The 72,089-nt window shown below is 38.7% G+C and overlaps 1 long non-coding RNA gene across 1 annotated transcript; it reads left to right on the forward strand.

Moving 5' to 3' along the window:
- The first annotated feature begins 19,712 nt into the window (after positions 1 to 19,712).
- LOC118149510 (uncharacterized) lies at positions 19,713 to 37,219 on the forward strand. The gene is made up of 4 exons (XR_004737033.3): positions 19,713 to 19,814; positions 30,135 to 30,199; positions 34,716 to 34,805; positions 36,671 to 37,219. It is a non-coding gene; the product is annotated as an uncharacterized LOC118149510 (long non-coding RNA).
- Positions 37,220 to 72,089: the final 34,870 nt, after the last annotated feature.

The following is a 72,089-nucleotide window of genomic DNA, read 5'->3' on the forward strand; positions in this document are numbered from 1 at the left end:
TTAAAGGGAGAGAGAAGTATAGGCATTATGTTGTTTGTAACAGTCACAATTATTTTACTTAAAATGGCCACAGGCAACTTTTAAATCCAGCTAAGTAAAGTCGAAAATACACCATATAAACTACAATATGGAAAGACATTTAGGATATTTCATTTTTTTAATGTAAGAAATTAAAGACTCCTATTTAAAGTACCTTCTTTTGTCATTTTTATTTATTAAAGAAGAAAGACAATATTTTGATAAAATGTAATGTAAAATAAAGGTAACATTAATTTTACATTAATGTTATGAAATTAAATAATTTGATACCAAAAAGCAATTTACAACAAAAGAATTTCAGGTTATGCCAAAAAGAATAATTCGTTAAAAAGAAGAGATAAATTATACGAAAGTAATAAAGATGTTTTTGGCTTATTTCACAAGTCCAATTAATGGAGAGAAATGAAATCATATGATCACAGTGAAAATTTTAATTTTCAATACTGACTGAAGAAAATATAAAATTTATCATATATCATATAGAGATAATGAGGATATTAATGATAAACTTGAAATGTAGATAATTAAAATGAGTATTTGAGAGTGTTCTCTGTACGAAAACTTGAAATGCCTTGAAACCTCTTACTAGTCATATATAAAAGAAACTTGATAACATGTTTTCCCAAATTTGACAACAATCCCAAAAATTAACATGATACCACTAATATTGAGTTGTTAAGGTGAAGCTTTTCTAAATTATCACTAGTAAAAAAAATTGATAAACCATGTTAAAGACTAATTTTATTCTACTTTTTTTTGTTTTTGTTTTTGAGATGGAGTCTCACTCTGTCACCCAGGCTACAGTGCAGTGGCATGGTCACAGCTCACTGCAACCTCCTCCTCCTGAGTTCAAGTAATTGTCCTGCCTCAGGCTCCCAAGTAACTGTGATAACAGGCATCCACCTCCATGACCCTGCTAATATTTGTATTTTTAGTAGAGACAGGGTTTCTCCATGTTGGCCAGGCTGGTCACGAACTCCTGACCTCAGGTGATCCACACGCCTCGGCCTCCCAAAGTGCTGTGATTACTGGTGTGAGCCACCGCACCCAGCATATTCTCTCTACTAAAAATAGTACCACATCATCATTGTCACATGAAGTGGCCAATAAAATTCTTACACTCCAGAAATGTAGAAAAATGTATATAGAGATAAGTTGGGCATTTTATCAAATTATGTTATTTTTCTGAATTTTATGTTTGTGGAATTAGGCAGCTTTTCAAAATTTGCAATTTAATATCAATTTTCTTTTATATCAATAAATATTCGCTTCTATGTTTAATTTTGTATTTTTAAAAGTATTTATATAGATTCTGTCTTTCATGTCTTCCCCTGGCTTTCTTTTCTTTTCTTTCCATTTCTTTTTTTTTTTTTTTTTTTTTTTTTTTGAGACAGAGTCTCACTCTCTCATCCAGATTGGAACGCAGTGGTATGATCTCGGCTCACGGCAACCTCCACCTCCTATGTCCAAGGGATTCTCCTGTCTCAGCCTCCCAAGTAGCTGGGATTATGGGCACATACCACCACACCCAGCTATTTTAAAAATATTTTTGGTAGACATGGGGTTTTAACCATGTTGGCCAGACTTGTCTCAAACTCCTGACCTTGTGATCCACCCGCCTTGGCCTCCCAAAAGTGCTGGGATTATAGGCCTGAGCCAGTGCGCCTGGCCTCCCCTGGCTTTCTTAATAAATACAACTAGTTGAAAATGAACATTAAGTGTTTGTGTGATATGTACTTGTGAGTGTCAGTGTGGATATATGAATGTGAGAAAGAGAGAGAAATAACCAGAAAAAAAGAAAAAACTGAGGCCGGGTGCGGTGGCTCAAGCCTGTAATCCCAGCACTTTGGGAGGCCGAGATGGGTGGATCACGAGGTCAAGAGATCGAGACCATCCTGGTCAACATGGTGAAACCCCGTCTCTACTAAAAATACAAAAAAAAATTAGCTGGGCACGGTGGTGCGTGCCTGTAATCCCAGCTACTCGGGAGGCTGAGGCAGGAGAATTGCCTGAACCCAGGAGGCGGAGGTTGCGGTGAGCCGAGATCGCGCCATTGCACTCCAGCCTGGGTAACAAGAGCGAAACTCTGTCTCAAAAAAAAAGAAAAGAAGAGAAAAAACTGAAAAAAGTCTTTGGTCCAGGAAATAAAGTCTAGAATATCTGCAATTCTCAGTGACATATTTGACTTTCTCTAGCAGATTATCTAAAGGAAACAGAAAAAAAAGTAAAAATATGGCCGAGAACAGAGAGAATAAGGGAGAAGGAGGGAAAGAAAAGGAGGATAAAGTGGGAGAAGTGAAGAAGGAGAGAGATATTGAGAGTCCATGAGATTTATTCTGGCTCAACAGAAAAGCTTGTGAAGCTTGTGCACAGTTCAGGAGTGTCGAGAATTATCTGTCTAGGTGAAAATACATACTTACAGTGTTAGAAAAGACTGAAGTAAATGCATTCAACGGAAATCTGGAAAAATTGGTGAGATGGAAGATATAAATAAGGAAGTGTGTTCCAGTTTTCCTAAGCTGAATGAGAGAAGAATTTGGCATCAGAATCTATGGGCGAGATGAGTAGATTTTGAAGGCCAATGTTACTCAGGGAAATCCAGGCTAATATTCCAATATATTATTCATATATTATTTTATGTAACATAATGCCTTTGTACATATTTATTTAAATAATTATGGATCTGTATCTTAATATTGCTGGTATTTTGGGGAAGAGGATTTTATCAGTGCAAGAATATTACATGGTTCAAATAACTGGAGAAATTTATGTAATCATGCACAACAAATCCACATCCACAAATACATACTTTTTGTATATACGTATTTATTGTGTCTTAGTCTATTCCTGTTGTTATAACAAAACATCAGTGACTAGTTAATATTTAAATAATGGAAATTTATATCTCACAGTTCTGGAGGCTGGATAGCTCAAGATTAACACACCTGCAAATTCTGGTAAGGGCTGGTTGTCTGCTTCCAAGATGATGCCTTTTGCTGGGTTCTCACATGGCAGATGGGGCAAGCTCTGTGTCCTCACATGGTGAAACAGGGGAAATGAAGGACAAAAGGCACTTGGGTACTCTGTTCAGCTTCTTTTAAAACGCTCCATCCCTTAATACTATGGCTTTGGGTTTTTGGTTGCAACCTGTGAATTTAAGATAGACACATACATTCAAACCACAGCATTCTGCCTCTGGCATCCCAAAATTCACTTCCTTCTCACAAGCAAAATGCACTGATTCCATCCCAATGGCCCTCAAAGTCTTAACTCATTTCAGCACCAACTCAAATGTCAAAAGTCCAGGTGTCATCGAAATATCATCCAAATCAGATATGAGTGAGATTCAAGGTATGATTCATCCTGAGACATATGCTCTAGCGCTGTGAACCTGTGATACTCAACAAGCTATGTGCTTTCAAAATATAATGGTGGACAGGCATCAAATAGAGATTCCCATTTCAGAAAGAAAAAATAGGAAAGAAGAAAGGGGAAACAGGTCCCAAATAGGTCTAAAGCCCAACACAGCAAACAATATTAAGTCTGGAGTTTGAGAATAATCTTTAACTGCATGTGGTACTTTTTAGATTCACTGGGGCAGGGGCTGGGTCCCCAGGGCTCTAGCAGCCTCATCTCTATGGCTTTGCTGGGTGCAGCCACAGCAGCAGACATCATGCATTATCATCATATGCTCGCAGCCCTCCCAGGTTGAAATTGCACATTGGTGACTCTTCAATTCTCGGGGATCAGGTGTAGCCCCACTCCCATGGCTTCACTAAATATTGCCCTCAGCTCCCATGACTCCTCTGGGCTGTGTCCTAGTGGGGACCATCTGTGGCAGCTCCATCCCTATGGCAATTATCTGCTTGTGCCCCTGAGGCTCTCAGAGACACTCTTTGAAATCTAGGTAGAGATAGCCATGCCTCCACAGTTGGTGCACTCTGATTGCCTGTGTGGAAAAGAAAATAAAAGAAGGCAAAGAAAATAAAATAGAACAAAATATAGTTTAAATAATAGGCATCACATAGGTAGTAGTTAACCAAAAGTAAAGGCCATTTAAGAGTTGTACAAAGGCTAATTTAAGTAACCTCTCCCTCGTGAAGCTGCAAGCCCATCTTGCATTCCAGGGTAGGTTGTAAGTTGTATTTAGAAAAAATAGAGGCAACGCAAACTGGTAATCACCCTCTCTCCACATAGATAAGAGCAGGAGAGCACATCTTCAGGTCTGCAGCCCACACGTCTGTATTTCCTGTTCTTCTGATCTCCCTGGGTGTCCCCCCACCTTTCGACCCCCCTACCTCGCTGCACGGTTATAGAGTTAAATTACCACGAAGCCCAAGATCGTAAAACTTGCCCAAGATTGTAAAACTTGACCGTCTTTGTCTGAAACCCGCTTCCTGCCTTGTCTGTTCATGTCTGCAGCCATTTCAGGCGCGAGCCTGCTGCCGGCCTGGGCGTCCCTTCGGTCTCCACAGGTCTCTTTGTCTTCTTAAGCTGCAGTTTTGCTACAAGCCCTGAAGAGTTAGCAACATGTGGACATCACCACCAAGGTTTACCACCTGTGCCTTCTAGAGGGGTTGCACAAGCTGCACCTGGGCACACTTAAGCCAAAACTGGGGTTGTTAAGGAATGCTGTGCCAGAATGCAGGGAGCAGAGCCCAGAAGCAGCTAGAGGAAGCAAGGTGCGACGTCACACAGGCTTCCTGGGTCACTCCTTTGCAATTTTTCTGCTCTCAAGGCCCTGGAACTCTGGGCCTGAGACGGGAGTGGTAATCTCAAAGATCTCTGTAATATGTTCAGAACTATTCTTTCCTTTGTCTTAATGAATAACATGCAGCTTCCTATGTGCATACTAATCTTCTTGCTGATGACTGAAAATATCGACAAACGTAGAAAATATACAACATGATTAACACAAACATTCCCTGTGTTATTTGTACTACTACATCATGTTCATCACCGGGCTGTGCCAGTTACAGGCAATTTAGGGCCTATTATTAAGATGACCAAATGTATAATTTCATCTCAATATTATCTAATTTATTGCCTCTTTACCCACAGATGAGAAAAATAAACAGCCAATTCTCTTGGCATTTTAGTTGATTAATTTGGCAAGGCCGATCACTGTCTGCTTTGGTTTTAGCTTTTAGTGTGTAAATTATAATTCCACAGAATTCGGCTGAATATAGTACACCTTAGCTGAAGTCACACAGCAAAAGGAATCCCCGAGAAGAGAATTGATCAAAGATCCCCAGCAGCCATTTTTTCAGCTGAATTTTTGGTACTTGTGATGGTCAATTTTATTTATGTGTCAACTTAACTGGGCCACTGGCTGTCCGGATACTCAATTGTTATTCTGGGTGTTTCTTTGAGAATGTTATTGGAAGAGATTGACATTTGAATCAGTAGACTGAGCAGAGCAGATTGTCCTGTGTAAGGTGGGTGGACCTTATCCAATCAGTGGAAGGCATAAACAGAAACAAAGGACTGACCCTCCCCAAAGTAAGAGAGGAAATTTTTCTAATGTCCTTTCACTTAGGACATTGGCTTCTCTCCTGCCTTAGGACTTGAACTGAAACATTGTATCGCTTGGATCTTCAGCTGGCTGACTCTCCCTGCAGACCTTGGGCCTTGCCAACCTCCATAATACAATCTTATTATGAACTGATTTCTTATTTTATATATATAAATAAAGGAATTTTATATATATATATATATATATAATATGTTTTATGTGTGTATATTCTATATATAATACATATATATATAAATAAAATGCTATATGCATTATATAAAATATATAATTACATAATATATATGTCTCATATATATGACACATATTGATTCTGTTTCTAGATAGAACCCTGGTTAATACAGTCATACTAAGATTTATCCCTAATGAAACTAGCTTTGTCATTTGTGGACTCAAATTTCTATTAATATATTCATGCCAAAATATTATGGTAGTAATCAGATTATTTATATAGTATAAGCAAAAATATGGTACTTCTGGTTTCAATGGGTGAATAAATATGTCACTTTCATGCAGAACTCTCATGGCTGAATATGTATACGGGAGTATCAATCATCACACCAATGAAAGACACATTGGAAGTTGCCCAAGAGATAATGGTCATGGCTAGAAAGACGGTAAAAGACAAGCAGAATCGGACTGAGAAGCAAGTGCCATTGTACAGAAGACAAGGAACGTTTTAGGAGTTAGAATGAAAATTGTAGCTCTGAAAGACAGATATGAGAGCTCATATAAATAAAATTGAAGGTACAAAAAAATGAAACAGGATATAAAAAAGGCAAAGTGATCTAATGAGGTATTTTACTGACACCTTACTTGACAAAGACTTTGTTCAAAGTCTTATCTTTAGATGGGACTTATGAGTCCCATCTAAATTATAAACCCCTCAGTTGCGAACCCCAGCCTTGTGTGGACCAAAATATCTGCCCCAAGGTCACATCATGATAGGTGCCATATGAATGTGCTAGATTCATACAACGTAGCCTGAAACTCAAGGGATGCTGCTTGGATTTTATTTATTAAAGTCAGATGTTGATATTAAGCACACGATAATTTTCCAAATTAATATGTTAACAGGAGAGCTGTGCTGCCATGCAGCATGACATGAATTTTATCGTCTGAAATCTACTGAGATGTGGGAGCATAATTTTATTTTATTGCAGGCATTTGCAACTACCACAGCATGCATACTTCCCAGTTTAATCACGGAAAGCAGGCTCATGCTCCATCTGTCATGCAGCATTTTGCCTCTACATGTGATCTGGGTGAATTCTGAAAGACTGAGTCACTGGAGTGGAAGCAAGTATCTTTTTGACATGAAAAATGCTACTTGTGTATATTCATTTGTAGATTTTTGCACATATTCCAATTCTGTATAATCACCCCGTACTAAAACTACTCAATGAAGCCTCAAGGGACTTGGGTAAGACTCATACTACTGATAGTTTGGATGGCCAAATTTAATAAATAATAGTATAGGACACACAGTTAAATTTAAATTTCAGATAATTAGCATGTTTAGTATAATTATGAGCTGTGTAATATGTATCATAGTAAAACCCATTTTTTTTGTTTTTTATATGAAATTCAAATTTACCTGAGTACTCTGTATTTTATCTAACAAGTCTCTTAATAGAACAAAGCCTCTTTCTTATGTGTGTTATGATATAACTTACTGCTTCAAAAATCAAAATAATGTCAAGGACAAATATGAAAAGGTTACTTGCAGTGGTAAAGTGCAGAAGGGAAGGAAAGAGCTGTGTAAGAGCTGGCAATGAGGGCCCTGCTATGGCCATTGGAGGTCAAGAACACACAGTGATGAAAATGGAAGGCAGGAAAGGCAAGTTGGAATAAAATCATATAGCTGCATTAGAGGCATCCACACGGCAGGCAGAGTGACACTGAGGACAGGCATCTCAGGCTGTTTCTGACTCATTTGACTTCACCCCGAATGAAAAGCAGCACTTTAGGTAGTGGGGGAGAAAAGCAGACTCCAGAATGATCAGAACTCCTAGATTCATGTTTTAGCCCTGCCATTGATTCATCCATGTCATTTTGAGCTCGTCTTTGACCATCTTGCCTCTCAATGTCTTGGAATCTAATGCAAGAATATCTGCTACCAATGGCTGGGAGGACCAAATGAGATTAAAAACTAATCCACTGTATAAATGCAATTTTGTATACTTATTCTATCATTGATTAGTATGAGTAAAGTATTACAATATTATTGAAACTAAATTTTAAAGATGCAAGACAGAGTAAAGGTAAAGGGATTTATGCCATGACACTTTTTCATTAGTAAATGCAATTATATAGTGAAGCCCTAACTAGTTTGTATGACTCATGTTAGAATTAATAGGGAAAACTCTTTTTTTAATTCTCTTTGTTTATTATGTGGGGGATATTTTTATTTTATAGTCTTATGAAGTTCAGGCAGGATAACTACAACACTATATCACTGGCTCATACACTGCCCAATTTAAAATTATTACTTCTATCAAATGTATATTCCCACATACAGAGAATTTAGCTTTCTTCTCCCATTACAAGAAAGGAGAGATATTTCCAAATAATATTTTTTTCTACTATCGAAAAATCTCAAAATATATTTTTAAAAAAGGGTAGATAGAAACTAACTGCTTCCCCTGGCATTCATCTTTTTTTGGATTTGAACATTATTCATGAAGCTCATTTGCATTCAATAGTGACACATTCTCTTAAAATGAACTGCCATAATACAAATAGCTACAATAAGCTGATTCCATGTAGAAAACCAAAGTCCCATTTTTCCTCAATGCTCATCTACTGAACAAGGTCAGAAAAATGTGGAAAGCAATTTCACATTTATTTGTTCCAGATAAATGGTGAAATAAAATGTGACAGGATTGAGAAAGAACAGAAGAATCACATGGAGTGAGACTGTCAAATCTTGGCTACACGTTCTATGTTCCAAGTATAAAGTGATTGTGTTTTTTTCCTTGACATTTCACTCCATAATTAAACAGGTGTCTAATATTCAAATACAAACTTCCAATTTCCAAGACGATTTCTTTTCATATGTTGTTAACACTTTAGGCGAGATGTATCATACATTTCATTCTTGCATATGATTTCCCCCCTGGGAGGAACTTGCATTATTCAGAGATTCATAGTTAACAAATGTCAATGAAGGTTGTTTCAGTTGGTTACAACAAAATACAAAAAGCAGCCCATTCAAGGGGCCCAGCCCCATGCATCAGGTTGGTTTTCCTCTGCTGCACAATGATATCCTATACAACTGAGCCTTGGCCCACTACCTACATAGCCATGGCCACACAAGGCACACACATAGTAAAGTGTGAACAGATAATTCAACAGGCTCACTTAACAAATATTAATGAGTGCCTCCTATGAGGTAAGCACTGTGCTGAGTACTACTAGAAATGTGCCCCATGGATAAGACAGATGGAACTTACATTCTAGGAAAAAAGGAAGGAGGGAGGGAGGGAGGGAAGAAGGGAGCGAGGGAAGGAAGGAAGGAAGGAAGGAAGGAAGGAAGGAAGGAAGGAAGGAAGGAAGGAAGGAAGGAAGGAAGGAAGGAAGGGCCTACTTTGTGATCTAGAGAACAAAGGGCTGATGAGTGGCATGAGCATATAAATAAAGAACTGAATAAAAGGAGATTTCTCCTAGATAGAATGGTTAGCAAACATCTCTCTGAAAAAGGAGCATTTAAGCTAAAAACTGAGGTTTGGAAATTAGTTAGCTATTGCCACTATTTGCATGATGGTTTACATTTTATACTTTATCAGTTCTTTGGATAATATATCCAGTGTGTCACATAAAGCCAGGTCTTGTTCACTGAGAAAACACAAATTTGGAATGTGAGCACAGACTAGATGCATAATGAAATTTAATTTGATTCATAAAAGGCAGTGTGCCTAGAAAATGAACATGATAAACAAGATAAAAGATTGTATTAATGCCTTTGGAAAACATTTGAAATGCTGATAAGAAGCAAACAGGCAAATTGGAGGCTAATGACAAATATTTACTATGCAAATTTTGGTTAGTTTGCTTGAGTTGCCACAAAGATTAAATATCTTCAATATCCAGAAGGGCGCTGAATCTTCTGTAAGGCCTATGTCGCCTTTCCCCGTCCATTCCCCCTACCACCACCAAGAACCCTAGATTGCTATAGAGGATTTCATAATGTAGAGGAGAAATACATATTTTCTGATGTGAAGCCCATGATCTAGGTGAGGCCAGTTAGAGCACTCCACTGTCCCTTGACAAAAGTAAGTTTAGGATTCCCTTCATCATCTAAACAGATGTAATGAGTGAACACTGAGGACTTTTCTGCGTGTTTGGAAGCCCAGATGATCACCCTCTTCATGACTGCTATGATACGTAGCAGTGACACAGAAACCACTGTAACTATTATATAATATACGTGGAAAGGACACAAGAACAAGGGATGGGCCCAGTGAATTGGAGACACGAGCCACAGCCTTAATCAGCTGCACTGACACTTGCACATAGGACCTGGAGCCTTAATCAGCGCACTGAAGCTCGCACATAGGACCTGGGGCCTTAATCAGCTGCACTGAAGCTCGCACATAGGACCTGGAGCCTTAATCAGCTACCCTGAAGCTCGCACATAGGACCTGGAGCCTTAAACAGCTCACTGACACTCGCACATAGGACCTGGAGCCTTAATCAGCTGCACTGAAGCTCGCACATAGGACCTGGAGTCTTAATCAGCTGCACTGAAGCTCGCACATAGGACCTGGAGCCTTAATCAGCTGCACTGAAGCTCGCACATAGGACCTGGAGCCTTAATCATCTGCACTGACACTCGCACATAGGAGCTGGACCCTTAATCAGCTGCACTGAAGCTTGCACATAGGACCTGGAGCCTTAATCAGCTGCACTGAAGCTCGCACATAGGAGCTGAAGCCTTAATCAGCTGCACTGACGCTTGCACGTAGGAGCTGGAGCCTTAATCAGCTGCCCTGACGCTTGCACGTAGGACCTGGAGCCTTAATCAGCTACCCTGACGATTGCACGTAGGACCTGGAGCCTTAATCAGCTACCCTGACGCTTGCACATAGGACCTGGAGCCTTAATCAGCTGCACTGACGCTTGCACGTAGGACCTGGAGCCTTAATCTGCTGCACTGACGCTTGCACATAGGACCTGGAGCCTTAATCAGCTGCACTGACGCTTGCACGTAGGACCTGGAGCCTTAATCAGCTGCACTGACGCTTGCACGTAGGACCTGGAGCCTTAATCAGCTGCACTGACGCTTGCACTACTTCTACATGTTTCAGTTATTGGTCTCTGAGCCAAACAAATGATTTCCACATATTATTTAACACAATTGAATTATGTTTGCTATTTAAAATGTCTTCTCTCTATTCACAACCCAGCCTCTTGCTAGGAGCACTTCTCCATATTTACTTCTTAAATTTATATACAAATATTTTATTTTACTTTAAGTTCTGGGGTACGTGTGCAGATCTTGCAGGATTGTTACATAGGTACACACATGGCATGGTGGTTTGCTGCCTCCATCCTCCCTGTCACCTACATTAGGTATTTCTCTTGGGAGAAATACCTTCTCCATATTTAAACTAACTGTACTTTTTGTTAATTCTGGTTCCCCTGTGCAGCCAACTGGATTTTTTCAACAGCTTTACACATTATTTCCATCTCTCTGGCCTCTAAAATTTATTAGACCCTCCTATCATAAGGAATTGCTCAGAGAGGTAGCATCATACCCTAAATGAATGAACAAACCAGGCCAACATTCATGGAATCACCAGGGCCTCAGCCTGCATATCCTCTGATCCTACAAGTTTTGAAGCAAGTATTACAGTTAAAATGACTTTAAAAATCTCTTCGAGAATATACCAGGATTGAAATCTGAATAAGATGACCTTGGCCTATTGCCGTACATTCTGAGTTTGATATGATTTTTTTCTAGAAATGGGTTGTATTTTAGAAAATAAATTCCCTCAAATCTAAAGATTTCAGGGCTTGAAACTTAATGACTTTCTATGTCCTGTATGAATACAAATGTTAAACTAGCTTGAGTCATGTGTCTCTGGGGAGATGAGCCTTTCTTCTAGCACCTGGCAGGATGACCACTTCTGGACAAGTGCAATAAGATATGGAATTATTTATGAAACCAACATTTATTCATGTTCCACTTTGTATCAAACACTATTCTAGATCCTTATCCATATCAAGAGTAATAAAAACTTGCCTCTACTCTCAAGGAATCTGTGTTACAGGAAGTACAAACAAGAAAATGTAATGATAACGCAGTGTGGTAAAAATGTTGCGTCATAGCCGCATCTGTCTTGTAAATGTAACAAGTATGGCACATCTATATTGGACACTAGATTGCTTATTTCTTCAAAGCAGCCTGAGATCCATCCTTTGCTCAAAAGCCCACCAGTACCAAACTCAAATTTTTACCCATCCAATTGTTTTGAACATCATCCAATTAAGCAGATTTTTAGCCATTTAGAATCTGCCTGCTTCTTATATTCTGCAAAACTCCACTCAATATCTGCTAGCCCTATCCATGGGTATGACAAAACCATGGGGCTGTAACAAATTCCAAGCCACTGCCCCGCTTTGGAGCTTTCTGACTGAGAATTGCCCTGCCAGGCTACTAAGCAACATTGCCTAGATGCATAAACCTCCTCTTGATCCCCTGACCCCAAGGAGTCCCCTTCCCCCACTCCTCTTCTAGATGGTGGCTCCCACCCTTACCCTCTGAAGGTATCATGCTGCCAGGTACTTCCCGACCTTCCTACCTACTGAAGTCAAGTTCATGCTTGCTGCTGCCCGCTCCTAGCCATATCTTTGTTCTTCATCAGCCCTGAAATCCTCTAAGCGACTTCCTCCAGCACTTAATCAGATTCAGTAAGATGAGAAAACTTTAGAAAGTCGAGGGAGCAGGTGAAATTCTGGTGGGTTTCCTGAAACTGAAGACTGAACGCTGAGTAGCTGTTCTCCTGTCAAAGAAGGGTACAAGGACAATCACAGCAATGGGAACAGAATGTGCAAAGTTCTGAAAATATGGTACATTCTCCATACAACCCTAGAGGAATTCAGTGAGGCCACAGCAACACAGCAGGATGATGAGACATGAGACCAGACAGGTTCACAGTAAGTAGGACATATACATCCTACCCAGGGGTTTATATTATTCTGGCAGCAATGGAGGCATTTTAAACAAAGGAGTGAGTGATCAGAATTGCATTTTAGAAAGATCAACCCAGCAGCAGTGTGGGAATGGTTTTGAGGAAAATAGTACTAGTAAAAGGTTGTCCAAAAAAGAAGTCATTATAATAATATCAGTAAGAAATTATGAGGCATTGGGCCAAGGTGTGATATAAGCTATGAAAGCTATACACACACACATGCACATATATAGTTTATTTATTTAGTTTATATTATATATTGTTTATATGTATCTTATGTATAGTTTATTATGCATTATACGTTTATAAGTATATAATAGTTTATTATGCATTATAATAAACTACATATAAATATTAATAAGCTATATATTATATATAATAAATATATACATATATATTTAAGAAAAGAACTTAAAGGATTTTTTTCTAAAGATGATAAAAGGATAACCTCCCAGGATTTGGCTTGAGAAAATGAACTGCACTGCAGTACACACATTAAAACTGAAATAGAGAATTTTTTCTTGTTTGGGCAACATTAATTTTAACTTCGGACGTGTTGGCTTTAGGGTCTTTGGAGGCATTCAAATTGAACTTCCCATAACAGAGCTAACTAGAGCTGGGGATCCAACATTCAGAAAAGAGGTCTGGTTACAAGATAGAAATTTGGGTCCTGTGTCTGAGCAGTAGCTGAAGGCAGATATAATAGGAATGTCTAAAAATAATGATAAAATGTATAAACCAAGGATGAATTTTGGGGGAACAATATGGGATTAGTGACTGCAGGCAGAGGAACATGCAAAAGAGAGGTATTTGGGCAGAATGCCGTATAGAAGTGAAGAGAGAAGAAAGATGCAGGAAGAGGGAGGAAGGGCCAGTTTCCACAATCTGTTTATAAAGTCTAACAATTATAAATTTAAATAATGGATTTTTGTTCTTTACTTGGAAGCATCAAAATTATTGGGATCTCATTATTGTCTTTGAGTGGCACTCTCCACAAGGTGGAATGTGGTCCACATGCATCACGATTACCTTGGGTTGTGGGCTGAAATGCAGCTTCTATATCTAGAAACTGTGAGTCAGTGGTCTAAGTTGGGGATCTGGGGATGCGGGTTTCTTGACTCTCCAGGTTTAGCTATGCATGTTAGTCCTCCTTCCTTACAAGAAGCTTGAATTCAGAGCTCTCTTAAAATGAGGAAAGCAATAGAAAACCAGGATTTAAGACGCCAAAGCTCTTTAATTCTACTTTCTGCAAGGTACTTAGACTAAGTTCATAGACAATAGTTAACTATAAAAGAAAGACCAACCAAGCCCTCAGTTTCTGAGTCCTACTGCAAAGGTAAATCTGTTAAAAAAGGTAAATCTGTTGAAAAAGGTAAACCTATTGAAATGAATAATCTATTTTTGGAAAACAAAATAGATTTCATTTTCGGAACCATTTTCTCTATTTTTAATGATCAAAAAAATCTCATAAAGTGATCATCTATGTTGACAATAAATAATAAAAGAAAATGAGAGCTTCAGCTATTCCAGTCAAGCCAGTAAAACTGAAAAGGCACACTTATTTTTAAATAGAAAGAAATTCTGAAACTATATCTTTTTTTTTTTTTTTGAGATGGAGTTTCGCTCTTGTTATACAGGCTGGAGTTCAATGGCGCGATCTCGGCTCACTGCAACCTCCGCCTCCTGGGTTCAGGCAATTCTCCTTCCTCAGCCTCCCGAGTGACTGGGATTACAGGCACGCGCCACCATGCCCAGCTAAGTTTTTGTATTTTTAGTAGAGACGGGGTTTTACCATGTTGACCAGGATGGTCTCGATCTCTTGACCTCGTGATCCACCCACCTCGGCCTCTCAAGGTGCTGGGATTACAGGCTTGAGCCACCACGCCCGGCCTGAAACTGTATCTTAAACTGTTCTTTCTTAACATGATAGTTAAAGAAGAAATAAGCCATTGAATGACCAACTGCTATGATAGAAATAACACAAGAAGCTTCATTAGAATAGGGACCACAGCTGCCTGGGTTGTCACAGCATGCCAGTCTTACAACAATGCCTGACACATAAGGGGCCCATTAATATAGTTTTAATAAATAGGTGTGATTATTAGTGTTCAAATACACATCTACTGTATAGCAACCCCTTGGCATTGACAAATATAAATTACTTCTCTCAGCTAATTTCCCTGGAAGCTTGTTCTAACATTTCATAGGACAGTGCATGAAAAGTGGCTTACGCAGCATAAGCAGTCCATAGACACAGAGGGAAATTGACCTTGCAGCTAAGGAGGTTTATGTCAGGGCCCCCTGCTTGCACCTACCCCTTCCAGGGCCCTGCCTGAGGCCCCATCAATGAGTTAACATGGTCCTGTGACTTGGTAATGCCTGCAAAAATAATAGCTTTATATTACTTTAATTTAGAAATGTCTCTTATATGAGCTTTCGAGCTCACAAAACTTGTTTTTATCCATGAATATATGATAGCTATTATTACCAGCATGTGATAAATAAATTATATATAATCTAGAGAAAATTCCTTATACATTATTGGCATGCAGTAAATGTATTACTTTTGTGTATTTTGAGTTCTTTATTTATAACATAACATGTTCTAGTACGGTTATATGGTGGTTTATAAATACATCTAAACTAAGTTACAATAAAAATAAGTGGGAAAAGACTACAGGCACGTACAGGAGTGGTGGTATGTGCCTGTAGTCCCAGCTACTCAGGAGCCTGAGGAAGGTGAATCACTTGAACTAGGGAGGCGGAGGTTGCAGTGAGCCAAAATCACACTACTGCACTCCAGCCTGGGTGACAGAGTGAGACTCCATCTCCAAAAAAAAAAATTATGTAAAAATGGTTGTAAAACAACAAAAACATTTATGTGCATAGTGGCACATGCCTGTAGTCCCAGCTACTCAGGAGACTGAGATAAAAAGATTGCTTGAATCCAGGAGGCAGAGGTTGCAGTGAGACAAGATCGTGCCACTGCACTCCAGCCTGGGCAACAGAGCCAGACCCTGTTAAAAAAAAAAATAACAGTAACGAAGAATAGGAAAGGCCAGCTGATGAAGATAACACGCATTGTGAAATGGAGGTACATTCGGATGGTAATAATTATAGCTAAAAGAGGAAAAATTTATTGTGTAATGAAATGAGTAAGAAGGTGGTTAGAAACAGATACAAACATTTGGGTTGGAGAAATTGATTCAGGAAGTATCTACATAAAATTATAGGAACAAACCCACCATTGTAATTTTCAACTCTGAAACATAAAGTAGTAGCCCAGAGGTCCTAATATTGAAACTTAGCAACTTAAGGAATAAAAGGGCATTCCACAGGCAAATAATGGGATACCTTTAATACTTTAAATGACACATTTTTTTTGTAATAAGAAAGCTTGGTTAAAAATTTAATATTTTTTATCGCAGCATCTGAAATTTGAATCCCCTCCATCAGGAATAGGCAAACTTTCTCTGTAAAAGGCAAGAGAGTCATATCTGGGGTTTTGCGGGCCATCGGGTCTCTGTTGCAGCTACTCCACAGTGGTGGAAAGCAGCCAGAAACAATAAATGAAATAGCCATGGCTGTGTGCCCACAGTTTTTTTATAAACACTAAAATTTAAATTTTCTATAACCTTCTTGTGTCACAAAATGTTATTTATGATCCAGACTTTTTCAACCACTTAGAAATGCAAAAATCATTTTTTAAATAGTGAACTGCTCAAAAAGAAAGTTGAATTTTGCCGTTAAGACAGTTTGCTGGCCGAGCAAGGTGGCTCACAACTGTAATGCCAGAACTTTGGGAGGCCAAGGCGGGTGGATTACCTGAGGTCAGGAGTTCAGGCCCAGCCTGGTGAAACCCTGTCTCTACTAAAAATACAGAAATTAGCCAGGTGTGGCGGCGGATGCCTGTAATCCCAGCTACTTGGGAGGCTGAGTCAAGAGAATCGCTTGAGCCCAGGAAGTGGAGGTTGCAGTGAGCCGAGACCACACCGTTGTACTCCAGCCTGGGCGACAGAACAAGACTGTGTCTCCACAAAAAATAAAAATAAAAAAATTTTAAAAAGACATAGTTTGCTAACTACATCTGGACTAGACATGATGATTTAATGAGACTCCTTTTTCTCACCAACACAGTAATAATCTTAATGAGTTATAATTTTTTGAACACAAAAATAGATGGCTAGGAATAAAGTCCTCCTAATTTAATGTAAAATGTTATTTTTTATTTTAAACAAAACATAAGACATATCACAGAATAATTTATCATATCTTGAGAAAACATTTTTAATAATATGATGTAAACTTGTTATATTCCTTGTTGGAATTTTTGGAAATAAGCACCAAGATACATGTTAAACAGTCTTTGCTTTCTTTAAAATAATTAAAAAAAAAAGTCTCCCTTTTTTTCATCTGCATATCTATTTAAATGCCTGATTGATCCTGAGAATATTGTTTGAAGGTAATTTAACCTTTTATAAGTTCTTAACTGTATAGATAGCTTGATATCATTAATACATAAATATATGACAGAATTTGAAAGTAAAGCTCATATTGCCTGAAGCTTTGCCACTCACCTTTTAAATATAAAATAAACATTCAATATTTACTTCTTTACTCCTTTAATTTACATGCAAATACAGTTCAGCAGCAATCTTAGTTCAAATAATCATTTTTGCAATTGACTATTTTAAATCATTTCCACCTAAAACTTTTACACTTTAAAATAAAATTTACATATGCATATTTTAATTTTAAACCTTTTTTGTTTTTTTTCCCCCCTATCAGGAATATTTTTGTATGTATATGGACTGATGTGCCATTTCTTTAGTAGTTAGGCCCAGGCTACCACAAGCAAACTAAATGCACATAAATTATCTAATTTAGCTCCATGATATGAGAACACAAATTGTCAGATAGTGGAGATCCTAAATTTCCCGTCTCCAGTACTCAATACTTCAGAATCTTTCATAAAACAAACAGGCAAACTTACCTTCTCTTAGAATGTCATACTTCCCTTCTGTTTCAATAAAATAGAGCTGCCTCTTCCCACAGAGGCTAATTCTTTCACATACAATATGGATCTAAATCTCTCTTGATTTTTTTTTCTTAAGGGTAATTCAATAGATATCTCTTGTCGCCATATGTGAACTTTTATTCTCAATGAATTCTTTCTGATTAGAGGTTGTTGGTTTTGGTATTATTGTTGATGTTTTAGACCTCAGTTAGGACCAAATTCGATTAATTATGATCCTGTTTCATTATCTACTCTCATCATGAGTCCATTCATGAGCCTATTTTACTTAATTAGCTACTTAGTATGTTATTTTAAATAATGTTATAAGCATATCTAATACCTCCAAACAAAACAAATGGTAGGATCTTGACCTACATCTAAATATTTAATCTCCCTGTCTGATGTAGCATCAGTCTGAATTTTCTGTTTATCATTTTGTGCTTTTTAAAATATACATTATTATCTCTATATATATTACTAAAAGTATATTTTCTTATTCTAATGTTATTTTGAAAGTATCATTTTCTATTCTCTATCTGGTATGAGATAAAGATCTAATTTCATTCTTCTGCATGTGAATATCCATTTTTCCCAGCACCATTTATTAAAGAGACTATCCTTTCCCCATTTGTGTTCTTGGCATCTTTGTTGAAAGTCCATTGACTGTAAATGTGTGGGTTTATTTCTGGGCTCTCTATCTGATTCCATTGGCCTAGTCATGTGTTTTTTTTTTTTTATGCCAGTATCATGCCGTTTGATTATTACAGCTTTGTAGTAGATTTTGAGATCAGGTAATGTGATGCTTGCAGCTTTGCTCTTTTTGCTTGAGATTGCTTTGACTATTCAGGGTCTTTTGGGGTTCTATACAAACTGTATAATTTCTTTTTTCATGAAAATATTTTTGAAATAGTGATACATATTGCAATTAATCTGTAGATCCCTTGGGGTAGTATAGACATTTTAATAATATTAATTCTACTAGTCCATGAACATAATATATTCTTCCACTTAGTGGCATCTTCCTTAATTTCTTTCATCAATGTGTTACAATTTTTGTACGCATATCTTTCACCTCTTTGGTTAAATTTATTTCTAAGTATTTTTAGCTATTATAATTAGCTATTGATTTCTTTTTCAGATAGTTAGTGCATAGTAATGCTGCAACATTTGGATGTTGTTGTAACTTGCAACATTCATTTACTAGTTCTAGCAGTTTTTTGAAGGTATCTTTAGCATTTTCTATATACAAGATTATGTCATCAGCAAACAATTTTTTTTTCCTTTCTGATTTGGATGCCTTTTGTTTGTTTGTGTTGTTGTTGTTTTTTGCCTAGTTGTTCTGAGTGGGACATCCAGCACTACACTGAATAGAAGTGGTGAGGGTGGGCATCCTTGCCTTAATCCTCATCTTAGAGGAAAAGCTTTCAACTTTTCATCATTAAGTATGATGTTACCCATGGAATTGTTCGATATGGTGTTAAGTTACATTCTTACTGTACATAATTTGTTGAGGGTTTCATTCATGAAAGGATGTTGAATTTTCTCAAATGCTTTTTTCTGCATCTGCTAAGATGATCATATAGTTTTGCCCTTTATTCTGTAAACGTGGCATTACATTTATTGGTTTGTATATGTTTAACTCTCCTTACCCCCCAGGAATAAATCCTATTTGATTTTGGTAACTGATCTTTTTAATGTGCTAGTGAATTCTATTTACTATTGTTGCTGAGGATTTTTGGATCTATGTTCATCAGGGTTATGAGGTTGTAATTTTCTTTTCTTGTAGTGTCCTGGTCTGACTTTGTTACCAGGGTAATACTGAACTTATAAAAACAGTTTGGAAGTATTTCCCCCTCTTAAATTTTCTGGAAGACTTTGAAAAGGATTGGCATTTGTTCTTAAAAGTTTGTTTGGTAGAATTCAGCAACAAAGCCATCTGGTCCAGGGCTTTTCCTTGATGTTGGTTTTTATTACTGACTAATCTTCTTACCCATTTTGGTCAGTTCAAATTTGTTCAGGATTCAGTTTGGTAAGTTGCACATTTTTAGGAATTTATTCTAAGTTAACTAATTTGATGACATATAATTGTTCATAGCAGTCTATTAGGATTCTTTGTATTCCTGTGGTATCAGTTGCAATGTTTCCTCATACATTTCTGATTTTATTTGTGTCTTTTCTCTTTTTGTTTCTTAGACTAAAATTTTTATCAATTTTGTTTAGGTTTGAAAACATATTTTTAATTTCATTGAGCTTTTCTGCTGTTTCTTTTTTGTTTCTATTTTATATATTTCTGCTCTTATCCTTGTTGTTTCCATCCTTCTACTAACTTGGGTTTAGTTTGTTCTTTTTCTAGTTCCTTGTAGTATAGGGTTACATTGTGTTAGAGCTTTCTTTTTCTTTTTATTTAATTCTTACGTAGGTGTTAACTGCTATAAGCTTCCCTCTTCAAGCTGTTTTTTGCTGCATCCCATAAATTGTCTTGTTGCGCTTACATTTCTGTTAGTCCCAAGATATTTTTTAATTCCTTTTTAAATTTCTTCTTTGATCCATTTGCTGTTTGGGAGCATGTTTTTCATTCCCATGTATGTGTAAATTTTCCTAATTTATTTCTATTGTTTGATTTCTAGTTTCATGTCATTGCAGTTAGAAAATATACTTGATATGACTTCAGTCTTCTTAAATTTGTTAAGGCTTGTTTTGTGACCCAACACATGATCGGTCTTAGCGAACGTTTCAGGTGCACTTGAGAAGAATGTTACAGTGCTACTGTTAGAGAGAAGGTCCTACGTTTGTCTCTTAGTCCATTTGGTCTAAAATGTATTTCAAGCCCAATGTTTCTTCCACTTAAATTACGGAGCTAATATTTTACTGCGTTTCATTGCAGCTTACACATATTGATTACCTGTATAGTATTCCATTGTAAGAATGTATATCACATTTTCATTCTTCCATTTTTCCAAAGAATTAAGTCACTTATAGGATTTTGCTGTCATAAAAATCATTTCTATCAATGTGTCACTTATAGGATTTTGCTGTCATAAAAATCATTTCTATCAATGTGTCACTTATAGGATTTTGCTGTCATAAAAATCATTTTTATCAATGTTCTTATATGTGTCCTATCAGTATATGCAAGAATTTCTCTTGAATATGTACCTAGATATGAAATGGTTAAACCACAGCATATGTGACTCCTGACTTTAGGCTACATCTATCCACTTTCCCAGCAGCAGATCCTGTAGATCCACAACTTTTCCTATGCTTGGTATAGACAGAATTTCTTACTTTTTCCTATAGGATGGTCATAAAATCATGTTTAATTGTGGTCTTGAACTGCATTCCCTCATGACCAATAATATTAACTTTTCTCCATGTATTTCTTAACATATATTTTTGGTGAACTGACTATTTATATCTTTTGCCAATATTGCTATTGTATTATTTGTGCTTTTATTTTGTTAATACTAATTTAACTCTGTGTTGTGAATATTTGTTGAGTTTCCAACTTAGATTTGAAATTCATTTAATTTCAGAATTAACCTTGGATATACAAAGGGGATTAATTTTAATGTTTTAAGTTTAGTAATCTATTTTATAGAAAATTATTTTATGCCTTAAGACATTGCTCGTATACTGAAGTCTAAAAGTAGTTACTCACTTTTTCCAGTGCTTGAATGATATATTATATTTTTTTACATTTATTCCTAAATCTGTATAGAGGAGATTATTCTAAATGCTGTGAGGTAGAAATTCAGTTTCAACATTTTTTCATAAAAAATATTTCTTCCTACTCAATACAACTAAATACATACATGCATCGGTCAGTTTCCAGAATCCATTATGGTGGTAAGTTTGCTTATTGTGAGCCACAACCACAATGTAATACTTGCCACCACTTCATAAAAGTCATAGTAACTGTTCTAATTCTTCCACACACTCTCTCTCCCTCTCTTACTTCTAGGATATTCTACAATTATCTTCTTAAGTTCCCTGACAAATCCTTTTGAAATTGCATTGAGTCCAGAGATCAATTTAAAAAGAAACAGCATCTCTACAATTTAAAAAATCTTTCTATATATACACATGGTTTACAGCTCAATTTATTAAGTCTTTTTCTCAACAATACTATTGTATCTCTCAATAATGCTTGTATAATTTCCACAGGAAAGGTCTTCAACATATTTCATTAAATTAATTTCTGGATATTTCATGTTAAGTCATAGTCTCATAATAGTGCATCCTTTTTAATTATACTTTCTAGTAGCTTATTGCTTATGTATATACATAAATTTATTACTGTTTCTCTATTCATCATATATCCTCATTATTTCAAATAACATATCTGTGTATTGTTTATGATTTTCCATGTAATCTTAAATATAGACATAACTAACTTTGAGGCTGTCTTCTTCACTTTATAAAGTATTTAGAGCTGTAACTTTCTATCTTCATACTACTTTATAGCCCTTCCCCATTTTGATGCATATGGCTTTAATTATCATTCAGTTTTAAATTTCTCTAATTTTCATGATGATTTCTTCTTAAATTCATGCCTTAGCTTTCTCTTTCTAAATATTCCTTTTTTTTTTTTTAAGACGGAGTTTCGCTCATTACCCAGGCTGGAGTGCAATGGCGCAATCTCGGCTCACCGCAACCTCCGCCTCATGGGTTCAGTCAATTCTCCTGCCTCAGCCTCCTGAGTAGCTGGGATTACAGGCACGGGCCACCATGCCCAGCTAATTTTTTGTATTTTTAGTAGAGACGGGGTTTCACCTTGTTGACCAGGATGGTCTCGATCTCTTGACCTCGTGATCCACCCGCCTCGGCCTCCCAAAGTGCTGGGATTACAGGCGTGAGCCACTGCGCCCGGCATATTCCACGATTTTTTTAAGTTTAATTTTTATTATTTAATTCTCAATTATTTTGTGATCAAAGATCATCTGTATGAAAATTATTTTCTGAAATATAAATTGCTTTTATGTCTTAATATCTAATCAATTTTATAAATATTCCATGTGTGCTTAAAATAAAATGTGCATTCTTTCGTTGTTGAATGCATACCTCTCTTTTATACTCTTTCAATTCCATTTTAAAGACAAGTAGTCCCTCAAGCCTGTAACCTCAGCACTTTGGGAGACCGAGGCGGGTGGATCACGAGGTCAACAGATCGAGACCATCCTGGTCAACATGGTGAAACCCCATCTCTACTAAAAATACAAAAAATTAGCTGGGCACGGGTGTGTGTGCCTGTAATCCCAGCTACTCGGGAGGCTGAGGCAGGAGAATTGCCTGAACCCAGGAGGCAGAGGTTGCAGTGAGCCTAGATAGCGCCATTGCACTCCAGCCTGGGTAACAAGAGCGAAACTCTGTCTCAAAAAAAAAAGACAAGTAGTCCATCTGTTCTAATATTTCTACTTCTGTTCAAATGTGTAATCCAGCAGTATTTTTAACTGATTGTGCTCCTCCACTGTCTTATTTTGACTCATGAGCATATTTTATCCCAGGAGATAAAATGTGGAATCCCTGGAAATATGTGTCTGTGTTTCTGTGGAATGGGGAAAGATTTACTCTAGATTTTATCCCTGAGTAGCTGCAGGAAAGAGACTGGCAACTTAAGATCCTAACAAATATATTAAGAGACATAAGAAAATGTGAAACAAGAAATTATGGCAGCTAGTCTTTCCCATATGCATGGGACAGATGAGCCCAAGGGTAACCTTGTGTACCTGTGTATAATGCAAAGCACACAAGACCTACCAGAGAACTACTTATATTCTGTAAAAACTCTTAGGTCCAAATCCATCCTTTGTTCCCACAGAAAGAAGCAGCTACAGGAGGATGACTCCTTAGACCTGTGCTTCACAAGAGGCAAGTAAATTCCTATGGCACCATGAAAAAATAAAGATTTTACTCCAGGAGACCCTAGTGCAACCTGAGATTCTGCATTTCTACCACCTCCCAGAGGGTGTTTATGTTGCTGGTCCTAGACCAAACTTCAGGTAGCCCAGGCTAGATTAAAATTCTCCAGTTTGGAGAAGGAGAGAGTCAGAAGGCAACTGCATATAATATTGACTACTGGTTTTGTTTTTTCTCATGTTCTTCCAATAAGGAAATGAGGGCTTCTGCACCGTGATAAATTTATTCCTGAGAACACCTGGACTAGAGTTGTTTAGGGCAAAAGTAGAGGCCAGCCTTATTAGTCCTAAGGTAGGGTCAGAGGAGAAACAAATGCTTCCAACAATTCTTTTATTTTATACAACCACAGGAGTGCAGGGTTGACTCCTGCCCTGAGACAAGCCGCTACTCTATAAATATGTACATAAAATCTTTCTCTTTCTCACTCTTTCTCTCTAAATACACACACACACACACACACACACACATCACCACCACCACATATTTCTACATTTTTCCCTGTTTCTCCTTCCTACTTCCTCAGGGCAAATTGTGTGGGAAGGAGGGAGAGAATGGAAACTAGTTCATTACTTTGCTCAGGGCCCACTGGCTTCAAACAGTGGAAACAGAGAAATAAAAACAATGTTTTCTATTCCAACATCGATGACTCATCTCCTCAACCCTCTTACAGTGAGCCTTCACAGGAGTTGTCTATATTAGTTGCCTCCCAGTTTTTGCCTCTGAATCACTTCTTAATTCATTGAAACAGGTTTTTAAATCCACCAACCCACTAAAAGAATGCTAGCAAAGACTGATCATAACTACATGTCACAAAGGACACCAGACAATATTTTATTGCAATGATTAAATGTGAAAGCTCTGTGTTTAGATTACTGGCTACGGAACATTGGTGAGGAGAAAAGGATTGATGCAGATAAACACTCTCTAAACAGTGTCTGAGACACAGTAAATACTTCAATATATTGAACAATGTGATCCAACTTCACCTTTTGTCATCATTCAACCCTGTTGTTTTGTCCTCATTCAATGCTTGAAATATTCCCTCTTTAGTTTCTGATAACTCATTCTTCTGACCTTTCTGATTATTTCTTCTCTTTCTATTTTTAAGACCCATATTTCTCTAATTGGCCTTTGGATACTAAAGATCTACAAGTCTAGTTCCCATAATCTCTTTTTATCTCACTCCAAATGGGCTTCTGTAAATGATCTCATCTGCACCTGTAGCTTCAATTACCACATCTACATAAATGACTCACATTTATTTTTATTCCAAGCCCAGACCTCTCTTTGGACCATCGGATACATTAATGAACTGCATATTTGACATGACTTGTGTAAAGTGACATCAGCACATCAAATTGAGCATTTCCAAAATCAAACCCATCATCACCCCTCACTCTAAATCTGGAGTTCTTCGAAAGTTCCCTGTGTCCATGAAAAACCATTCTTGTGCAAGCCAGAAACTCATATCAACATAAATCCTCCACCAAGTGCTACACCTCTTACCCCAATGTACCTTGAACATCCACCCCATTCTCCCCATTTCCACATTATCTACTACAAATTTCTGTCTTCTGTTGCTTCAACTCTAGAAATAGCTTCTTTACTGTCTACGCTCACCCAGTTTGAATGCCTAACAAACTTCACACCATAGTATAATCAGAATTATCTTTTCAAAACATAAATCTGATGATGATACATCTCTCTTCTCATCCATCAAAGGCTTTGCAGTGCAATTTGGCAGGCAAAAAATGTCTTTACTTTGCCTATCAACTTCCACATGATTTAGTCCCCACTTTCCTCATTAGCATTAGCTGGAAACATGCAACTTTGTTCTCTCTGATTCAATCACATTGTTTACTTCATCACTTCCTTTGTTTTCATTATTTCTCCCTCACAGGGTCATTGCACACACTATTCCTCATGTCTGCCATGTTTTTCCTCCTCTCTTGACTTAGTTAATACCTGCTCATACTTCTGATCTCAATTCACATACCTCTTTGTTAAAGCCTTCCTTAACCTCCAAACCAGTCCAAATCACCCACTATGGGCTCAGATTATGCTCTATGTAACCCTCAGTGTAGCATATTGTGACCACATGTCTCCATTGCAATTTTACCTTTGCTTGCATAATTACGTGATTTGCATGATACCTTTCCTCAGAGGAGAGGTCTGTTTGGGTAGAAACCCTCACCTTTAACAAAGGACATGGCAATTAGTAGGTATTCAGTGAATACATGTTGAATAAAATATTATTAAATAAAATAAAATTACTATGTATGCATTCCAAACAGTAGTACTGCATTGATTACAGGAAGGATTGCCAACTTATAACTGAAACTTAACAGAACTGTTTTAGGACTGGTTCTGGTCCAGCCTTGCCATGGGCTCTCTCTACTTTAGCCTACCATGTAGTTTTACTTCCAAATACAGAAATAGATCTTTAGCTCTAGTCTTTTTTTTTTTCCTTTTCCTCCTATACCATCATGCTTTATGCCTTCTCTTCCTTTTCTACAAGATATTGGCTTGACATTGGAAGATAATCAGTGTAATTTCACACCATAAAATAAAAAGGACAAAAATCATGTAATCCTTTTAACAGATGCAAAAAATTACTGATACAATTTAGTGCGTATTTATAATAAAACTTCTTAACAAATTAGAAATAAGGGGATCTTCTTTAGTGTGATAAAGATGAACCACCACACACTCTATAACGAACACGATGATAATAAAATAAATAACTTTTCCTCATTATATTGGAAATGAAACAAAGATGCTTCCTCTCACCAAGTATATTCAGCGTTGTATAGGAAGCCCTAGCCACTGAAATATGATAAAAAGATAAAACACTGAAAAAAAATCTTATTTGTAGATTATTGAGAAAAGTACAAAACACAGTCCTGCACCACATAATGACATTTCTGTCAACAACAGACAACATACACAGTAGTGTTCCCATAGATGATAATAGAGCTGGAACATTTTTATTATTTGTGGATTTAATTGCTATCGTAACTTTGCAGCCCAACTCATCACCTATTCTATCTTTAGATGTTTACACACATAAATACAACCAGGTGTTCCTTGAAACAGGAATCCTTTCTGAGAAACATGTCGTTGGGTGATTTTGTGGTTATGCAAACATCATAGAATATACACAAACCTACACCGTAGGGCCTAATACATTCCTAAGCTGGATGGTATAGCCTATTGCTCCTGGGCTACAAACCCATATGGCATGCTACTGTACTGAATACTGTAGGCAATTACAACACAATGGTAAGTATTTGTGTATCTAAACCCTGGAAAGGTATAGTAAAAATACAATACAGTCTTAAGAGAGCACTGTTACACATGCAATGCAATGCAATATGCATTGACTGAGATGTTACGCCACGTGACTATACTTGACATTCTCAGTTCCTCAAGTTACTTGCCTTACACAACGGCTTCATGGTGACCACCTTTCTGCGGGAGAGCTAGATACAACCTACTTGACTTGCACCACTGACCCCCATACCGGACATAGACTGTGGAGTCCGGCAGCAGTAACCACCCTCAGTCACAGCGTGACTCCGTGGAGCTCGCGCCTGCTTGCTGGAAACCCACTGATTAGAACTCCCCGTGCGTGGACACTTACCTGCTTGGATAATGCCCTGGACCCCAATAAAGTGTTAGTCCCTTTCTTTCTCGCTCCCTACTCAATGGTTGAGTGCATGTGTCCTACAGCGCCCCTCTTCCTGCTGCTTTGCAGGATGTGCTGCCCTCTGCTGTCCAGAGTCTGTAGGGAAGACACCGCTTCTGTCATTTCACGTGTTTTGCTCAGTGGACCCCTCTGTGTCTTGCCCAACACTCACACCCACACATAGCTTCTCTGGGTCAGGACTCAGAGAGTGGCTAGGACAGGAATCCCCAGAGTCTGCCAGTTTATACAAGCTTCCTATGAAAGGGATGCTTGGTCATGGGGCAGAGGCTTGGGCATCAGGCCATCCACCAGATAAAGAAGTATCCTGGCCGGGCGCGGTGGCTCACGCCTGTAATCCCAGCACTGTGGGAGGCCGAGGCGGGCAGATCACGAGGTCAAGAGATCGAGACCATCCTGGTCAACATGGTGAAACCCCCGTCTCTACTAAAAATACAAAAATTAGCTGGGCGTGGTGGCATGCGCCTGTAGTCCCAGCTACTCGGGAGGCTGAGGCAGGAGAATTGCTTGAACCCAGGAGGCGGAGGTTGCAGTGAGCCGAGATCACGCCACTGCACTCCAGCCTGGCACCTGGCGACAGAGCAAGATTCTATCTCAAAAAATAAATAAATAAAATAAAATAAGTATCCTACAAAGGCACACTCCTCCATGGCTAAATCCTAAATGCTCAGCATAAGGTTAGACTTTACTGCCACTCTCCAGAGAGAACTCAATATCAAATTAGAGGAAAATACAACAGAAATTGTTTTATCGGATAATAATTTAGCTAACCAATTTTCTTTTCATTACCGTGCACGTTTCCTCTTACATTCATTTATAGCCTACCTTTTCCTTTATATTTAAATTGCGTTTCTTGGACCAATTTAAATATATGTTTCTTGTAACATATATTTGTAACTTCTTTCTCACCTAATCTTATGATCTGTACTTTTTATTAGAGCATTTAAATCATTTAAATTTAATTATCAACATAATTGAATTTAAATTTATGGTATTGCCATTTGTTTTCTATTGGCCTAATTTTTATTTTTTCACGGTTCCTGCCTTCCTTTGGATTAATTGGGTAATGTTTGTGATTTTGCTTTACCTCCACTACGGGCTTCCTAGTTAGATCTTCCTGTTTGATTTTTCATAGCTGCACTGGGATTTACAGTATCTGTCTTTAACTTCTCATACTCCACTTTCAAATAATATTCAGGAACCTTACAACGCTCTGCTTCCACGTGTTTTTTCCCGTCTTTTGTATCATTATGCTGTATATTTTATTTCTATATTTGTTATATAGCCCACAATGCATTATTATTGTTAACATTTTTTCCTTCAATACTGCAAAGGTGTTACCCGATTTTCTTTTGTCTTGCTTAGTTCCTGATGAGAAGTCTGCTCTCATTCATAACTCTGTTCCCTTTCTGTAATATGTCCTTTTTCTTCAGCTACATGTAAGACTTTACCCTTTATTACTAGTTTTTAGAAATTTGATTGTGATACTCTTGAATCTGTTGGTGTTTTTCTATATAGGATTTCTGAGCTTCTTGAATCTGTGATTTTTACAGTTTTTATTAATGTTGGTAAATTTGGGGCCATTATTTTTAAAACTACATTTTCTTCCTGTCTCAGGCTGGTACTCCAGTTTCATAAATGATTGCCTGCTTCATATACCACAGCTCATTCAGGATCGGTTTACGTTTTTTTTTTGAGATGCAGTCTCACTCTGTGGCCCTGGCTGGAGTGCAGTGGCATGATTTCAGCTCACTTCAACCTCTGCCTCCCAGTTCTGTGTAAAACACAGTTGGTCCACATCTGATCTTCCCAGTTGCCACCAACTTTGGGACTCCTGCATACTGACGAGCACAGGCTGAGCACACCGTCAGAGTTATGATGCTATCCCTTTAACATCTGAACACAAACAAAAATGAGATTTCCTTTTCCTCGTTTCTCTTTAGCACAGCAGTCGTAGTCCCCTGAGTCCTGGGCTCAAGCGATCCTACCACCTCAGCCATCTGAGTAGCTGGGACTACAAGCACAAGCCACCATGCCAGCTAATGTTTTTAAATTTTTTCGTAGAGATGGGGGTCTCACTATATTACCCAGGCTGATCTCAAACTCCTGGGCTCAAGCAATCCTCCTGCCTTGGCCTCGCAAAGTACTGGAATTACAAGCATGAGTCAGTGCACCCAGCCAATAGGCTTTGTGTGTATTTGTTTTTTTGAGACGGAGTCTTGCTCTGTCACCCAGGCTGGAGTGCAGTGGCACAATGTTGGCTCACTGCCACCTCCACCTCCCAGGTTCAAGTGATTCTCCTACCTCAGCCTCCTGACTAGCTGGGATTACAGGCGTCCACCACCACGCCCAGCTATTTTTCCATAGAGACGGAGTTTTACCATGTTGGCCAGGCTGGACTCAAACTCCTGGCCTCAAATAATCTGCCCTCCTTGGCCTCCCAAAGTGCTAGGATTACAGGCATGAGCCACCATGCCCAGCTACCAATAGGTCTTTTTAAAAAGGAAAATTCATTAATAACAAAAAGGAAGAAAAAAAGGAAACCGTAGAAAACAATACAAATAGTTTACAAAGGATTTTCAGAGTAGATCTTTGGAAACCTATACACAGTTGAACTTAGTACAACACAGGCTTGAATGTGCAGGCCCACTTCTATGCAGATTTTCTTCTGCCTCTGCCACCCCTGAGACAGCAAGACCAACCCCTCTTCTTCCTCCCCCTTCTCAGCCTTCTCAATATCAAGACAAGGAGAATGAAGACCTCTAGGAAGCTCCCGTTCCGCTTAATGAATAGTAAGTATAATTTCCCTTCCTTGGGATCTTCTTAGTAACATTTTCTCTAGCTTACATTGTTGTAAAAATATAATGTACAATGCATAAGCCATACAAAATATGTGTTAGTTGACGAGGCATCTGGTCAACAGTAGGCTATTAGTAAAGCTTTAGGGGACTCAAAAGTTACATTTGAATTTCTGACTTTGTGGGAGGTTGCTGCCCCTAACCTCTGCATCATTCAATGGTCAATTCTATATTCCATGCTAGCCAAAAAAAGAGACTTACAAGCTATAACCAGGATGTCTGCCTTTCCACCCTGTTCCTGGCTGAACCCTATCCTCTTCTCGCCACTGAGAAACAGCCTTTGGCATCCTAATACCGCTTTGCCACTTTACTTACTTACTGTCTTCATACCTAATTCTACTTCTTAAACTTTTCATATACAGAAGCTGAATGTGATTGTGGCGTCTGACACAAAGAAATATAAAAGCTTAGAGCCAATATCCCATCTTCACGTGGTGGGGCAAAGTCTAGTCTCAAATTTACACTGAGATTGCACCTTAATGATAGCTTTTGTGCAGACATTATATTGATATACTAATCAGGGTTTTATTATCTCACAATACCTCCTTCCACATCACCCACTGGAAATGTGATCTTTTTTTTTTTTTTTGAGACAAAGTTTCACTCTTGTTACCCAGGCTGGAGTGCAATGGCGCGATCTTGGCTCACCACAACCTCCATCTCCTGGGTTCAGGCAATTCTCCTGCCTCAGCCTCCTGAGTAGCTGGGATTACAGGCATGTGCCACCATGCCCAGCTAATTTTTTTTGCATTTTTAGTAGAGACGGGGTTTCACCATGTTGATCAGGATGGTCTCGATCTCTTGACCTCGTGATCCACCCGCCTCGGCCTCCCAAACTGCTGGGAAATGTGATCTTATAATAACAGGCAAGATTGTTGACCATGTTAATATTCCACAGTCATTTCTTCTTTTCTAAATGTGTGCAATGGTACCCAAAAGAAAATATTGTTTTTATACCTAGAAATTAAAGCATATTTCCCAAAGAATTCATGACCTTTAAGAGAAACACAGGATTTGCCTTTAAGAGTGGTGTATCGTTGATTATTGCTGTTGTATTAAATTACTACAAATTCAGAAGCTTAAAACAACGTGAATGTATAATCTCCGAATTTTGCCGGTCAGAGATCTGCATTGGATTGATTGATTTCCTTACTCTGATGTCAGCCAGCCTGGACTCTCATCCGGAGGCTCTGGGGTACAGTCCATTTCCAAGCTGCTTATTCAGGTTGTTGACAGAATTCAGTTCCTTGCAGTTGCAGGGTTGAGGTTCTCATTTCTTTTTCTTTTTCTTTTTTTTTTTTGAGACAGAGTCTCACACTATGGCCCAGGCTGTAGTGCAGTGGCACAATCTCGGCTCACTGCAATCTCTGCCTCCTGGGTTCAAGCAATTCTCCTGCCTCAGCCTCCTGAGTAGCTGGGACTACAGGTGTGCGCCACCACGCCCAGCTAATTTTTTTGTATTTTTAGTAGTCTGGCCAGGGACAGCTGAACTTCAGGGGAAGATTACCTTCCCACTCTGTCCCCTTTTCAGCTCCTCTTCCTGCTGATAGCCACTTTAATCAGCAATTAAGTCCCTCATATTTACTATCTTCAATTCGTTTGTGCAACCTCATTCCTCCTGGATGTTGGACAAGAACTCAGGGGCCACGAATGTGGGTGCAAAAAGCTCTCGCACTGACCCTTTGCTCTCACTGGTGGAAGGCAGCTGCCTCACATGAAAAGGCAGAGGGGCCGCTCATCTGTTAACACCTGTTAACACTTAAGTCATCGATGGATGGCCAAGCTAAAAGAACACTCTCACACCTTGTCTGGGGCCTCAGGAGCTGCAGGTACCTCCCAGATGCTGTGGCAGTGCCAGTACAGAGTTGGCAAATGCCAGCACCCAAAAACACTTGCCCTAGGTCCTGCACCTACTCACCTGTGTGATCCCAACCATGAGGGGTGGAATGGTGGAACGCGGCAAGTTCCAGTGGGTGGAGTCTGTCCCTGTTGGTGCTGGAATGGCCAGCTGACTCCAGAGCTCCTGTACTCCAATTCCTGCCTGCAAAGGAGTAAGAAAAATATCCTGGGCCAGGTGTGGTGGCTCACGCCTGTAATCCTAGCACTTTGGGAGGCCGAGGCGGGTGGATCACAAGGTCAAGAGATCGAGACCATCTTGGTTAACATGGTGAAAACCCATCTCTACTAAAAATACAAAAAACATTTAGCTGGGCATGGTGGTGCGTGCCTGTAATCCCAGCTACTCAGGAGGCTGAGGCAGAGGAATTGCCTGAACTGAGGAGGCAGAGGTTGTGGTGAGCCAAAATCGCACCATTGCACTCCAGCCTGGGTAACAAGAGCGAAACTCCATCTCAAAAAGAAAAGAAAAGAAAAATATCCTGCTTCACTAAAGCATCTTGAATCTGTAGTTTTACAATTTTTATTAATCTTGTAAATTTATGAGTCTTATATTTAAAACTATATTCCCTCTGCCTCTTACGATGGTATTCTAATTTTATAAATGATTACCTGCTTGATATCCTACAGCTCACCGAAGATTGATTCCCTTTTGTTCTTTTTTCTTTTGAGACGGAGTCTTGCCCAGCTATTGTTTGTATTTTTAGTAGAGATGGGGTTTCACTGTGTTAGCCAGGATGATGTCGATCTCCTGACCTTGTGATCCACCCACCTCGGGCTCCCAGAGTGCTGGGATTACATGTGTGAGCCACTGCGCCCGGCCTTGGTTTACTTTCTTTTTTTACTTTCTCATCTCTCTGAGCTTCATTTGGGATAGTTTATCTTGCTAGGGCTTTACGTTCACTGATCCACAGTGCCTAATGTGTTGTTAACCATATTCGGGGTATTTCTTATTTCAGGTAATGATACTGACATTATCTGAAGAGGGGGCCATTGCACGCCATAGAGTGTCAAGAAGATTTTGATCAGGTAGCAGAAAACAACATAGGAAACAGTCAATCCCAGAGCCTTTATTGGTTTTGGTGGGAAACGCAAGGCAGGGCAGGGAAAAGAGTTTGGGGTTGGTTCGTCTGAATTAATTCCAGCAGGATTGGGGCTATAGGAGTGGTCTCTAGTGGTCTGTACCTGCCTCTGGAATGATTTAGAATCACGGAAATATAGGCTTGGTGTGTGACAGTTAGATAAGGTGATTGTTGGGACTACAGACTCAGGATTGAGTGGTTTACATACAATGGATCTGCTCTTACACAATTTGCTCCTATTTTTAGGAATTAGCTAGCCTTGGGAAGGGTAGTCTTTCCTTGTGTCTACAAGCCCCCTAAATGCTAGAATATCAAGAATACAAAAAAGTAAGAAAATATAGTTAATATGATTGGTCCTGTGATAAATAGACAACAAATTGAGAAATACAGAATTGAAGAAAACCCACAGCAGTCTGTTCAGAATAAAGCATCCCCCATTCTGTGGGTACAAGCCATTGTTCCTCACCATCCTTCCAAAGGAGTGGGCCCTTAACTCAATGTCAGAAAGAACACTTGCTAGACATTAAGCAGTCTTTGTTTATAGAAGCCCAACCAGGCAGATTTGGGGTCTTCTGCTATATTGTACCTGTATTAACAAACCTCAGATATTGTGGGCTTGACAGAATTTGCAACTTGGTTCTATTTTGTACCTACTAAGTGATATGAACTATGTTAGTTCCTTTCACTGGCTTCATCTCTTTTTATATCTCCCACCTAGTCTCATTATTTTGCTGATATATATGGTGGTCTTGCTTGCTGGTCCCCAGACCACAACCTATACAGCAAAACGATGGATTATTTTCAACTTATACTGAGTGACACAATAGTACCCATCTGACATCGTATTATTGCAGCTGGTTATTGGGAAATACAACATCCAAAAGAACACTTGCTCCACTTTTAGCAGTTTTTGTCTACTACATGTTCTCAAGTAGGTGTGGGGTTTACCATCTATTAGAGCCAAATTGTTCAAATGAATGCAAGCAACAAAGGAGGCGAGGATACATCAGCTTTGGCTGTTGATGACCTCTTTCATTTTACACAAAACACGAATGAAAGATATTGATTAATGGTGGATACCTATAAATAAACAAAAAGAAAGAGGATGCTTGCTATAGTTGATTAGTAGGCATGAGCTATGCTAAATAATCAAAAGTTAAAGTCCTTTGGATTTGACCCTGACTTCTTTTGTCATTATACACAATTGTTTATGAATCTGAAGAATTTTCTCCTAAGCTTATTTAAAGACCAAACATTCAGTGCAGCATCCTCATCTAGATGCTGATATGTGAAGATGTATTTATAAAATAAACTTTACGTGTCTACGCAAACACCATTAATTTTTTAAAAGAGCTGATTATAACTTGAGGAATCAGGGTGATAACCAAAAGCAATAGCATTTCTGGCTTCTGGAGCTATAAAATTAGCTAGGTAATGACATTCTTTTCAGCTGATTAATTTTTTTTTTCTAGCTGGGACATCTGTTGTCATTTGAAAACTGTCCAGTATGAATATCTGAAGCAGATGGGAACAGCATGGAAGATGTCAGATTTACTTGTGGTGTAAGTAATATTTGCTCTTTTTGGACAAGGTTTTCTGCAGGAAAGGGGGTGCCATTTGCTCTCAGTTTTAGCCTTAGGCAGTGGTCAGTAACGACAGGTAAGAGTAGATGTGGCATCTGGGAAGAGGTGCTGACTTCCTCAACGTGAGGTCTCCAGGCTGCTGCTTAATGCTTTTATTCTCACATGTTGTGTGATTAAACACTTGGTGAGGCCCTGGGGCTGCCAGCTGGACATGATTTGACACCCTTATTAATCTTGAGAAATGTTCTCACTTTCAACCAATTAGAAAAGTTTTGGAAAAGCCCCGTGCCATGTGGCTGTGTTGCTTCCAGTAGATAATGCCAGTTGGCAGTTATCTTTTCATTAACTGGCCTGAGTGTTTCAGGATAGCTCCTGTTTTCATTAGCTGTTCTGAATATTTCAGGCTAGCTCTTGTTTGTTGTAATTTCATGGGTAGAAGCTGTCCATGGAAAGTGGAGGTTGCCTATCGCAGCCACCTGAGAAATAGTGCAAATCTTTGAAGATCTCCAGAATCCCTAGAGCCAAAATATGGTATTTCTCCTTCTGATCGGTTTCTCTTTGAGGTCCGGCCATGAGCCTCCATTCCTGGCATCTCACTTACTGTGCTCTGTGGCAAGCGAACAGAAGAGCATGGCACTCTCAAGCTGAAAAACTCAAGTCTTTCAAGAACAAAATTTCAGTGGAGTGCTCATGAGGATCTGGACCTGTCTCTAGGTGCCGATGAATTAATGACTAAAAGATTGTCTGTCCTTCAAGATCTCACAGTCCAGTGAAGCATCAGATATGTGAACAGATTATTAAATGCAGCAAGTTTTATAATAAGAATGTGTACAAATTATTATGACAGAAAATAGGGGAAATCTGGGAAAAAAGGTTTTTAGTTGAGTATTTAAAGATCAAAATAATTCATTAGGGCACAAAAGTGAAGGGATATTATTCCAGTATGGAACAAACATAGGGAGGGACAATAATGCATTTGTGGGGATTAGGCATACATCAAATGAATGACCAGACAAGGAAGGGACATTCTAGGTCAGTAGTTACCACACTTCATGGCCACAGAACATCTTTACACTCCTATTATTGGGGACCCCAAAGAGTTTCTGTTTACATGGGTTACACCTATGCTAGTTACTGTACTTTAAATTTAATTAAACTTAAACTGACATATTATTAAACACACATAACATGTTAACATATGAAAATAATTATATTTCCAAAACAAGAGAAAAATAGCACAGAGTCACATTGCTTTATATTTTTGAAAATTTCTTTAACTTCTTGCTTAAGAACACAATTCGATTCGTACAGTTGCTTCTGCATTCAGATAGTTGCAATATGTTGTTTTGGTTCAAGATGTAAAAAAAAAAAAAAAATCTGGTCTTACACATACAGGTAGCTGAAAAAGTGACAAGACTTTGAATGGCCTTTACAGATAATTGTGGATATTCTTCTTCAATACTACCCAAAAATTCTATATGTGGTAGTCTCTTAAAAGTTTGTTGCAATAAAAAATGTGGAACTGTAGGCAAAGGCATTTTATACTCAGTTACATTAAATCCATTGGTCTGTTCTGCACTGTGAACGGACATTTTGCCATGAACAATTTTGCAACATTACACATTGATCATTAGAAGAATATTGTTTCACTCAGTTATGCAGATCTTCCAAATGCTGTCATAGTGATTATACAACACCAAAAAAGCACGTTTGTTAAAGTCACCCCTAATGTCATCAGAAAGAGTCTTTTAGTGCTGAGAAACTGTCAAGTTTACCGAGGTTGATATAAGTTCTCCAATATGCTAATTTTTGCTTGAAAGCTTTATCAGTTGTTTTCCTTACAGTGACAAACCACATTCGAATACCTATCGCTTGTCCGTCAGTCATTCTTTCAAGTACAAATGGTGTTCCATGAAGAACAGCAGCCAGCACAGCTTGCGGCTCAATCTCACAAGGGCTTTTTCTCAGGAACGTCGTTGTCCTTGATACGCAGCGGAAGTACGTAGTGTGCACGTCCCATTTCACCCTACAGAATATTTTAAAAGCATGAACTCCAGATTACATAAAAGTCATAATTTTAGGCTACTTTTTTCAGGACATTCTTACATGAAACGGGCTGCGTTTTCTGTTGGTTTGTTTTGTGTCGTTTTCCTTTATGCAGTGTGTACGGAAGAATATAATGGTCCCTTGCACAGTTGAATACGTCTGTCTTGATTGGTGTTCATGCCCCTGAAATTCTAACCACCACTATTTTTGAACCATCAGTGCAAGTCCCAACACAGCAGAAGAGCAAATAATGCCCCGTTTTGATCTTGCAGATCCGCTGACTAGGTCTTGAATACCATCCTTTGGAACAACTATTTTAAATAAAATTATAAAATAGAAGAAAAGAAACAGGAAAAAGGAAATCTATTGAGCAAACTCTATGCCCCAGGGACTAAAGAGCATTAGGATTCATCCAGTTAAAGTGATCCAAAAATGAAAATAATTTACCAAACAAAAAATAAAACTTGACAAATGAGCTAAGGAAAAAAGGAACTACATTAGTTCATTTGACTAAACTGAGGCCAGGGAAGGGGTACCGTATTAACCCATAATTGAAAGCTGGGACCAGGTGCAGTGACTTTGGTAGGCTGGGTAATCCCAGCACTTTGGTAGGCTGAGGCGGGCAGATCACTTGAGGTTAGGAGTTTGAGACCAGCTAACAAGGTGAAACCCCATCTCTACTAAAAATACAAAAATTAGCTGGGCATGCTGGCATGTGCCTGTAATCCCAGCTACTTGGGAGGATGAGGCAGGAGAATTGCTTGAACCCAGGATGCAAAGGTTGCAGTGAGCTGAGATCGCACAATCACACTCAGCCTGGGTGAAGAAGCGAGACTCCATCTCAAAAAAAAAAAAAGCAAGCAAGAAAGAAAGTTGGAAAACACACATCCTCAGGCCCTCACCATCTCTCCCTTGGCCTTTAATCTCTGACCAACTCTTCCCATGAAGTTGGGACCTTGGCTGCTGGCAACTACTGGTTCACCTTTCTAATTTTGTTACCAGAAAGGAAGAGACTCTCTTCCATTATTCTAATGTAAAAAATCCCAGAGAAAGAAAGACTGGCTCATCTTGGGTATATGCTGTCTTTGTGGCCAGGATGGGGGGTGGGGGAGGTAGAGTTAGGAATGGCTTGTGTGATTGGCAGGGCCCACTTGAATCATGTGGTTGGAACAGGGAGAAGAATGGGTCCCAAAAGGTAATGTGGGAGTTGTTTTCAGAAGAAAGGAGATGTTCTTGGAAAATTTAATAAGAGAGAGAGAGAGAGAGAGAGAGAGAGAGAGAGAGAGAGTGTGTGTGTGTGTGTGTGTGTGTGTAGGCTTATATATTTAATATAAATATCACAATACATTCCGAATCAGCCAAATTTTAAAAATGAGGAATCTACTTGTCAGAGTTTAATCAACTTTCCCAGCATTACAAAACTATCAATTTAGGGAGCTGCATTTTCATGCCTCTAAGTTCAACTTTGAAGGTTCTAAGTTCGACTTTGTGAGGCTACCTCCCAATGAGGACAAGAGAATGTGTGTGGGTGATTCAAAGAGTCAACTTATTCATAAAGCTCAGAAAATCTTTTTTTCAACATATTTACTCACTACTAATTTATTTTCCCAACATTAATATTTTTAAAATTATCAATTGACAGTGGAAAATGATGACTTCATCCTAAAGTCATAATTGGATATATGGAATCAATGTTTTGCAATAGCTTATTCATGAAATGTTGCTATATTATAAGGTCAAATTGTGACAGGTTAATGACTAATATTTATTAAATAGTTATGTGTTAAACTCTATGCTAACCGCTTAGTAGACATGGTGAAAATTCAATCTTCACAACAGTGCCATTAGCCAGCTACTATCAGGGTTTCCTTCAGCTAATGCCTAAGAATTAGAGGTCTTTATGGTTTTACTTTGGTGATTAAATTCTCCAGCCAAGTAGCCACACACAACTCCTACTCACACCTTGCTGCCGAACTAGTTACATGGCCCCTCCTCACCAAATAGGGCTAGAAAATACAAACCTACTGGGTACCCGGAAGTAGGAGTACCAAGAGCATTTAACGACACAAACATCAAAATTATCTCTTTCCATCCACCTGTCTGCAATCTTCATCATGTTCACTTTTTTAAATTGAAGGCATTGTAGTTCTTTGAGTTTAAATCTCCATGAGAGGAGCACAAGCTCATCTGTTATCTAATTAACATTGAGTTTAAATTACCTGAGAAGCTATGCTATGCTCTGAATATGTGTGAGAATAAAGTCTGTGATAGGAAGGGAAGCTCTGGTGACACCTGTGGCCACAATGTCCCATGAGCCACATACATGCATGGACCCTCGAGCTGGATAACAGAAAGTAGGGTGAGAATACAAATAGGAGGCTGACTGATACTATAGACAGACTTTTGTTATTTTGTAATTTTTTCCTGTACATTAAAACTCCCAAATTTTTGCCATTGAACTTCCTTTGGGAAATCCTCCCAATTCCTCCTAGATTTAAGCATGAAGGCCATGTCTTAGCAATTGTTCTACGTTCCAATTTCCACCTTGCTGCTAAGGGAAAGGACTCTGTCATCCTACTTCCCCCTGAATAAGCCGCTCCCATTCAGGATGACTTGCAGACTGGGATGTGCTGACTGCAGTTCCTTCCAAATCCCTTCCTGGATAATCATCAAAAGGAAACTACAGCCGGGCGCGGTGGCTCACGCCTATAATCCCAGCACTTTGGGAGGCCAAGGCTGGTGGATCACGAGGTCAAAAGATCGAGACCATCCTGGTCAACATGGTGAAACCCCGTCTCTACTGAAAATACAAAAATTAGCTGGGCATGGTGGCACGTGCCTGTAATCCCAGTTACTTGGGAGGCTGAGGCAGGAGAATTGCTTGAACCCAGGAGGCGGAGGTTGCAGTGAGCCGAGATCGCTCCATTGCACTCCAGCCTGGGTAACAAGAGTGAAACTCCGTCTCAAAAAAAAAAAAAAAAAAGGAAACTACAGGCTGGGCACGGTGGCTCACACATGTAATCCCAGCACTCTGAGAGGCTGAGGTGGGCAGATTACATGAGTCCAGGAGTTCAAGACCAGCCTGGGCAACAGCCAGTCTCTACCCAAAAATGCAAAAATTAGCTGGGCTTGCATGTCTGTGGTCCCATCTCCTCAGGAGGCTGTGGCAGAAGGATCAGTTGAGCCCAGGAGGCAGAGGTTACAGTAATCCATGATCAGGTCACTGTGCTCCAACCTGGGTGACAGCACCAGACCCTGTCCCCCGGCAAAAAGAAAGAAAGAAGAAAACTACAATATGAAACTGAGGAAGGCATGAAGCTCAGAATTTTTAGTGAGTTCTTAAAGCCATTACTCTTAATATTTATTTTATGACACTCTGAGTTAGGAATAGAAATGCTTCAACAATACCTATACCATAGATTATTTTAAGAGTGAAATTATGTATCCTTGGGCACAGCTTTTGGTGAATAATAGATGGCTCATAAAGCTGCTGTATACATGGCTATAGTGTATCACAGCCAAAGGATATGGACTAAAATCAGCCCAAGGAAGAAGAACATAGAGCAGAGTCCAGGAAGGTTCCAAATTCAGAGTTCCCAGCTGTCCTTTCTAAGCACGGTCATGGAAAGTGTTGCCTTCAAGTCTGACAATAAGGGCAGAGTGTTGCCAACCAGGGACACTCACCTAGGCCTTGGTGCCCAGAGCCCTTGTTGGCACTCCACCTGCAGGCACAGCTGACTACACCCTTGGCTGACCCAGTGTCCAGCCCCTGTAGAGGTCAAACTGTTACCATGTGACCCAAAGTTCCCACACCAAATCACGTTGTTGGAATGCCTAGCATGGCCAGCCCCCTTCCCTAAATCACATTGCTACACTCCGATCTGTCAGAAACAATGTTCCATGGGCTTAGATATTAACTTCCGGAAGCCAAGGACAGAGGCCATACCTCTCCTTGAGTAAGATTAAATTCTTTACTATACAAACCACACACACACAGAGACAGCTAAAACCAAACCTTTCACCCCTGAAGCTCATTTATAAGTCATATGATACGGTTTGGCTGTGTCCACATCCAAATCTCATCTTGAATTGTAGCTCCCATAATTCTCAAATGTTGTGGGAGGGACCCAGCAGGAGATAACTAAATCATGCTGGAGGTTACCCTCATACTCTTCCCATGGTAGTGAATAAGTCTCACGAGGTTTGATGGTTTCATAAGGGGAAACCCTTTTCACTTGTTCTCATTCTCTTATCTGCCACCATGTAAAACGTAACTTTCACCTTTCATCATGATGGTGAGACCTCCCCACCCACGAAGAACTGCGAGTCCATTTTACCTCTTTTTCTTTATAAATTACCCAGTCTCAGATATGTCCTCATCAGCAGGCTAATACTTCATATCCTGTCCCTAGGAGAACAAAATGAAACCAAAGAAAAATTCCATTTATTGTGGCTGCTGATTACAACTTCTGTAATTATTACCCTTTACTGGAAAGATTTTGTAAAGAAGCAGGAATCTTTTTTTTCAATAATGCATTATACAATTATTCTACAAAGAAAAAACTTGGATATTAGTACCTTTAAAATAAGTGGGGTTAATTATGAGTTTTTCACTTCTAAAACTAAGCTTTACCTACTCTCCTTTCTGTTGGCCTAATTAACTCAATCTCTAGAGATCTTTGGCTTTGCTGTGAAGTTCAGAACATGTCACTGCTGATGAATACATTAATGATAGAAAGGAATCAAAGTCAAAATTAGCATGAAATTAGTATCCCACTGCTCACTACGTTCAGGAAAAACTAACCGAACTTATCAGGACAGCTGTTGATGAGATAATCAACTCTGACAAAAATTTTAGTTTTGCTTTAGATATCTTTGGTACAATATTGTCATAAACTTCAAGCTATTTTAAAAGCAGAAGCTATGGGCCCTCACCAAATGACTGTTACGTTATGATCCCCTCAACATTTATAGTCTTCAAAAACTGAAATCTTGATACAAAGAATCTTCACTGTGAAACTGTAGTCATTACCCTTTAAATTGATTTTATTCATATTAACCTTATAGATGCTTCAAGTATACCGGGTGTTGTATTTTAAATGCAGTTATTTTAGGGAATGTAAGGAAAGAATATTCATCTAAATAGGCTTTGGATACATAGTAATGGAAAGAGCCAATATTATAAGAGTACCTACTTAGAAATACCCAGCACTTATTAAAAATCTATCTTTTCCATAGGTTTTTGGAAATATGTTAATAATATATTGTTGATCTTCCTTGGAGCATGCCATACCAGGAAGACTACCAAGAGAAAAACAGCGGATCTGGAGAAAGAGATGGCGTGTGAAAATAAAATATTTAAATGTAAATTTTATTAAAACAGGTTTCCCACCTGTCTCTTTTTTTCTTTTCTTTTTTTTTTTTTTTTTTTTTGAGACAGAGTTTCGCTCTTGTTACCCAGACTGGAGTGCAATGGCACAATCTCGGCTCACCACAACCTCCGCCTTCTGAGTTCAAGCAATTCTCCTGCCTCAGCCTCCCAAGTAGCTGGGACTACAGGCACACGCCACCATGCCCAGCTAATTTTGGTATTTTTAGTAGAGACAGGGTTTCACCTTGTTGACCAGGATGATCTCGATCTCTTGACCTCGTGATCCGCCCGCCTCAGCCTCTCAAAGTGCTGGGATTATAGGCATGAGCCACCATGCCTGGCCACCTGTCTCTTTCTCCCACTTTCTCCAATGCCTTTTTTATGTGTAGTCTTTGTCATAATTAAGGAAATGTTTATTTCCTAATTTATTTGTTCTGTCTCATAAATAGGTCATCCTTAAGTGCTGATGAGATAATTAATATTCAAGAAAGACAATTTAAAGTACCTGCCAAATGCACATGCCCAGGGCTCTAAGGGCCACACAGCTGGAGGTGAGCAGTGAGCCAGTGAGCGAAGCCTCATCTGCATTTACAGCCTTCCCCATTGCTCCCACTACTGCCTGAGCTGTGCCCCCATCACATCAGCGGCAGCATTAGATGCTCATAGAAGTGTAAACCCTATTGTGAACTGCGCATACCAGGGATCTAGGTTATGTGCTCCCTACAAGAATCTAATGCCTGATAATCTGTCACTGCCACCCATCACTCCCATATGGGGCCATCTAAATGCAGGTAAACAAGCTCAGGGCCCCCACTGATTCCACATTATGGTGAGTTATATCATTATTTCATTATAGATTACAATGGAATAATAATAGAAACAAAGTGCACAATAAATGTAATGCGCTTGAATCATCCTGAAATCATACCCCACCTCCACCAGTCCATGGAGAAATTGGCTTCCATGAAGCCGGTTCCTGGTGCCAAAAATGTTGGAGACTCCTGGTCTAAGACATAGCCAATAATGACAGAGCAAAGGAGGTTAGTAAATTTTAATTTAACAGTGTGACCCTAGACTTTATTAACATTGAAACAAAAATCAAAGACGTTTGCATATCCTGCAAACCTGCTACTGGAGATGGAGAATCCTTTCCATAAAGTCAATAAAATATAAGGTAAATTCTACTAGAACGTAGTACCAGGTAAGGGTTTGTTTCTTCTAAAGTGGTAGGGTATATTTTATCAGATCACTCTCTAGCAAGCTTCGTTGCTGTCTGTTGGCTGCCAGGAAACAGAAAGCTAATAACCTTCTGCTATCGATTGCTTAGGGGTAGTCTTTCACCTTGTAGTGCAATATGGCCTCCTGAAATAGAGGGAAATTCAGACCCTGCAGATTTCAATCTGAAAACAGGCTCTGGAGATAGGAAGAGTGATAACTAGATAGTTCCCACTTCAGCCAGTCACCGTAGCTATCCCCTTGGTGTGCTACCCATGAGTCTAGTCATGATGGATATTTTCATTAAAAGAATTAACTGAATAGTAATAAAGACCAAAGAGAAATAAAGAAAATGGATAAAGGTTCCTAGCAGTTTGTCTTAAAACATGCTGGTTTCAGATCCTCTCAAATCAAAGTCTGTTTACTCCCAAGATCTCTGACGTTCTTTCTCATTCTGCATCTTTTTCCATGAGAGAGGAAAAAAAAAACATCCCTTGCCTGAATTCCTCATTTCCTGGTGAAACTTTGGAAGCTCTAGTATTTATTTTATTTTCATCTCAATATTTTCCTACCTTTAGTCATTATTTTTAACTCCCATATGTGTATTTACATTATAAACTGTTTCAAGTTACTTCTCAAGGTAGAGAGAGACTAAAATACAAACAAATCAATGCATCCGACGAGAACGAATGAGGCTAATTTATAATGCTAATGAACACTGCAGGAGGGGATTCAAGCCCCAGTTTGGGGTTGGACTAGCAAGGCATGTAAACGGATTATGGGTTACAAAATTCTGCAGCCCCTGGAAGATTTGATATAAAATAGCAAACAGTTTACAGTCCTTCTCCATAGTAAAGAATATAAAATTGCTTTGTATCTTTGTCAGGGGAAATAGCAAGTCAAAGTCAGGGTGAGCTTGGTCTGCTTTCAACTTCAGTGTTTCTCACTTTACTTAATTGTAGCACAGATTTCCTTATCTAATAACCCATTTTGCTGTTTTAGGCAGTCCATTTTCAAGCAGCCAAGAAAAATCAGGACATACCACACAGGAAAGTGAGTCAGGTCTGTCACTCATTGTGCTGGGGCAACACCTGAGGTTTTGTGCTGTTACTCATGCAGTGTACCTGAACAAAATGCCATATTCGCTGTATTCCAATGTATAACAGTGCTACGTTCTTGTAATCACCTCTTTCAATCCTATTTTCTCCCTGGAAAGAACTAGGGAGCATTTTGCTCAGTGGAAGAATTTCTGGTTTTCAGTGTATTAAAATCACTACATAGTAAGTTGAATAGCAAAATGGCACAAGAGATAAACAAGGCTATAAGCCCAGCTATACAAAGGGAGGAACTTTACATTTGCTGTGATTCAAAACAACAACAATCTCATGATATTTATTGTGCCAAAAGTGCATTACCCCTCTGGACTGTTGCTGTCATAAGAGGTTATATGTTTTGCCTCAGTTTCAGTTGCTTCAGTGATACATCGTTATTTTCTACAAACGCTATACTTCTAACAAATGCTAATGTCCTATGTGATTATTTAGTAACAGTTTAAAAGAGACGATTTAAAAAAATATATACCTTTAAATATGTATTTATATTTATATCATATGGTCAAAAAATATTAAAATTATTAACTAATTGATATATGACATATAAGTAATATTTAATAAGCTTTATGATGTTTTGAAAAACTTGAACCTCCTCAATTTCACTTTACAAGTATAAAAATATGCATATGCATAAGCATGTATGGGTATGCATATAGATGTGTGTGGATGTGTACATACATATCCACATATGTGCAGATATGACATTTCCACATACATGGGTACATATAACTATAATGTCATTACACTTGAAAATCATGAAAACTGGCTGCTGGTACAAAATTCCAGCCTCCATTACATTCATTATATATTCACTCATCCAATAATCAATTTGCTCAACAAATATTTATTGAGCTTTTTGTGCAAGACTTTGAGCTGACTGATGGATTTAAAAATAATTAAGACGAGTGCTTGTCCAAAAAAAGGTTACAATCCATTAAAGGACATAAGAGAGCTATACAACCAACTATTATAAAGCCAGAATAATTACAAGCCAACTGACTAGTGCCAAGGGAGTACTGTTCTTTCAAATAAATGGAATTTCAAAAAATTTCACGGAGAATTGTAAAGCTAGGGCTTTAAAAATGTGAACAGTTCCCAAGGCAAAAGAAGAAAGTTTAATTAGAGTAAATTTTAAAATAATTGAATTAGAGTAAATGACTTAAGAAAATGCAGAGACTGGAAAGGAACTTTGGTTGAACTCTAGTCACAAATTTGGCTACAATGTCAACTGCGATGAGAGATGAAGCTGGAAGAAGAGTTTGTTTAGATGGTAGAGGATCGTCAATGTATGACCAAAAGGTTTAGTTTTTCAACAAATGAGCCGAAGACAGTCACTGAACAGGTTCAGTGAGTGAAGTAAACACAGCTGTCTGCATGGGCTTTGCCTCATGCTGGCATGAGCCATAGATTGTTGTGAAGAAAAGCCTTTAAACAGTGGGTTTGTGTCTGAGTCAACGTGACACTGATCACAAGAAATTGGGTGCTAATAGTGTTGAAATGTAAAAGAAAGGCAACATGTGTCTGCCTGTGTATGCACAGATATATACATGTATTTATCACAGAGTTGTTACAGGTATAAGGAAGAGGGTAGTGGCCAGGCGCAGTGGCTCATGCCTGTAATCCCAGCACTTTGGGAAGCCGAGACGGGTAGATCACCTGAAGTCAGGAGTTCAAGACCAGCCTGGCCAACCTTGTGAAACACCGTCTCTACTAAAAATACAAAAATTAGCTGGGTGCGGTGGCAGGCGCCTGTAATCCCAGCTACTAGGGGGGCTGAGGTAGGAGAGTCACTTGAACTTGGGAGGCGGAGGTTGCAGTGAGCTGAGATCAAGCTACATCACCACTCCAGCCTGAGTGACAGAGTAAGACTCCATCTCAAGAAAAAAAGGAAGAGGTTAGTTTTGGGGTATTGGAGCAGGTTTGGGAGAAATGAAAGATAAATTACTACATATTATATATTACATGGTCACAGTTTCAGCGATTGGGTTTTGGATATCTTGGGGAGAGAAGGAAAATTAATTAATTCCTACCTCAGGGCCATATTATTAAGATTGTTCACATGTTTCCCTTAAAGAAGACATCTTGATATAGCGCTGATAGGTATTAGCGCTGTCACCCTCTTAACTCAATCATGGGAGCACGACATGCCTTTGGTATTTTAACTTTTGGGGGTGTAATCAGTCAGCATCGCCATGGGGCTTACGTCTTCCAAACAAACTGCTGTGGTACCTGAATGTGATTTTCCTAAGCTTTATTGCTATGAGTGCACCTAAATGGAATGTCTCGATCAACATCCCAACCGTAAGGTTATTATTTAATTCATGCTTTTGAGACATAATTAATAACTAATTTGTATTTATACTCAACCATGCCCATAAACCCACTAACTACACTACAACCCAATAACAAGAAAACGTCCTCAAAAATCCGAACCAACCTGTATTTTTTGAGTCAGTTACCCTAAACAGATATCCCTCTACTAACAAAATTTACGAAACATAATCCCCATTTAACTAGCGAATATACATACCTCCTACAATCACTATATATTTTAATCAATATTACTAGCTGCGATTACTCTTCACATACCTTAAATAAGACCCTTCAGAAAACACACTCAGATCTATACCCTAGTCAACCAGACTTAAATTAAATCTCAAAACTTCCTACTTTTAATTATTTCCCTCATCCCCATTGCCTTCACATCTATCAAGTTAATATAGCTTAATTTTTTCAAAGCAAGACACTGAAAATGTCTAGACCGGTGCTCATCACCCCATAAACACATAGGCTTGGTCCTAAACTTTCTATTAGCCCTCAGTGAGATTACAGATGCAAGTATCCACACCCCTCTGAAAATGCCCTCTAGATTTTTAGAACAAGAAGAGCAAGTATCAAGCACGCACATGCAGCTCAGAACACTTTGCTCAGCCACGCCCCCATGGGACACAGTAGTGACAAACTTTTAGCAATAAACAAAAGTTTAAGCTACGCTAATTATTAGAATTGGTCAATTTCACGCCAGCCACCAAGCCCATACGATTAACTCAATTTAATAGAACCCGGTGTAAAGAGTGTTTCAGGTCTATCCTCAATCAAGCTAATCTATATCTAAGTTGTAGAAAACTCCAGCTATAATAAAATATACTACGAAAGTGGCTTTAACACCCTAAAGACGCAATAGCTAAGATACAAACCCCACTATGCTTAGCCCCAAACCTCAATGATTTAATCAACAAAATTATTCACCAGAATACTACAAGCAACAGCTTAAAACTCAAAGGACGGCCAGGCTCGGTGGCTCACGCCTGTAATCCCAGCACTTTGGGAGGCCGAGGCAGGTGGATCACGAGGTCAAGAGATCGAGACCATCATAGTCAACATGTGAAAACCCGTCTCTACTAAAAATACAAAAAATTAGCTGGGCATGGTGGCGCGTGCCTGTAATCCCAGCTACTCAGGAGGCTGAGGCAGGAGAATTGCCTGAACCCAGGAGGCAGAGGTTGCGGTGAGCCGAGATCGCACCATTGCACTCCAGTCTGGATAACAAGAGTGAAACTCCGTCTCAAAAAAACTCAAAGGACTTGGCAGTGCTTTATCTCTCTCTAGAGGAGCCTGTTGCATAATCGATAAACCCCGATAGACCTCACCACCTCTTGCCCCAGCCTATATACCGCCATCTTCAGCAAACCCCTCAAAGGTTATAAAGTAAGCACAAGTATGACCATAAAAATGTTAGGTCAAGGTGTAGCCAAGGAAGTGGGAAGAAATGGACTACAATTTCTAATTCAGAAAATTCTACAACAACCTTTATGAAACCTAAAGACCCAAGGAAGATTTAGCAGTAAATCAGGAATAAAGAGCTTGAATGAATAAGGCCATGAAGCACGCACACACCGCCTGTCACCCTCCTCAAACATCATGTAAAAGTACTTTACCAAAAACCACTACATACTGATATAGAGGGGATAAGCTGTAACATGGTAAGCATATGGAAAGTTCACTTGGATGAATCAAAGTGTAGCTTAACCTAAAGCAACCACCTTACACCCAGAAGATCTCATCATTAGCCTGATCACTTTGAGCTAATTCTAGCCGCAACCTCATATAATTATACTACCAAATTATAATAAATCATTTACATACATAAAAGTATATGCGATAGAAATTGCATTTAGGCGCAATAGATACAGTACCGTAAGAGAAAGATGAAAAAACTTAACAAAGCATCAAAAAGCAAAGACAAATCCTTCTACCTTCTGCATAATGAATTAACTAGAAATAACCTTGTACAGAGAACTTCGACAATGCTCCCCCAAACGGAGCGAGCTACCCAAGGATAGCTAAAAGAGCACACCCCTCTATGTGGCAAAATAGTGGGAAAATCTATGGGTAGCAGTGACAAACCTACCGAGCCTGGTGATAGCTGGTTGTCCAAGACAGAATCGTAGTTCAACCTTAAATTTGCCTACAGAATTATTTAATCCCCCTGTAAATTTAATTGTTAGGCTGAAGAGGGACAGCTCTTCAGACCCTAGGAAACAACCTTTTACAGAGAGTAAAACTTGCCATTACCATAGTTGGCCTAAAAGCAGCCACCAATTAAGAGAGCATTCAAGCTCAAAATTCGATCACTCTTAATTCTACTCACTTTATTGAGCCCCTAAAATCACACTGGACTAATGTATTATTCAATAGAAGCAACAAAGTTAATATAAGTAATATGAAAATATTCTCCTCTGAATAAGCTTATATCAGACCGGAATAGCTACTGTTAGTTAACAGCCCAATTCTTATATCCTATATCTTAATTAGTTTATTATCACAACAAATTTCATCTCTAAAACCCTCCTTTTAACCACCTTAGTTTTATGAATTCAAACACCATATCCTCGATTCTGCTACGACCAACTGATACATCTCCTACGAAAAAACGTTTTGCCACTTACACTAGCGCTATGTATATGATATATTTGATACCCATCCTAACATCCAGCATTCCACCTCAAACATAAGAAACATGTCTGATAAAAGTATTACTTTGATAGAGTAAATCATAGAGGTTTAAACCCTCTTCTTTCTAGAACTATAGGAATTGAACCCATACCTGAGAATTTAAAACTCTCTGTGTTACCTATTACACCATGTTCTAAGTAAGGTCAGCTAAACAAGCTATCGGGCCCATACCTCGAAAATGTTGGTTTAATCCTTCCCGTACTAACTAATCCATTAGCCCAACTGATTATCTCCCTTCTCACCTATTAATTAATGACCTATTAATCATTATAAAATGTCTCTTTTTATTTTCCATTTCTTTGCTGTAGTGTCTAGGGTTTCTAATGTTCGTAAAACTATGTTATCTTTCTTTCTGTGTTCCATAATATGTATTTATATATGTGTGTTATATAGTACACTGTATACATTTTTTGTCTTTTTTCTGCATCTTCCATTTTTCTCATGCTTTTATATGAACATTTTGATGACCAATCCTTCAGTTCACTGAGTCTCTCTTCTGTTGCTCCCATTCTGCTGTTAAACCTATATATTAAATTCTGACTTTCAGTTACTGTATGTTGCAGTTGTAAAATGACCTCTTGCCCATTGGATTCTTTTTGTTAAAGATTTCAGTCCTATGGTGAATCTCCCCGGTTTTCCATGTACTATTTTTAGCCCAAGAAATTAATTGTATTTATCCTCAAGCATGTATGATGATTCTAGTATGTTTATAACCTGTGGGTCTATTGTTTTTATTGTCTTTAGTCATTTTCTTCTATCTCCTGGACCACTTGAAAATATTTATGTGTTTTTCTGATACTGCATATAAAAATTGTAGAGACATTTCAGACTTTAGATGATGTCAGGCCTTCCAGATGATTTTCAATTGCTGGCATCAGAGTAGAAGAAGACTATGACACATGGAAATTCAGTGGTTGGATGCTGTATATCACTTTTTTTGAAAGCTTATGTATTTCAAATTCACTGTGTTTTTTTAGGGTAAAGCTATGCCAAGGTCCTAACTAGAATTTTTGTTTGTTTGCTTTTTGCTTTATACCTAGTAATTCTCCTCCCTCCTGACAGGCTCTGAGATACTTTCTTTTGTCTCAAGAGCCATACAAAATTAACAAATCATCTGCTCATCTTCCTACCCTCTTAGCTGAAACATCTCAGCTTCATTCTCGGCCCTAAGCCACAACCACCTAAACAGGAAAAGTAGTACAAAATACTGGATTTACCTCAATGCTCTTTTAATCTCTCTGGATCTCATTTTATCACATACACAAACTATTGATTCTATAAACATGTGAGACAGCCAAAGCTCTTAGCCACTGCTTACAAATCAGCAGATGACTCCAAAATCATTTGGCTATCTCAATAGTTGCAGGGGAAAAATTGAAAAATTTCAATATCTATTTATGATTAAAACAACAACAACTAGCTTACAAGCTGTTTTATAAAAGAGTTTCCTGGATTTGGTGAGGGTTACGGACCAAAGTCTACACCAAATACTCTGAATGAAAAATAGTAGTTAAATACATTCCTTTTAAGACTGGGGGCCGGGTGTGTTGGCTTATGCCTGTACTCCCAGCACTTTGGGAGGCTGAGGCAGGCAGATCCCCTGATGTCAGGAGCTCAAGACAAGGCTGGCCAGCATGGTAGAACCCTGTCTCTACTAAAAATACAAAGATTAGCCAGGTGTGGTGGCGCACACCTATAATCCCAGCTACTCAGGAGGCTAAGACAGGAGAATCACCTGAACCCACGAGGTAGAGGTTTCAGTGAGCCGAGATTGTGCCACTGCACTCCAGCCTGGGTGACACAGCAAAATTCTGACTACAAAAAAAATACTGGGAACAAGAGTAGAATGTCCATTATTTTCTTCTGTTGTACATATTGTTAGATATCTTGGACACTGATAATAAAAAAATATATTTGAGCTTCCCCTCACCTGCCCAACCCCTCTCATGGTGCCAAGATGGCAGCGGCAGCGGGCAGTGGCAAAAATAAAATTTATAAAAGAAAAATATATATATATTTGAAATAATTATCTAGATAGAGAACACAACCAAGCCAACAAGTAAAGTAACTTATAAATAAGTAAAGTTGTCAGATTTGAGCCAATACAAATTAGTATTTCCTTATACCAGCAAAACCCACTAAAAATTGTAATGAAACATGAGAATGAAACAATGAAAGAGCCTAGATATTAACTTACTCTATAGTGAATAGGATCTCTGTGGACAAAATGTTAATCCCTTGCACATGGCAAATAATTTGAAAAAATGAAGAACTGTTTATTTTCTTACATAGGATGATATAATATTATAAAAAGACGAATTTATCTCAAATAATTTTATGACTGCAATTCAACTCCAGATCACATTTCAGTTGTATTTTTTGATGCACAGAAGACAAGAGTTGACCTTTGGGACCTCCACCTTGATTTCAGAGGAAGTATGGAAATGCCTGGGTGTCCATGTGGTATTCTGTTTCAGGGGCAGAGCCCTCATGAAGAAAGTCTGCTGGGGCAGTAAAAAGGCAAAATGTGTGGTTGGAGCCCCCACACAGTCTCCACTGGGCATAGTGAAGCTGTGAAAAGAGGGCCACCATCCTCTAGTCCCCAGAATGGTATATCCACCAACAGCTTGCACAGTGCATCTGGAAAAGCCACAGGCATTCAACACAGCATGTGAGGGAGCTGCCCAAGTTGGTGGGAGCCTACTCCTTGCAGCGTTGTGCCCCAGATGTGAGACATGGAGTCAAAGGAGATCATTTCAGAGCTTTACGATGTAATGACTACCCCAGTGGATTCTGGACTTGCATGGGGCCTGAGGCCCCTTTGTTTTGGCCAATTTTTCCTATTTGGAATGGGAGCATTTACTCAATGCCTGTACCCTCATTGTATCTAGGAAGTAACTAACGTGCTTTTGATTTTACCTGCTTATAAGGGACTTGCCTTGTCTCAGATGAAACTTTGGACTGTGTACTTTGGAGTTGATGCTGAAATGGAGTTTGGGAGACTGTTAGGAAGGGATGATTGGATTTGAAATGTGAAAAGACATCAGATTTGGAAACGGTGAATGGAGGAATAATATGGTTTGGCTCTGTGTCCCCACTCAAATCCCATCTCAAATTGTAATCCTCATATGCTGAGGGAGGGAGGTGTTTGGATCTGTTTAGTTTATTATTATTTTAAAATTTGGGCTCATTAGGACATAGGAGTCATCTAGTGAAAAGACGTTATTCCAACAGGTAGTGACTTCCTCCAACTTCCTTCCTCTGAATTTATCTTCTCTGTCTATATTATCTTAGATGTTTGAAAAGAATTCTGGTGGAGACTTATTTTTCTGTGTTCAAGGGTGAATAAGCAATTTAAAGGGCAACATGTACAGCTTTCTATATTAGGGGTAGGGAGTGATTGAACATTTAGAAGGGTATATTGCAACTCTGTGTGCATCACTGAAGAAAATGGTCATAGCAGTAAGTCTAAAAGGTCAGAGCACTAAAGGAAAAAAGCTGAGGAATTTTACAAGCTAACCAACTGTGTAACATTGGTGAGAAGCTTATCTTTTGTGAGCATATATTTTCAACTCTAAAGGAATTAGGATACATAATCTCAATGACCCCTTTTGGTTCTAAAATTCTAATATTCTCAACTGAACAAAAAAGTAAACTATTAGTAGAGATTCTAGCAGTTGAATTTGTGCTAGAAAGCAAGTGTCTTTCTGATGTTGCTTACCTTTAATCAGATCTTCAATAATTTTGTGTAAACTTTCAGGTAAAACTAAGTTGAGTCTGCAACATAACTTGGTTTGTGTGAACTTCTTAAAAATCAGAAAAATCTTTTTCTGATTTTTATATGTAAGGAAACAAGAGAGGGAAGACAGCTTGCTTTCTTTTTATCCAATCTCTGGAGATAAAGTGGGCACGTGGAATGCATTTTAATTAGTAAATATAACCGATACCCACATATTCCAACTGGTGTTCTCTCAGCTTCTTGTGTTCCAGTTCCACCAAAAAAAAAAGTTTGACATTGGGTATATATTGTAGTAGATTGAAAAATGATTTCCCCAAAGATATCAGGTCATAATCCCTGGAAACTATCTATGTTAACTTACTTGGGATAAAGGGTATTTGCACATGCGATTGAGCTAAGGATCTTGAGATGGGGTGAGTGTTCTGGATTATCTTGGTAGGTCCTGAATGCCATCACAAGTGTCCTTACAAGAGACAGGCAGGCTAGATTTTATAGACAGACAAAGAAAAGGCAATGTGAAGACAGAGGCAGAGATTGGACTGAAGTAGCAATGCAGCAGGAAACAGCAACAGCCATCTGAAGCTGGAAGAGCCAGGCAACAGATTTCCCCTCAGTCCTCCTCAGAGAGCATGCGGAGACAAAGCAAGAGACACGAAGACTGATGTGGTGCAGATGAAGAATGCTGGAAGTCACCAGAAGTGAAAGAAGCAAGGGATGGACAGAGCCTCTCCTAGACCTCTGCAGGGAGTGAAGCCCTGCTGACACCTGGATTTCAGCCCAGTGAGGCTGATTCCAACTTCTGGTCCCAGAATGGGGAGAGAATCAGTGTCTCTTAAAAACTAAATTGATAATTATTTGTTACAAAAGCCATGAAAAACTAATACAGTATACAGAGAAACGAGTGATTCAAAAGATTAGACAGAGGGCAGATGCTGAGACATGGTGGTATCCCAAGCACATTCCCAATCCCAGGGAAGGACCTGGATTGACTGGAAGGATTCTTTCTAATTGCAGGTGTGTTTTTTGTTTGTTTGTTTGTTTTGAGACGGAGTTTCCCTCTTGTTACCCAGGATGGAGTGCAACGGCGCGATCTCGGCTCACCGCAACCTCCGCCTGCTGGGTTTAGGCAATTCTCCTGCCTCAGCCTCCCCAGTAGCTGGGACTACAGGCATGCACCACCATGCCCAGCTAATTTTTTGTATTTTTAGTAGAGACGGGGTTTCACCTTGTTGACCAGAATGGTCTCGATCTCTTGACCTCGTGATCCACCCGCCTCGGCTTCCCAAAGTGCTGGGATTACAGGCTTGAGCCACGGCGCCCGGCCTCTAATTGCAGATGTGTTGTAAATTTTGTTTCTGAACAGTTCCAGTAGTTCAGAAAACTCTCTGTAGAGCAACAGACTTCAATAGTCTAGGTGGGTAATGGGGATGGGACTTTGGAGAAGAATGCTCTGGAGACCAGACTGAGAAGCTTTTTTCACTGTGTTTTTAGAAAGAAAAATCTGACCCAAATTCTTAAAAAAAAAAAATCAGAATAGATTTGCCAAATTTCTTTATGTGTCTGGGACTATATGAAATATATCTAAGTAGATTTACATTTGCAGAATCGAGCCATTACTTAAAAGCTGCAGCAAACACCCTAAATGAAGACGTATAAATAATCATTTGCTGGTACAATAGAAACTGTTAGCTGTTTACCAAAATCTAAAATGAATCTGTTTTTTCTACTTTGGAATAGGAATAGCTTACATTTCCTTGCTTCAACTGAACTTAGATGTGAGACCTAACTCATGTCATTGAGTTCTACTGAGTGGATGCAGATCAAGCTAAGAATTTAAATTTAAAGATATGAATTAAATTCTTACCTTGATCTGCATCCACTCAGTAGAAGGAGAAGAGAATAGGGGAAGACACAAAATGACAGTCATTTCCACTCAGATTCTATTAGATAGAACTCAAGGATGATGGAGGCACAGGTGGATGAGCTGCAGGTCTCTAAATCACCATTTGGAGCAAAACCACTGATGACCTGGAAAATCTGCAACTGACTATTGTAAAATAATAAATTTCTATTGTAATAAGACACACACACACGTTAGATTCATTTGCTGCTACAGTCTTTTAAATGAATCTTTATTTAATACTTTATACTTTAATACAGAAATAGATATTTTTATGTAAACTGCTGCTCTAACAATAATAATATAAGACATTGGCTTTTTCTGGATAACTGAAAATGTGGAAATGGATTTTCATACTCTGAAAAGCTGAGTTTAGCCTAATGTTTAGTAAAACAGTCACCTGTACTAACTTGCAAGGCAGACTGGGCGACGCTAGGAGAAGTGGTTGGGAAGTGTGGTAGTAGGGACTTTCACTTTCACTTTAGTAAGGCATTGGATATACGGTGAGGTCAAGGGAGAATCTGCAGGTTTGTGGAAGGAGAAATAAAGAGTAGAGATCTTTGGGGCCTTACACAATGGGCCCTTCAAATGAAGTATTTTGAACTTCCAAACAGTGGGATTTAAGGCTGCTGTCTCAGATGGTTTTGAAGTAGCTGCCATTAAGGCAAGAACTAGAGAGGTAGAGACAGTGAAAAAAAATCAGGAAAATAAAGAAGACCTATTATCTTTTTCTAGAAAAGTTCATTTGATTATGAATAAGGAAACATGGAACTGATTGGAAGCACAGAGGAAATATACTCAATTTTAGAGGGAATCATATTGCTAAAGAGACCACAAGCCTGGCTTTAGAATCTCGTGACCTCTTAATCCTTAAAATAATCTGTAGGCCTTTGTGCTTGCACAAGCTCACAGAGACATCATGAAAACACTGGGTGAAAACTGAACCAAGGAGTCTGTTGAGCTTTGCCCAGAATTCTGACCTACAGAAACTCTGAGACTAATAGCTATTTCTTAAGCTGCTAAATTAGTGATAATTTATGGCACAGCAGTAGAAAGCAAATAAAATAGTAATTGTGTTAAGTTTATATATCAGTTTTAGGAAAACTGACATTTTCTAATATTGTCTTTTCATGTAAACATGTGGAATATATTTTTACTTGTTTTGATTCTGTTTTATATCCTTCAGGAAGGATAAACATGTCATTATGCTTTTGTATGAAAACAATTATTTAAAGATACCTAAGGAATGGTCTTTATAAAGAATTATTGTAAATGTTGCTGGGTGTTGTGGCTCACGACTGTAATCCCAGCACCTTGGGAGGCTGAGGCGAGTAGATCACCTAAGGTCAGGAGTTCGAGACAAGCCTGGCCAACATGGCAAAACCCCGTCTCTACTAACAATACAAAATTTAGCTGGGTGTGATGGTGCATGCCTGTAATCCCAACTACTTAGGAGGCTGAGGCAGGAAAACTGCTTGAACCTAGGAGGCAGAGGTTGCAGTGAGCCAAGATCATGGCACAGTACTCCAGCCTGGGCAACAGAGAAAGACTACATATTAAAAAAAAAAAAAAAAAAAAAAAAAAAGTGTGATTAATTTCATCTATAATTGGATATTTTCTTTAAGTTAGATAAACCTGTTTTCTTTTTTTTTTTAAGTTTGGACTTTGAATATCATATGCCTTATACAACTACTACAAACCTCATAAATGTCATGGGGATGATTTGTTAAATTAATATCTTCTATAAGATTTTTTTCCTGTGATAAAATGAAAGCAAAAAAAAAAAATAGAAAACTTCAAGTAAAACTAATACTCAAAAGCAATTCTTATCAAAAATATTTTTTAATTGTATTACATGGAAATAGAACTTTTTCTGAATAGCAGCAAATGAAAAAAACAATTAAAACCAGAAATCCAAAGACAAAAATGACTTGAAGAAAAACACCCGTTTTGTTATGGATTTTTTTAAGATGACTAGAGAGAAAACAGCTGTTAAGAAACACAAAATGCTAATTATCATGTTTAGTTAAGAGGAATGATTATCAGCAAAAGTAAAAGAGGAAGGAGAGGCATTATAGTCAGGAAAATCAAATCACATCATGTTGGCATTCAACTGAATCCATTTTATCTTGTTCAAAGCAATCCAAGAGGTAAACGGGGAAAAAAATAAAACAAAAAGCTTGCAAACATTCAGAATTAGGCAAGGAAACTGGGAGCTCAAGCTGCTGGCTTGAACAAAGGTCGGACACAGGGAGAGTGAGGAAATGACTGCTGTGAATCAAAGTCTCTGCCATATTGCTCTGGAGATACCTGTTTAGGTTTGGAGAGAATTAAGACAGAACTTGAGGAAAGCCATTAAAAAGATACTGGAAGAAGCCGTTCAACATATTTTCCTTGGATCAATTACTAGCTCTACGGATGTAGAGTTAATAACAAGGGACCTCATTTTACCTAGGATTTTAGGCCCAAGGGCAAGCATAGATCTCTTTAAATTTGGAAATAATCACTGTAGCCCAGCAAAAGTGGAGGAGGTCAACTAGATTCCATCTATTAACAGAGCGAGGAAAGTCATATTCAGAATGTCACCACCTGCAGATTACATTGATTCATTTGGCGACCTAAATTCTCTAGAAAAAAACGTTCCTACTGCAGTCCCTTCCACAGCTTTAAAGATTTGAGAGGTTTGGATCCAAAATGCACTAACATAAATAAGGTAACACTATTAAACATCTCTATGTTGACAGCTAAACATCCAAACACATCAGTGCCTCCTATTTCCAAAAACTTAAGACAATTGTAACCCTCCTTTAAGATACGTTACCCCAGGAATGTGCAGAACGTACCTAATAAGAAAAGTTTCTTTTATGTCTAAACTAAATCATGCATCTTGCATTTTTATTCAATAAACATACTGAATTCCCATTCTGAGTCAAGCATTGAACTAGTTGTTCTATGGAATATAAAGATTGGCAGTGCATGACTCTTCATCTCAAGGATCTCATCATACCTAGAATGCGTGGAAGAAAGAGCAGCTGCCACTGATCCGCCACCTATGTGAGCTGGGTCCCAGCCATCACAGCATCCTGCAGCACCAGTATCAGCATCCCTAAATTAAAGATGAAGTCGCTGAGGAACATAAAGTTGACCTTTTGCAGGGTCATACATTTAACTGAAAAGTTGTTTCCAGTCTAAGTCTTTCCACCACATCAGTCACACTTTACACAATAGTCTCTGCCATTTGCTTGGGTACTAAGTTACTTCTCAGTCTTCTTCCTTAAAGTTGAAAAACTCCTAACTCCCTTACCATTCTCACCTAATTATTATCTACAGCTTCTCGTTCATTCTTTCCACAGTGACTGAGTTCCTGTATGACTGAGTTGTTATAGTGAGTGATATTGAATGCCTGAGAGTTCCCAGTCTTTCCTTCCAGCATCCCACACTTTACAGAAAGGCAGAGAAAAACTTCCTGAGTCCTAGGAAAATGTAAGCCTACTTCTGCACATGGTACATTCCACATACGCTCTTGGCAATTAAAGTCTTCTGGAAAGTACTCAGGGCCAAAGGGCTGAGGGATCAGGAGCTGATGATGTAGAAACTGCATTCATTACTGGAAAATATAACATTTTATTCAAAGAACTGTTGTTGCTGCTGCTGCTGACAGTGTTGATGCAGCCTTAGGCATTGACAAGGAGAAATAGTCTATACTGTAGCTCGGGCTATACAGTCAACAGGAAAGCTCTGACCATTCATCAGAAGCTTGACTTAACGAAGAAGCACTTTAACATTCTCACCAGGCATTGTCTGACATACACCACAGCATGAATTACCCTCCGGCTTTGCCTAAAATTTCATTTTCTTCCCCACTCCTAAGATTCATTTGACATGTAGGTCACAACACTGAGATAAAATGACTCTTGACATTCTTGAGGAAGCCTATTGGTGAGAATTTTACTTCATTCCTTAATTATCATGGAGAACAGAGAAAAAGATTAGCAAGACAATGCCTTATAAAATCTACAAAGTGGATTCCTTTCACTCATTCAAACAACTGGAAACTATTTTTTAAACAGTTTTAAACGTATATCAAATATTAACACCAAAGACTGAACTCAAAAAGGCTTATTTAACTGTCTACCTTAGCACTTAGCACTGTGCCTGGCACTTAATAAGTTTTTGTTGAACAGATAAACCTCCTGCACTACTAATTCTTATTGTTCTATAGAAGGACATTTTTATTTTATTTTACCTTTTCAACATATTTGCAGTGAAAAAACATCCATTCAGAAAATGTATAAAATCCTTTATTCTTCATGATAATCCTAAAATACTATGAATCCTGCAGTGTGTTCTAATTTTTCAAATACATACTATACTCAAAATAATTTTAGCTTGAGTGCATTGAATCCTATTCTACTGCTCTATAAACCTCAACCAAGTATGGTCACTCAGAAGGATGAGTATCCCTGAGCCCTTGTTCCCAGTGTATCAATCACAGCATATTTGGTGGCTTTAAACAACAGAAATTTATCCTCTCACAGTTCTGCAAGCTCAATGACCACATCAAGCTGTTAGCAGGGCCGTGCTCGGTTTGAGACTGAGGAACAACCTGTTCCATACCCTTCTCCCAGCACTAGCGCTTCCTTCAGTCTTTCCTGTTCCTCGGACACAGCACTCCAATCTCTGCCGCCATCTTCACGTGCTGTTCCTCTCACGGTGTCTTTGTTTCTGTCTATCTCCAAATCTCCTCTCCTCGTAAGGACACCAGTTATAGGACTTAGGTCCCGCTTCTCCCAGTAGCACCTCATGATAATTTGATGACATCTTCAAAGGCCTTATTTTCAAGGTCACCTTCCCAAGTACTGAATGGACACGCATTTTTGGGATACTATTCAAGAAATTCAGAAAGAACTTAAGCGCTTTTGGATTGGTATCAAAATTCTCATGTCAGCAGATGAATTGTTTTATTTAATAGCATGACTGTGTTCATTAACACAGATAATACATTGAGTTGAAGAAACTAGATAGATCATCTTGGTCTACAGAATGGTCAGGGATAGTCTTCAGTGACAGCTCAACTTTATCAAAGGAATGTGTGTGGAGGGTTGATAGCAGCAGGTTTTGTTCCCTCAAATACAATTCCACTACGTGAATAGCTCCAAGGAATAAACATTCCTTGACAGTGATTCAGAAAGGCACATTTATAGCCAGCCATTTTCTTCTGTGATGATTTGATGTACTCTTTTCTGAATGGGTATCCAGTTGTCCCTTCCTAGCTTTTCCTCCTATTTCTCATCCCATCATGTTGCTTCTAACCTGTCTCAGTCCTTCTAAAATATCAGATATATCAGGGGTAAAGCCATCTAAGTTTGTAAGAAGAAAACCATCTTGGCATATGTCCTTCGTTTTCCTACTCATTATTTTCTTTACACTTGCTATTTCCTACACCTGGGTTGCGTTCTCTTGCAATATTTAAATGATCATCTTCTGACTTGATTCTGGTCTCTGCTTAAATCTGAGCTCCTCACAGAGGCCTGCCTTGGCCACCCTACCTAAAGTAGCTACCCATTTCCATCACATTTTATTTCTTTACCCTGTTGGTTTCTTTCCTTCATATCACTTATTCCAAGCAGAAATTATATATAATATTTATAATATAGATAAAATATAATACAATTTATTAGTTTAATTATTTACTGCCGGTGTACCCTACTACATTATAAGTTCTCCTTTATTATTTTGTCTATTCAGTGTACTGTTGTATTCCTTGCACTGACAAATATAGTAGTAGCCTGACCAATAGCAGATGCTTAATATGTGTTGCATGATTAAATAAATTACAGGATTCGTTCTACTTTGTCTCTGACAGATTCCTACCTATACTAACCATTGGTCTGAAAAGTACACATGAACAACTGTGTAAATCACCACAGTATTTTCTCCCTGAAATGTATCTAATTCTTGTAGAATACCAGGGATAGATAAACAAATAGAAAGAGCTGCTTTCTTCATGGTGAGTTCATCAGCCCATGCAAATACACAATCAATGATATATAAATTGGCCAATCATTCATTTGTTGGGGATTCCACTATCTACCAACAAATTATTTTTTTTCATTTTAGCATACAATTGGAACAAAGGGCTACATTTTACTAATAGTAACCAGTTGTAATAACTTATGTTAATCACGTACATATACGCAATATACATTTTACTCTTATTAAATTTTTTTCACAATATTTAGCTAAGCATGCAGTTTAGAGCATCCATTTGTCACACTCTTCTGCCATCCCTGAGTTGGAGCCAAATGAGAAAAGACACAGGAAACAAATAAATGGAGACCGAAATGGCAACCTGTGTTTCATCAGCTGATTAGAGCGTGGCTTAGATCTATAGTAAAAAAGGACTTCCTAACACCCCACCCCAAAATACGGATGATGCTTCCTGTCATATAATTCCTGGGCAAAGAAATTTCTCCTCCCTTTCGCTCCTAAGCTTACTTCATGGGAAAAACAGATGTATCCATTTTTCCATGGTCTCACTAATACTGTATAACAAATAACTACAAAATCACAGTGTCCTGCTCAATAAATATTTGTCTGTGCTCTCAAGTCTATGAGCTGGCTTAGAGGTTCCACTGATCTTGGTGGGACTCACTTGTGCACAAAAGGTTAGCTGGCAGGTCAGCGGGGTGGGGTCTGGCTGGTTTAGGATGGGGTCAGTAGAGACAACTCTTTCTCCTGCAAGTAGTTTCTCTCTCAGCAGGTGAATCTGGGCTTGTTCTTACGGCACAGTAGTGTTCAAACAGAGCCAGGAAAGCACAAACAGATGGGTATTTCTATTGCATCCTGCTAACCTAAACAAGTCACAAAACTAGTCTACAGCCAAGGGGTGGGGGAATGGACTCCACATCTTGAAGGGAGGAACTGAAAAATAACATTGCAAGGGCATCAGAACAGGGCAAGTGGAGGCTTGGGTCAACTTGCCATCAATCCACCACAGTCAGTTTGCACCCTTTTTACAGGCAGGCAGATCCAACGAAAGATGGAGGAAAGGGCAGAGCTGACCCTGCTGCTTACTTCCTCAAATGAAAAGGAAATGAGGAAAAAAAAGAGGAAAGATTAACCATCCACAAGATACCTGATGCCAGGCGAAAGGATAACCTCTAAATGTAGATTCCTTCATCTACACAACATTACCAATCCAGCCAACTCAACCCAAAATAAAATGAAATAAACGAGTAAATGCAAAATCAGCATTTAGTGCCGTCAAAAGCAACACTGCTGACTAGTTAAATCTCTCACACTCTAACGAATTGCTTTGCTGACTGAATCGCTTTGTCAGGTAAACACAGTATGTTTGTTTGTTTCTCATGAAGATACTATGCATTTGGCTTTTCCAACAAACTCAAACAACTTCACTTGAAAGATTTCAGTTTGTGTGTTAATTACTTCAAATCATATAACAGAATATTAGACATCTAGAAATGGCATGGTCTCTTCTTGGAAATTCTTAAAGTCTGTGGTTATTGTATCAGAACATTAAGTTTAGGATAAATGCCAAGTAAACAGTGACTTCTCCTGCCACGTTACATGTAACGATTTTAACTTGATGAATCTATTTAACTTGAGGAATCTATTTTTTATGGATTTGCTCAAAAAAAGCCAGCCTTTAATGAAGTATTATCACTATCACCAATCACAAAGTAATATTTGAGGGTATTTTCACAGAGTGCTATCACAATCAAACCTGGTCAAGTCCTTAAGCCAGAAAAATAAAACTTGTTTTATTTTATAACAAAAAATATGAGCATATTTATTTACATACACAATATATGATACAAAGTATTTTATTTTATATTGGGTTTTTATTTATTTATTTTTTTTTTGAGACGGAGTTTCGCTCTTGTTACCCAGGCTGAAGTGCAATGGCACGATCTCGGCTCACCGCAACCTCTGCCTCCTGGGTTCAGGCAATTCTCCTGCCTCAGCCTCCTAAGTAGCTGGGATTACAGGCACGCGCCACCATGCCCAGCTAATTTTTTGTATTTTTAGTAGAGACGGGGTTTCACCTTGTTGACCAGGATGGTCTCGATCTCTAGACCTCGTGTTCCACCTGCCTCGGCCTCCCAAAGTGCTGGGATTATAGGTGTGAGCCACCACGCCCGGCCTTATAATTGGTTTCTAATGTAACTACAGTCTGCCACATTACAAAGTTTTTCTATTGTTTTTCATATTTACTGTAGAAATTTTGCATAGCTTTATAACTTAATAGAAATAGATTATTTTTATTGATCTCACAGCTCTAATGTAAAAAAGAATAAAATACCTTTTTATATGTAAGTATTTGCATGCTACAGGTATATAATATGTTATATATCTAAAAAATTTTGTATAAAATGGAAATTAAGGAATATAAGCTAAAATAACTGAGTTGAAATCTCAACACTTTCACTCCATACCCCGAGGATAATTCTGCTCCCACCAAGTGAACAAAGCATTGTAGAAAAGCAGAAAGACCAGTGGAAGCAGTTGTTCAAAAAGTCATTCAAGTATTTAAACTTCTGAAGTTCAACCCTTATACTCTCTTTTTAAAAAATATACAGATATCACAATGTAACAGAAGAAATGTCACATCAAATCTCTACCTTCAATCCTTCAATAAGATAGGCTTTGAGGAAGAGGTCTTCAAGCAGCTGCTGCTCTTATCTTCTCAGATACTTTCTCAACTCATTCACTGCCTCTAACAGATCCTAGCCCTCTGATCGTAGCAGTGAGTACCTGAGATTCTCTGGGCCAACTGACTCTACTCTCCTGGAATTGAACATGACTGATGACATACAGGAGTAAGATGTAGTTAAAACCTCCCAGCTGATGGCTGCACCTTGGAAGTTCCATGAATTTTCTTTGTCTGGATACTCATAACTGTGCTGGGTACCGTCTTTACAAAGCAGGATTGCCCACCTTTTCCTTCTATTTCTGAGCTATCTCAGTAGCTCTTCAGGAAACCCCGCTTCTTTCTCGGGTTAGTCAATGGTAGATTTTATTGTTTCAACGAAAGAAGTATAACTGCTGATCTTCTATGACAGTTTTGAGGTGCTCAAAGTCTCATTCATTCAGCCAGTCAGTCTTTCCTTCAACAAATCTTTTTGAGTATCTATTATGCGTTTGGTGCTACGCCATAGAATAAAAAGATGAGCAAGATACGTTTGCTGTTCTTCAAAAGTAAAACTTTATAGTTAGGAAAACGGAGTTACACAGATAATTGCATTGGAGTTCTCTGATTGATTTAAGTACAAGATGCTACAGGACTGAGGAGCAGGGTCACAAAACTCAACTGTGAAAAGACAGAGGCTGCCTTTTGACAAAGCTGGTACAAACGGCAAGCACTAAGTTACACATCTTTGTGAATGTGACTTCTCTGGCACAGAGAAATCATAAAAGCAAATGTCCAATGAGGGAAAGGCAATATAGTGTACAAGAAACTACCAGAATTTGGTGTTGAGCATGAATGATGGCCCTGGGGATGAAGATAGATACCAAGGAGTTAGGACATTATTTCTTATATAATTTTTTATAAATTCTTCTTATCAAATTAGACTGTTTAGCTCTTCTGCAATAAATCTGTTAAAATGATCCACAAATTCTTACACTATTTCTGCAATTCAATTGTAATTGAATGATCTGCTTACAGTTAAGTAATAAGTCACAAAGAGAAAGACGAATATAATTTTTTTCAGAGATGAGGGCTTGCTATGTTGCCCAGGCTGGCCTCAGACTCCTGGGCTTGAATCATCCTCCCACCTCTGCCTCCCTAGTAGCTGGAACTATTGACCCACACCACCATGCCTAGCTCACTATTATCAGCTGCTAATTTTCTTAAACAAAATCAGAAATGAACATTGATTTTTATGATCAAGGATCTTTTGACCTATGCTCAGTGTCTTAGTTTATTTCTGCTGCTGTAACAAAATACCTGAGACTGGGTAATTTACAAACAAGAAAAACTTATTTTTCACAGTTCTGGAGGTTGGAAGTCCATGATCAAGTCACCATCAGGTTAGGTATCTGGTGAGGGCATGATCTCTGCTTCCAAGATGGCACCTTGTTGCTACATGCTCCAGAAGGAGCAAACTCTGTGTCCTCACACGGTGGAAGGGACAGAAGGAAATGAACTTCATTGCTCAAGCCATTTCATAAAGGCCCTAGTTTTACCCATCCTCATGACTTCGTCACCCCCTAAAGAACCTACCTCCTGGTACTATCACACAGTCAGTTAAGTTTTAACACATGAATGTGGGGGAGCACATGTAAACCATAGCATTCAATCAACACAAGGATGTATCAAGCCACTGAAAATAGCAGTACCCATGGTAGGGGAAATATGCCTGGTAAGATTATGTAGAGTCATAAAATTAAACTCCATAATAATAAAGTCCTGCTAACCACATGCCTTTTTCTTAATGTTGCTGGAATCTAGATTGTCTACTTCTGCTTTTAGTTTACCCTGTGCTAACATGTCTTAAATATAATTTAAGATTTTTTCTTTTTTTTTTTTTCTTGTTGAACAATACAGAATTCAGCATATGCCTTAGATTGATTATCTCAAATGTCACTCACTTCAGGTGTTATCCTGGCCAGCATTCTAACAAGTGAGCATTCTGAAGGAAGCAATTGCAATATTTATTCCCTCTGGCAAGTGGCAGCAGATGCTTAGCATTTTAATGCTCATTTGCAACAGCCAATGTTTTGCTTTAACAAAGCAGTTGTCTTTTCAAAATTGAAAGCCCTTTGATAACAGAAGTTCTATTATTGCACAGAAAAGAGAGATAAGACCACAAAAATTCAAATTAAGGATGTTGACCTCTCATAACCTTTTCATCTTGGGTCTTGGAGACAATTTCATCCTATGGCGTCTGCAGGTATCCTTGGAGATGAAATTAAGTATGTCTAGGCTCCAGGTAATTATTTTTCCCCACACTGCTTTCTCTCAGTCTGATGCAGACACCTGCACACGTTTTTGGAAAATGAAATTAATTCAGAGAAAGGTGCATTTAAAGGTACTGTTTCCTAATAAAGGACTTGTACTTTAGAGATGAAAAGACATTTGATTTTCCTTTTTAGCTGCCTGATTCCTTATCCTCTAAGAAGCACATAATCCCTTGACCTGGGGATCCTAACCACCCCATGAAATTATGCCCGAAACAGTTTTTCTTCATTAAATGCTGCCGTTTTCTCCTTTAATCGCTTGGCCTGCCAAGTGTTTCTTCCTCTTATAATGGGTATACCAAAAATCACTTGGCTCCATGTTACTTCACAGATTTCCAAAAGCAATAATTAGCTCTATTCTCCTTTGCAGCTCAGGGAGACAAAAGTTAGAAGGAACGGTATCTGGAGCAACTCCCCACATCCCCCACCCCAGCACTGGGCCTAAGATGTCTCCATCAGGATGCTACTAGCAGTACCCATGGTAGGGGAAAGTAGCAAAGAGCTGAGCACACAATTCATAAACAAGGATACACGTCTACAGAAATGATGGAGAAGTGCTTCTGTTTCTCTAAAACGTATTAACTTTGGCCATTAGGCAGCTTCAGAGTGAATGGCACAATGAGATGAGACTGGACACTTTGCGGGGGTCTGGGGGGAGCAGCGAGGGTTGCTGACAGCCAGACGGCTTCTCATTAAAAGAGCATTGGCTGTTCTTGAGGACATAGAAAGACCCAATGGATCGATAAGCACTAGTAGTGACACTATCATTCATTTGATTAACATTTTGAATTATCAGTAACATTCATTCAATACATAATTTTTGTGAAGGGAAATTGTAATTGAGCTCTCTATGGAAAAGAAGGCAATGTGGCAACGTCCTCCCACTATGATACCAAAGAAGCTATTTCCGGAAGAGATTTTCTCAGTGTTTGCTGAAGAAGGAAAGGTCCCTTTGCCTCCTCTTCATAATCTTGGTCTGTAGTGTCCTTTTTCTCCACTAATATCCTCAATCTAGTAGTTACAACAAAATATTTTTCTATTTTTTAAAAAGAATACTGGGTAAAACTCTAGGGAAAAAGAATAAATACAGTCTATGTCCTCATGGAGCTTAGAGTCTAATGGGAGACAGGTTGGCACCGTGGGCATGAGACCGAGGGAGTTAAGCTTATAAGGTGAACATTCTGAACTTGGTACTTTTATGAGTGTTACATTTTCATTATACAATAAATTGCATCTTTCTTAAGACCTAAAACATGGCTATGATCTCTCTATGTTGCCCACATCAATTGGTATGGCAATTTGTACTTAGTGAGTAATCAGTATTTGATTGTGAAAAAGAATGGTGCTGAATGCTGTCTCTAAGAATTATCTTCCTGTTTCCTCTGCCAAGGCAAAGACTGAACAGATGAAAGCGATGCATTTTCACTGCAAACAAACCAGTGACTATTAAAGTGTCTTAGAGTCACAAGGGACGGTTTCATTGTTAGTGCTATACCTTTGACGGATACACAGATAACAAACACTAATTTCTTCAATATTTTTAAAGTCCTTAGATTGTCGGTGTATATCCAATATCTGCGTGCCTGCCTTATAAAGATGCTGGAGACTGGAGCAGTCAGGAACCACTGACAGAAAGCTCTTGACAGAATTATCTGAGGAGCCCAGAATAGGAATTAGGGATGACTGTAAGAGGCAGAGCCATGCCTCTTTTCAAATAGAGCATCTAGCAAAGTTGGGCGATATAAGTGATACACAGCTACTCTGAAACAAGACAGATGCCCCCAAGAGGAGATTCAAAAAGTATGGTTAGGATGTTCAAGCTCTCTGACTACCACAAGCAGGAATTCAGATTCGAGATACTGATTTGCACATGTGAAAAAAAGCTGCACTCCCTTTCTCGGGTAGTAGCCTAATAAAGTGAAAAAGGAAACACTGAGGCCAGGCCTGCTGGCACATGCCTGTAATCCCAGCACTTTGGGAGGTCAAGGCAGGCAAATTGCTTGAGCCCAGGAGTCCAAAACCAGCCTGAGCAACATGGCAAAACTGCCACTACAAAAAAAAAAAGGAATTAGCCAGGTGTGGTGGTGTGTGCCTGTGATCCCAGCTACTTGAGAGGCTGAAGTGGGAGGATAGCTTGAGCATGGGAGGCAGCGGTTGCAGAGAGCCCTGATCACACCACTGCACTCCAGCCTGGGCAACAGAGCAAAACCCTGTCTAGAAAGGAGAGAGAGGGAGAGAGAGAGAGCGAGAAACGCTGATGTAGAGCCTTCTGCCCTGCCTAAAGAGAGAGGGACCTGCGGTCAGTATAGACTCAGACAACCTCATCACTCCACCTGTGAGAACAAAACTTGAAGCTAGTTTGCTCCACTGTGCAAGACAGAGGAAAATCATTAACAAACAATTCAAACAGGGATTTGGTTTGAGTCCCTGGGAATTAGCTAAATGACAGAAAACTAAGGGAAGCAGCAGAGTAAGACACTGAAGTCAAGAGGGGCAGGAATGTGAGACTTTGCACCTGCAGGGGTCCGACTGTAAGATGCCCCACTACGGACCCACCTCCTGGTATCCATACCCTTAGATCTGTCCTTGAGTGTGGGCGGGACCTGTAACTTGCTTGCAACCAATAGAATATGGCAAAAGTGATAGACGTCCCTTCCATGATGAGGTTACGTGAGATTGTTATTTCTGCCTTACTACCACACACCATTGCCTTCTTATCTTGACTTGCATCTTTTAATAAAGCAAGCATGCATGTTGTAAGCTACATGGTAGGAGAGCGTTAGTGACAACAGCAAGGAACTGAGGGCCTCAAGGAAACAATTTGAAAGCAACTGATTCTTGCCAACAACCAGGTGAGGTTGGAGGCAGTTATTTCCCTCGTTAGCTCTTTAGATGATACAGCAGTGATAGCTGACTTCTTGATTTCAGCCTGTGACCCAGAAACAGGAGACCCAGCCAAGCCATGCCTGGACTCCTGAACCACAGAAACTGAAATAATAAATGAGTCTTGTTTTAAGCTCCTAGTTTTAGTAATTCATTACATAACAACAGATCATTAGTAAACTCTCTGTGGCTTGGTGGGTTCCCACAGACTGGAATCAATGAGAGGCACCCACACTGGAAATGGTCAATCATCTGAACATGATCACTTCTGTGGGGAGTGCTGGCACTCAGGGATATGGTATCAGTGTTAATTTCATGTGCCAACTTGACCACAGCATCAACACAGATATTTGGTTAAACATTATTTCTTGGTGTGCCTGTGAGGGTGCCTCCAGATGAGATTAACATTTCAATTAGTAGACAGAGTAGACCAGATGCCTTCCCCAAAGAGGTGAGCTTCATCCAATCAGTTGAAGGTCTGAATAAAAAAACATCAGCGTTAAAAAGGATACTTCTCTCTTACTTCTCTCTGAGCATTTTCATAAATGCTCATGACAGTCTTAGCACTGGGATATTTGTCTTCTTTTGCCTTTAGATTCAGACTCAGCTGGAACTTACACTATTAGCTTCCTGGTTTTCAGGCGTTTAGACTTGAACTGGAACTACAGCTTCAACTTTCCTGGGTCTCAAGCTTGCAGATTTCAGATTTTATACTTTTCAGCCTTCAAAAAATCACATGAGCCAATATCTTAAACAATCTTTCTCTCCTCCCCACCTGTTGTATATATAGCTTTATGTATATATACACACACATATATATGTGTGTGTGAATATATGAGATTGTGAATGTATATATATAATTGTGTATATATAGCATATATATCTGTATTGTATATATATTATATATGTATAATTGTGTATATATAATCATGTATGTGTATATACATATATATGTGTATATACACACATACGTGATTGTCTATACACAATTATATATATAATATATATACATACAATATACACAATACAGATATATAATATAGCATCTATATCTGCATTGTATATATAGTATGTAACATATTGTATTGTATATATTGTACATAACACATACATATAAATATAAAGTAATGATTTTAGATAATTCTAGTAACGCATTATTAGAAGCTAAGAAGCAACTAAACCTGCTGGTTTGACTAAAATGCCCTATGAAATAGATACCCTGAGACCTCTGTATCCAGGATCTTAGGAATACTTTATCCACATTCACCTGACTGAGCCTTACATCACCTGTCAGTATTATCATATCCCCATTTGAAAGACATAGAAAGAATCAGACTGGGAAGTGTAATAGGGAGCCCAAGGTCACAAGCTTGTGTGCCTGGAATATAAAACCTTTAAGAGCTGGGCATTTGGGATGTTTTCTTTTTTCATATTGACAAGAACTAGTCATACAAGTGACAGCTTAGGAAGACTATTACTTGTAAGTCCCCTCCCTCTCTTTTCCAAGTCTTTTGCATAGCCATTTTCCTAAATGCTCATGAATTATACATCAGTAGCATCTCTTTGTATGCTGAATGCACTTACACTTCAGAGAGCTGTGCAATCTTGAATTATTTGCTTATTTTTCCTTTATTACTCTTCATTTCTGCTAAACATTGTTCCTGCTAAAAGCACATTACACCTTGCCAGAGCCCTAAGAATTTAGAGTAGAAGAAAACGCTTCCCTCTTCTTATCCATATTTTATCCTCTAAATTTCAGAACGTTATTCTGACTTCTGACTATGGCTGAGTAAAGAGGTCACAAATTTTTCCCCACTATCACCAAAAAAACAAACCTCTAAAGGTGAGAAAAATGAACAAAATTAGCCATTCTGATGCTATGAAAATTGACCAACAAGTTGTAGAAATCTGAAAAGAGCTTATGCTTTATGAGTTGCTGAACGCTAGTTAAGAATAGCAAATGTCTGTGGTATTCTTTCCTGGAGCTGCTCTTACTCACCCCTATGCTCAGTCAACAAGCCATGGCATGAAGACCAGCGGCTTTGCCGACAGTGATCAAAAAGGACACACTTAATTTAGAGTGGCTTAAAATACCCATGCCTAGTGTTAGGGTACGTGAAACTGATGACCTTGGCAGTGGGTACGCAGGAAGGACCAATGACTCTACTATCCTGAGGTTATAGTCATGGATGGGGCAAACCTATTCTTGGATGAAGCCACCGACACAGTGGAGATCAAAGAGAGAACAAACTATCCACATCTCCTGGCTTACCCTAAGCTACACTCATGAACAGAGGATACACAAAAGAGCCCAAGGGAAAGTAAAAGCTGGGCATACTCAGAAACACCCTGATCTTTTAATGTGCTCCCTGCACACATTTAGATCTATCAATAGAGGACAGAAGATACACTGGCTCAGGGTATTTGAACACAACAATGTCAAATCACTAGGTGATAACTAAGCTACGTAGAACGTCCAGCGCCTAGGGAGTCAGGCTTAAAAATAAAAATAGGAATGTTTAAAAACTCAACAGTCCTATACCATAAAGGAAAACAAACCAATTTAGCTTGAATTACCAGACAAACACAGAGCAACAGTAACAAATTTCAGTGAAATTAAAAAAAATCAGAATCCAGAGCCCCTACAATGCATAATCAAAAATATCTAGTTTTCAATAAAAATTATAAGATATCCAAAGAAACAGGAAACTGTGATTCACACTCAGGGCAAAAAAAAAAAAAGCAGTCAAATGAAATGGTCACTGAGTGTTCTCAGATGTCTGATTTAGGAGACGTAGATTTTAAAGCAGCCATTATAAATATTTCCAGGGAATTTTTTAAAACATATTTAAAGAATTAAAGGAAAGTATGACAACACAGTGAATCAAAAATAGAAAATCTCAGTAAAGATATTATACATTGTTTTGTAATGGAAATTATCAAGTTTAAAAGTACAATAACTGAGAAAAATCTCAAAAGTATATTTGAAATGGCA

This window comes from Callithrix jacchus, chromosome 19 (genome assembly GCF_049354715.1).
Source record: "Callithrix jacchus isolate 240 chromosome 19, calJac240_pri, whole genome shotgun sequence".
Classification (NCBI taxonomy): domain Eukaryota; kingdom Metazoa; phylum Chordata; class Mammalia; order Primates; family Cebidae; genus Callithrix; species Callithrix jacchus.